This window comes from Bombina bombina, chromosome 6, assembly GCF_027579735.1.
Source record: "Bombina bombina isolate aBomBom1 chromosome 6, aBomBom1.pri, whole genome shotgun sequence".
Classification (NCBI taxonomy): Eukaryota; Metazoa; Chordata; class Amphibia; order Anura; family Bombinatoridae; genus Bombina; species Bombina bombina.
The window spans coordinates 1,117,353,947-1,117,426,035 of record NC_069504.1 but is presented as its reverse complement, the minus strand read 5'-3'; positions in this window follow the sequence as shown (position 1 = coordinate 1,117,426,035).

Genomic DNA, 72,089 nt, shown 5'->3' with positions numbered 1-72,089 from the left:
GTTTTGGACTAAGAAGCATGACTCAGCTAGTTTAATCTAATTGCAGTTGCCTTACTCCCAGCGTGTGTGCCAGACAGGCCCATTTGCCAACTAGTGCCAACAATCATATTTGTTGTCACAGTACTTCGAATATTTAAAAAATAAACATTTTTGACTTTGAAACATCAGTCTTTTTTTTGTTGTCAGTCTCACAGCGTATACTGTACCCACTTGCCCAGTGCCACTACTCATAATTTGTGTAATAGAATTGTAAGTGTCCATTTTTAAAAAAAATGACAGGCAGAGGCAGGCCACCCGCAGGTTCCTTCATGGTCGTGGTGCTGTGATTCCTTTAGACCCTACAAATATGCACATTGCTCAGACGCCGGGTGCCAGGGGGGACGCGAAAAGTTCTGAGGAGAACCTAGTTGAATGGCTAACACAGGACACCCAATCTTCTACAGCTTCCGCTCCTAGTCCTCCTAACCTTGACGCACCATCTACGTCCAGCTGTGCTTTGGCCACATCTCAAGTGACCAGTGCCACTCGCCCGCCTGTCGCCACCACCAACACTAGCACCACAGCCGCTTCACTTTATCTGTCACAGGAGTTATTGACACATCAGATGGAAGAAATGAGTGACGCGCAACCATCATTGACAGAGGATGTAGATAACAGTGATATGTCTCAGTCAGGCAGCATTACAGACATGGACGTACGGTGTGATGATGATGATGATGTTGTACCCGCTGCTGCTTCCTTTCTTGATGTGTCAGATACAAGTGAAGTGGTTGATGATGATGTGTCGGTGGATGTCACGTGGGTGCCTGCTAGAAGAGAAGAAGAAGAGGGGGAAAGTTCAGATGGGGAGACAGAGAGGAGGAGGAGGAGACGAATTGGAAGCAGGGGAAGGTCGTCGCAAGGAGCTAGTGGCACAGTCAGACAGCATGCATCGGCACCTGGGGTCAGCCAGACAGCACACCGACGCCCATCAATGCATGCTGTTGCCACCACCAGAATGCCATCATCGCAGAGCTCAGCAGTGTGGCATTTTTTTGTGTGTCTGCCTCTGACAACAGCGATGCCATTTGCAACCTGTGCCAAAAGAAACTGAGTCTTGGGAAGTCCAACACCCACCTAGGTACAACTGCTTTGTGAAGGCACATGGTCTCCCATCACAAATGCCGATGGGAAGAACACATGAGTAGAAGCAGCACACAAACTGAAAGCCACCCTCCTCCTCCTGGTCCAGCATCTTCAGCCACGTCAACCACTGCTGTCCTCCTTGCCCCCTCTCAACCCTCCTCCACTGAGTCTCCCTTATGTAGCAGTTCCTGGTCATCTGCCCACAGTCAGGTGTCTGTCAAGGACATGTTTGAGCGTAAGAAGCCAATTTCTCAAAGTCACCCCCTTGCCCGGCATCTGACAGCTGGCTTGTCAGAACTCTTAGCCCGCCAGCTTTTACCATACAAGCTGGTGGAGTCTGATGCTTTCAAAAAAATTGTATCTATTGGGACACTGCAGTGGAAGGTACCTGGCAGAAATTTCTTTTCACAAAAGGCAATCCCAAACCTGTACTCTGTTGTGCGAAAGGAAGTAATGGCATGTCTGGCACACAGCGTTGGGGCAAGGGTCCATGTGACCACGGATAGCTGGTCTGCAAAGCATGGTCAGGGCAGGTATATCACCTACACTGTGCATTGGGTAAACCTGCTGACGTCTGACAAGCATGGAATGCGTGGCTCTGCAGAAGAGTTGGTGACACCGCCACGACTTGCAGGCAGGCCTGCTGCTACCTCCTCTACTCCTCCTACTCCATCCTCTTCCATAACCTCTTCCATAACCTCTCCCTCGGCTGAGTGCTCTTCTGCTTCTGCGTCTTGCTCCACATCAATGGCACCCCCCCAGCTCCCCAGGTACTATGCCACATCCCGGATACGGCAGTGTCACGCCGTCTTGGGGTTGACTTGCCTGAAAGCAGAGAGTCACACCGCACCAGCACTCCTGACCGCCCTGAACGCACAGGTGGATCAGTGGCTGACTCCGCACCAACTGAAGATTGGCAAGGTTGTTTCTGACAATGGAAGTAATTTGGTGGCGACATTGAAATTGGGCAAGTTGACACATGTGCCATGCATGGCACATGTGTGTAATCTGATTGTACAACGATTTGTGCATAAGTACCCAGGCTTACAGGATGTCCTGAAGCAGGCCAGGAAGGTGTGTGGCCATTTCAGGCGTTCCTACACGGCCATGGCGCACTTGTCCGATATCCAGCGTCGAAACAACCTGCCAGTGAGGCGCTGGATTTGCGACAGCCCGACATGGTGGAATTCAACACTCCTAATGTTTGACCGCCTGCTCCAACAAGAAAAAGCTGTTAATGAGTATTTGTATGACCGGGGTGCTAGGACAGCCTCTGGGGAGCTGGGGATTTTTTTGGCAAATTACTGGACGCTCATGCGCAATGCCTGTAGGCTCATGCGTCCTTTTGAGGAGATGACAAACCTTGTCAGTCGCACCGAAGGCACCATCAGCGACATCATACCATTTGTTTTCTTCCTGGAGCGTGCCCTGCGCAGAGTGCTGGATCAGGCCGTAGATGAGCGTGAAGAGGAAGAGGAAGAGTTGTGGTGTCCATCACCACCACAAACAGCCTTATCAGCATCGCTTGCTGGACCTGCTCGTTGTTGTCACCTCTCTGGTACCCGTGGTGTTGTACGTGGCTGGGGGGAAGAAGATAACCTCAGTGAGATCAGTGAGGAGGAACGGGACATGATTAGCTCGGCATCCAACCTTGTGCAAATGGGTTCTTTCATGCTGTCGTGCCTGTTGAGGGACCCTCGTATAAAAAAGCTGAAGGAGAACGACCTGTACTGGGTGTCCACGCTACTAGACCCACGGTATAAGCATAAAGTGCCTGAAATGTTACCAAATTCCCGCAAGTCGGAAAGGATGGAGCATTTTAAAAATAAATTAAAAACTATGCTTTACACAGCGTATAAAGGTGATGTCACAGCACAACGGGAATGTAACAGGGGAAGAGATGAAAGTAATCCTCCTCCTCCTCTTCACACGACCACGGCGGCAAGGACAGGACGCTTTCCTGATGTCTTGTTGATGGAGGACATGCAGACCTTTTTAACTCCCATGCATCGCCAGAGCCTTTAGGGATCCAGCCTCAGAGAAAGACTCAACCGACAGGTAGCAGACTACCTAGCATTAACTGCGGATCTCGACACTCTGAGGAGCGATGGACCCCTTGACTACTGGGTGTGCAGGTGTAATAGTCTGTATTTGTAGCAATTTGAACAAGCATTTAATTTTGTTTTATAAATAAGAACCAACAATTTCCTCAAAAGTAGGTTTGTAACATAAAAGAAGCTTGATGAATTCGTTGTCAGTGCTTCATATAATGTATTACTATTTGCCCAATAAGTGACAGTTTATTAACTTCATAAACTGTATTACTTTCAGGGCATTTGATAATGCAAACAGTTCAAATTAAGCAGTAACGTAAAATATAGTATTCCTTAATTAGGCAGGTAAAGTTCATCAAAATAAGTAAGGATAACGATTAATAATAAAATAATTAGGTCTGACCTGAGAACACAGGAATTGTTACTTGTCCGTTTGTTATGAACAGCAGCGTGGTACTCAGAGGGAGAGCGGTAGCGGCTGCAGCTGATGACGTCACCGCTACTTGCTGTGCTGTGTATGAAGCTGCTTGAATCCTGTTACCTTGTAAATGCTTCAGGGTTTGATGTCGAGTTAGTTTGATTTCCTTATAGTATGAAATATCTTCCAGTGTTGAATTGAGTAGAAGAGCTGCTAGATGTAGGAATGAGAAATAAGAGATGTTATCAGTAACTCTTCAAATAAGAATTTATGAGGCTGTTGGAGAGTGAGGAAAACTCTCAGTGTAACGCTTGTGCTGTGAATCCTTTCTCAATTAACCAGCAATGAATGCTGGGGGGAAGTGCTTGATATAGGAGGCTCTTAAAGGGACAGATCATTAGCAAGCAGTAACCCTGACAGAGCCCCCCACAAAAAGAACCACAGCGAGGTTCAAGGCCTAGGACGATCAGGGTTACGTCTATGGAAGAGGGAAATCAGACGTGGAGCAGATATGTTCGAGGCAGGCTCCCAGGAATCATCCTCATGGCCAAAACCTTTCCAATGAACCAAATAGAAAAGATTCCCACGACGTAGTCTAGAATCCAGAATGCTATGAACCTCATACTGGCAATCAAGATTAGCAGAGGGTATTGGGTCTTCTGATGTAATATTTGTTATGGGTAGGTTGCAAGGTTTGATAAGAGACACATGGAAAGTTGGATGTATCTTAAAAGTTGATGGTAGTTGGAGTGTAACTGTTGTTGGACCATTTACCCTGACGATAGGGTAAGGACCCAAAAAGAGTTTACCTAGTTTCCTACAAGGATAAGGTATCTTGAGGTTCTTAGTGGAGAGCCATACTTGTTGTCCTACGGAATATTGAGGACTAGGTCTGTGGCGAAGATCGTAGTACCTGCGTTGTGATGCCTGTGCCTGAAGAATATGTTCACGAATTGAAGAAAAGTTAGCAGAAATGTCATTAACCAGATCATTCACCTGAGGACATGGGGTGTCAATCTTCGGAAGTAGTGTGAAATTTGGATGTAAACCATAATTTATAAAAAATGGTGATGTGCCAGTTGTAGAACTCTTATTATTATTATAGGCAAATTCTGCTAGGGGCAAGTAGGTGGCCCAAGAATCTTGTTGGTGAGAGCAGAAACAACGTAGGTATTGCTCTAGCCACTGGTTCACCCTCTCCGTCTGCCCATTCGTCTGAGGATGGTAAGCAGTGGTGAGTTTTTGTTCTATATGCAGAGCAGCACACAAATTTCTCCAGAACTTAGATGTGAATTGGGTTCCACGGTCACTAAGGATGGTTTTAGGTATTCCATGCAGTCTTACAATATTTTGAATGAACAATTCACTGGTGAACTTGGAAGTGGGTAGGGAGGTAACCGGTATGAAATGTGCCATCTTTGAGAATAGATCGGTGACAACCATTATAGTGGTATATTTGTTGGAGAGAGGTAAGTCCACGATAAAGTCTAGGGATACCGCCTCCCAGGGTACTTGAGGTACAGGTAAAGGCTGTAAAAGACCCACAGGGAGTTGTTTAGAAGGTTTGGAGGTTGCGCATATAACACATTTAGAAATATATTCTTTGAGATCGAGGTTAAGAGTAGGCCACCAAAAAGATCTCTTAAGTAAATCCAAAGTTTTATCCCTTCCCATGTGTCCAGCAAGGGGAGACTCATGAACTGTTTTCAAGATTGAAGATCTAAGATTTGGAGGTATGTATAGCTTCCCGTCCTTATAGAGTAAGCCATCAGAATTGTAAGTAAGATCTGTATGAGGTACTGATGGATCAATAGCAGTAGCATCTTTTATCACTGTAGTTAGACTTGTTATAACTCCAATGATAGAGTCCTTAGGAACAATAGTAGTAGGAATGCATGGTATTATAGGTTTAGGACCTTGTCTAGAGAGGGCGTCAGCCTTGCCATTTTTTGTACCAGGCCTGTAGGTAATGATGTAATGGAAACGAGAGAAGTAAAGACTCCAGCGTAATTGTCTGGAGGATAGAGTTCGATTAGACTGAAGATATTGCAGATTTTTGTGGTCAGTATATATGACAGTTGGTTGTGTTGCACCCTCAAGCAAATGCCTCCAGTGATCGAAGGAACACTTTATTGCAAGTAATTCTTTCTCGCCAACTGGATAATTTAACTCTGCTGGTTGCATCAATCTAGAGAAGAATGCGACCGGATGTAAGGGTTCTTTGAATGATTTCCTTTGAGAGAGGATTGCCCCTATTGCGAACTCAGAAGCGTCAACTTCCAGGATAAATTGCTTTTCTAAATCCGGGTATTGGAGAATGGGTGCTGTAGTGAATTTATTTTTTAAAAGGTCAAATACCTGTTGAGTATGGCTTGTCCACTTGAAAGGATGATTCAATTTGGTGAGTTCAGTAAGAGGTTTGGTAATAGCAGCAAATCCAGGAATGAATTTCCTATAATAATTTGAGAAGCCAAGGAAACGTTGAACATCTTTCTTACATTGAGGAGTCGGCCAATTATGAATGGCCTGAACCTTGTCATCTTGCATCTTGATTCCTTCAGGAGAGATGTTATACCCCAGAAAAGAGATATTATTTGATTCAAATATACATTTTTCTAGTTTAGCGTATAGGTTATTTTTTCGTAACCTAGTGAGAACTTCTCTAACATGCATTCTATGTTGATCTAAATTTTGTGAGTAAACTAGAATATCGTCCAAATAGACAACAACATATACATCCAAAATATCTCTGAAAAGATCATTGATTAAGCATTGGAATGTTGCTGGGGCATTGCACAGACCGAATGGCATCACTGTATATTCGAATAGCCCATATCTAGTCCGAAAAGCAGTGAGCCATTCGTCGCCAGCTCTCATTCGTATAAGATTATAGGCACCTCGAAGATCCAATTTAGTGAAAATTGAGGCCCCCCTTAATCTTTCAATTAATTCAGGGATTAAAGGTAGGGGGTACCTGTTTTTTCTGGTACGCCTGTTCAATTCCCTGTAATCAATGATTGGTCTTAACGTGCCATCTTTATTGGTAACAAAAAATATGCCTGCACCTGCAGGAGAGGTACTAGGTCTTATAAAACCTTTTCGGAGGTTCTCATCGATATAATTTTTAAGGTGTTCTAGTTCTGGTTTAGAGAGGGGGTAGATATGTCCATAGGGAATTGAAACTCCTGGGAGTAAATCAATAGGACAATCGTAATCCCTATGAGGGGGCAAACATTCAGCTTCTTTTTTATTAAAAACATCTGAGAAGTCTGCATATTGTTTGGGTAAAATATTATCCTCAACCTGTAGCATAATTAAATCTGATGATGTCTCACCATTTTGAGTGAGATGAGGAAAAGATAAACTGAGGTCATTCCAGTTTATAGTTGGTTTGTGTTTACAAAACCAATTTATACCAAGGATTACATTAAACATTGGTGAAGATATGACATCAAAAGTGAGTGTTTCTGTGATGTGTGTGCAAGATATTACCTGTAATGGTGTAGTTTGGTGTGTGACAGGACCTGATTTTAAAAAAGAGCCATCAATGACCTTCACAGAGACTGGAGTTTTCTTAGAGACTAGAGGTATTTTATTCTGTTTCACAAAAGAAAAATCAACAAAATTTCTACATGAGCCGGTGTCCAGGATAGCTTCAGTTGTTATCCTGATTTGATCCCACTGTAAAATAATAGGGATAGTTAAATATGATGGTTTAATGGTTTTCATTAACAGGGATTCAGAGATGTTAGGCAACCTACCCTTCTTATTCCTAGCCAGAACTGGGCAGTCCTTTACTTCATGTGTAGGGCAGGCACAATACATGCACAAACTATGCAACTTCCTCCTAGTCTTTTCCTGAGAGGAGAGGGGACCCTTTATGAAGCCTATGTCCATAGGTTGTGGTGATTCCTTAGTTTGATAAACAGGTGTGGAGAGAAGGCTTTTTGTACCGCTAGCCTTTTCAGAGCGGCGTTCCCTAAGCCGTCTATCTATGTTAATAGTGAGAGAAAAGAAATCTTCCAATGAATCTGGAATACCTGTGCGTGAAAGCTCATCCTTTATATCCTCAGATAATCCTAAACGATATTGAGTTTTAAGGGAGACCTCATTCCATCCCGAATCACGGGCAGAAATTTTAAATTGTGTGATGTAAGACTCCACTGGGTTCTTTCTTTGTTTTAAAGATCTAAGTAAGTTTTCAGCTGTGACCTGTTTGAAAGGGTCATCATATAATGCTGACATTTGATCAAAGAATTCATCTAGAGATCCCAGTATTGCATCATCATTTTCAAAAAAAAGAGTCAGCCCAAGCCCTAGGTTCCCCCCTCAAATATGATATCACAGTGAGCACTCTTGATCTTTCTGTGGGATAAGTACGTGGCTTTAATTGAAAAAGCAACAAACAGGAGTTTTTAAACTCTCTGAATCTTGAACGGTCACCAGAGAATTTTTCTGGGGGGGAGACCATAGGTTCAGGGATAGAATCTGCACTTGCAGGTTTAGGTGCCAGAGTCTCTCTTAAGCAGGCCTTCAAAGCCTGATTTTCCACTTGTAATTCATGGAAAGAACCTGATAAAGCTTCTAATCTGTCTGACAAGACTTGAACTTTATCACTTAAAAGATCTTGTTCCATAATTGCTGTTGAAAGTATATGTTTAGTATAGGATAATTCTGTGTACACAAACACTAAATCCTTTCTTCCTTATGGCTGGTTAATTCTGTAATAGTCTGTATTTGTAGCAATTTGAACAAGCATTTAATTTTGTTTTATAAATAAGAACCAACAATTTCCTCAAAAGTAGGTTTGTAACATAAAAGAAGCTTGATGAATTCGTTGTCAGTGCTTCATATAATGTATTACTATTTGCCCAATAAGTGACAGTTTATTAACTTCATAAACTGTATTACTTTCAGGGCATTTGATAATGCAAACAGTTCAAATTAAGCAGTAACGTAAAATATAGTATTCCTTAATTAGGCAGGTAAAGTTCATCAAAATAAGTAAGGATAACGATTAATAATAAAATAATTAGGTCTGACCTGAGAACACAGGAATTGTTACTTGTCCGTTTGTTATGAACAGCAGCGTGGTACTCAGAGAGAGAGCGGTAGCGGCTGCAGCTGATGACGTCACCGCTACTTGCTGTGCTGTGTATGAAGCTGCTTGAATCCTGTTACCTTGTAAATGCTTCAGGGTTTGATGTCGAGTTAGTTTGATTTCCTTATAGTATGAAATATCTTCCAGTGTTGAATTGAGTAGAAGAGCTGCTAGATGTAGGAATGAGAAATAAGAGATGTTATCAGTAACTCTTCAAATAAGAATTTATGAGGCTGTTGGAGAGTGAGGAAAACTCTCAGTGTAACGCTTGTGCTGTGAATCCTTTCTCAATTAACCAGCAATGAATGCTGGGGGGAAGTGCTTGATATAGGAGGCTCTTAAAGGGACAGATCATTAGCAAGCAGTAACCCTGACAGCAGGCTTGACCTGTGGCCTGAGCTATCCCAATTTGCAATTGAACTTCTGGCCTGCCCCGCTTCAAGTGTCCTGTCCGAAAGGACCTTCAGTGCAGCAGGAGGTTTTGTCACTGAGAAGAGAAGTCGCCTAGGTCAAAAAAGTCTTGACTATCTCACCTTTATTAAATGAATGAGGGATGGATCCCGAAGGGACTGACATTGGGTGATACATTTGAGTAAAAAAGGCCTGATGATGAGATGAGCTGTCTTGGGCTACAACTGGTACACACACTGGCTTTTTTTTTCTTATAATGCAGGATGACTTGCGTGACTTATTTAGGGCACTTTCTAAATGTTTTACAAACATCAATTTTTCTGGCTGCTGCTACAGCAGTGGCTGCAACAATACCCAATTTTTCAGTCATTTGTACATGCCTAATTTTTATGGCCTCTGCTGCTGCTCTGTGGCTACAAAACTCAAAGCAAAAAAAAAGGCACATAACAGTGATTAAACTGTTAAGAATAGTACAACTTAACACACCACTCATATCTGGTGGACCATTAAATTGCACGCGCAGTGCCCCAAATTTGAAGGAGGACCGACCAAGCATCTTTATCCGTCTCTTGGTTGCTCTAAATTATCTCCGGGTTCCATCTATGCCATACCTGTAGTTTATTGTGCAAAAGGGTGGCATATGTGGTGTTTCATGCTTTTGTGCCTGTTGAGGGTCGTGGCCCATGGTATAAAAAGGCTGAAGGAGAACGAACTGTACTGGGTGTCCAAGCACATTTTTTGTTAAATGTTCCCGGTTCCTCTCAATTATCTCCGGGTTCCTCAAATCAATTACATACCTGTACTCGATTGTGCAAAAGGAATTCATATGTGGTGTTTCATGCTGTTGTGCCTGTTGAGGTTCGTGGGCCATCTTATTAAAGGGCTGAAGGAGAACAAAGTGTACTGGTTGTCCAAGCATCTTTTTCCATCTCCCGGTTCCTAAAAATTATCTCCGGGTTTCTAAAATCAATTCTGTACCTGTACTCTATTGTTCAAAAGGATGCCATATGTCCTCTTTCCTGCTGTTGTTTTTGTTGAGGGTCCTGGACCCTCTTATAAAAAGGCTGAAGTAGAAAGAAGTGTACTGGGTGTCCAATAATTTTTTTGGTTCAATTTCCCGGTTCCAACAAATTATCTCCGGGTTTCTAAAATCAATGCCTTAGTTACCAGTACTCTATTGTTCAAAAGGATGCCATATGTCCTCTTTCCTGCTGTTGTTTCTGTTGAGGGTCCTGGACCCTCTTATAAAAAGGCTGAAGGAGAAAGAAGTGTACTGGGTGTCCAATAATTTTTTTGGTTCAATTTCCCGTTTCCTAAAAATTATCTCTGGGTTGCTAAAATCAATGCTGTACCTGTACTCTATTGTTCAAAAGGAGGCCATATGTCCTCTTTCCTGCTGTTGTTTTTGTTTGGGGTCCTGGACCCTCTTATAAAATTGCTGAAGTAGAAAGAAGTGTACTGGGTGTCCAATAATTATTTTGGTTCAATTTCCCGGTTGCAACAAATTATCTCCGGGTTTCTAAAATCAATGCTGTACATGTACTCTATTGTTCAAAAGGATGCCATATGTCCTCTTTCCTGCTGTTTTTGTTAGGGTCCGGGACCCTCTTATAAAAAGGCCGAAGGAGAACGACCTGTACTGTACTGGGTGTCCAAGCATGGTTTTTTGTTAAATTTCACGGTTCCTAAAAATTAACTCTGTGTTCCTAAAATCAATGCCATACCTGTACTCTATTGTTCAAAAGGATGGCATATGTGGTGTATCATTCTGTTGTGGCTGTTGAGGGTCGTGGGCCATCATATAAAACGGCTGAAGGAGAACGACCTGTACTGCCTTGCTGCTCCTTTTAGGCAGGCCAGGTCTTTGCATACATGCCCACAGACTCTGTAACGGATGCCTCTTTTAGGGAGAGGTGCAGCCATAATGCAGGGTCAGAACCTCTGCCAGCAACTGGTATACCCGATTTTGCGAAAGGAAGTAACCTTACCATGGTTCCCTGACCGCACGTCTTGTTGTTATATTTTGTTGAGGGTAATCATGATGGCCATGTAGACCACCCCTGAGAGGCCTTGAAGTAACAGGGATGAAAGTGCTAAGAATAGTCCTACTTTACACAGCCGAGTTAGCCATGGGTCTTAGTCCAAGACCGCATGCCTTTTTTTTTGGTTTGGTGCGGCTAATCATGCAGGCCATATAGACCTCCCACCATTCGGTGTTGTAACAGGTATTAAACTAATAAGAACAGTACTACCAAAATAAAGCCAATTAACAGGCTTTCATGAGCCAAGGTTTTATTGTTGTACTTTGTTAGGCTAATCATGATGGCCGTGTAGACCACCCCCGAGAGGCCTTGAAGTAACAGGGATGAAAGTGCTAAGAATAGTCTTACTTTACACAACCGAGTTAGCCATGGGTCTTAGTCCAAGACCGCATGTCTTTTTTTTTGGCTTGGTGCGGCTAATAATCATGCAGGCCATATAGACCTCCCACCATTCGGTGTTGTAACAGGTATTAAACTAATAAGAACAGTACTACCAAAATAAAGCCAATTAACAGGCTTTCAAGAGCCAAGGTTTTATTGTACTATGTTAGGCTAAACATGATGGCCATGTAGACCACCCCCGAGAGGCCTGGAAGTAAGAGGGATGAAAGTGCTAAGAATAGTACTACTTTAAACAACCGAGTTAGCCATGGGTCTTAGTCCAAGACCGCATGTCTTTTTTTTTGGTTTGGTGTGGCTAATAATCATGAAGGCCATATAGACCTCCCACCATTCGGTGTTGTAACAGGTATTAAACTAATAAGAACAGTACTACCAAAATAAAGCCAATTAACAGGCTTTCAAGAGCCAAGGTTTTATTGTTGTACTTTGTTAGGATAATCATGATGGCCATGTAGACTACCCCCGAGAGGCCTGGAAGTTACAGGGATGAAAGTGCTAAGAATAGTACTACTTTACACAACCGAGTTAGCCATGGGTCCCAGTCCAAGACCGCATGTCTTGTTATTTTGTTTGGTGCGGCTAATCATGCAGGCCATATAGACCTCCCACCATTCGGTGTTGTAACAGGTATTAAACTAATAAGAACAGTACTACCAAAATAAAGCCAAATAACAGGCTTTCAAGAGCCAAGGTTTTATTGTACTATGTTAGGCTAAACATGATGGCCATGTAGACCACCCCCGAGAGGCCTGGAAGTAAGAGGGATGAAAGTGCTAAGAATAGTACTACTTTAAACAACCGAGTTAGTCATGGGTCTTAGTCCAAGACCACATGTCTTTTTTTTTGGTTTGGTGCGGCTAATAATCATGCAGGCCATATAGATCTTCACACCATTTGGTGTTGTAACAGGTATTAAACTAATAAGAACAGTACTACCAAAATAAAGCCAATTAACAGGCTTTCAAGAGCCAAGGTTTTATTGTTGTACTTTGTTAGGATAATCATGATGGCCATGTAGACCACCCCCGAGAGGCCTGGAAGTTACAGGGATGAAAGTGCTAAGAATAGTACTACTTTACACAACCGAGTTAGCCATGGGTCCCAGTCCAAGACCGCATGTCTTGTTATTTTGTTTGGTGCGGCTAATCATGCAGGCCATATAGACCTCCCACCATTAGGTGTTGTAACAGATATTAAACTAATAAGAACAGTACTACCGAAATAAAGCCAATTAACAGGCTTTCAAGAGCCAAGGTTTTATTGTTGTACTTTGTTAGGCTAATCATGATAGCCATGTAGACCACCCCCAAGAGGCCTGGAAGTAAGAGGGATGAAAGTGCTAAGAATAGTACAACTTTAAACAACCGAGTTAGCCATGGGTCTTAGTCCAAGACCGCATGTCTTTTTTTTTGGTTTGGTGCGGCTAATAATCATGCAGGCCATATAGACCTCCCACCATTCGGTGTTGTAACAGGTATTAAACTAATAAGAACAGTACTACAAAAATAAAGCCAATTAACAGGCTTTCAAGAGCCAAGGTTTTATTGTACTATGTTAGGCTAAGCATGATGGCCATGTAGACCACCCCCGAGAGGCCTGGAAGTAAGAGGGATGAAAGTGCTAAGAATAGTACTACTTTAAACAACCGAGTTAGCCATGGGTCTTAGTCCAAGACCGCATGTCTTTTTTTTTGGTTTGGTGTGGCTAATAATCATGAAGGCCATATAGACCTCCCACCATTCGGTGTTGTAACAGGTATTAAACTAATAAGAACAGTACTACCAAAATAAAGCCAATTAACAGGCTTTCAAGAGCCAAGGTTTTATTGTTGTACTTTGTTAGGATAATCATGATGGCGATGTAGACTACCCCCGAGAGGCCTGGAAGTTACAGGGATGAAAGTGCTAAGAATAGTACTACTTTACACAACCGAGTTAGCCATGGGTCCCAGTCCAAGACCGCATGTCTTGTTATTTTGTTTGGTGCGGCTAATCATGCAGGCCATATAGACCTCCCACCATTCGGTGTTGTAACAGGTATTAAACTAATAAGAACAGTACTACCAAAATAAAGCCAATTAACAGGCTTTCAAGAGCCAAGGTTTTATTGTACTATGTTAGGCTAAACATGATGGCCATGTAGACCACCCCCGAGAGACCTGGAAGTAAGAGGGATGAAAGTGCTAAGAATAGTACTACTTTAAACAACCGAGTTAGTCATGGGTCTTAGTCCAAGACCACATGTCTTTTTTTTTGGTTTGGTGCGGCTAATAATCATGCAGGCCATATAGACCTCCCACCATTCGGTGTTGTAACAGGTATTAAACTAATAAGAACAGTACTACCAAAATAAAGCCAATTAACAGGCTTTCAAGAGCCAAGGTTTTATTGTTGTACTTTGTTAGGATAATCATGATGGCCATGTAGACCACCCCTGAGAGGCCTGGAAGTTACAGGGATGAAAGTGCTAAGAATAGTACTACTTTACACAACCGAGTTAGCCATGGGTCTTAGTCCAAGACCGCATGTCTTTTTTTTTTGGTTTGGTGCGGCTAATCATGCAGGCCATATAGACCTCCCACCATTCGGTGTTGTAACAGGTATTAAACTAATAAGAACAGTACTACCAAAATAAAGCCAATTAACAGGCTTTCAAGAGCCAAGGTTTTATTGTACTATGTTAGGCTAATAATGATGGCCATGTAGACCACCCCTGAGAGGCCTGGAAGTAACAGGAATGAAAGTGCTAAGAATAGTACTACTTTAAACAACCGAGTTAGACATGGGTCTTAGTCCAAGACCGCATGTCTTTTTTTTTGGCTTGGTGCGGCTAATAATCATGCAGGCCGTATAGACCTCCCACCATTCGGTGTTGTAACAGGTATTAAACTAATAAGAACAGTACTACCAAAATAAAGCCAATTAACAGGCTTTCAAGAGCCAAGGTTTTATTGTACTATGTTAGGCTAAACATGATGGCCATGTAGACCACCCCCGAGAGGCCTGGAAATAAGAGGGATGAAAGTGCTAAGAATAGTACTACTTTAAACAACCTAGTTAGCCATGGGTCTTAGTCCAAGACCGCATGTCTTTTTTTTTGGTTTGGTGTGGCTAATAATCATGAAGGCCATATAGACCTCCCACCATTCGGTGTTGTAACAGGTATTAAACTAATAAGAACAGTACTACCAAAATAAAGCCAATTAACAGGCTTTCAAGAGCCAAGGTTTTATTGTTGTACTTTGTTAGGATAATCATGATGGCCATGTAGACTACCCCCGAGAGGCCTGGAAGTTACAGGGATGAAAGTGCTAAGAATAGTACTACTTTACACAACCGAGTTAGCCATGGGTCCCAGTCCAAGACCGCATGTCTTGTTATTTTGTTTGGTGCGGCTAATCATGCAGGCCATATAGACCTCCCACCATTCGGTGTTGTAACAGGTATTAAACTAATAAGAACAGTACTACCAAAATAAAGCCAATTAACAGGCTTTCAAGAGCCAAGGTTTTATTGTACTATGTTAGGCTAAACAGGATGGCCATGTAGACCACCCCCGAGAGGCCTGGAAGTAAGAGGGATGAAAGTGCTAAGAATAGTACTACTTTAAACAACCGAGTTAGTCATGGGTCTTAGTCCAAGACCGCATGTCTTTTTTTTTTGGTTTGGTGCGGCTAGTAATCATGCAGGCCATATAGATCTTCACACCATTTGGTGTTGTAACAGGTATTAAACTAATAAGAACAGTACTACCAAAATAAAGCCAATTAACAGGCTTTCAAGAGCCAAGGTTTTATTGTTGTACTTTGTTAGGATAATCATGATGGCCATGTAGACCACCCCCGAGAGGCCTGGAAGTTACAGGGATGAAAGTGCTAAGAATAGTACTACTTTACACAACCGAGTTAGCCATGGTTCCCAGTCCAAGACCGCATGTCTTGTTATTTTGTTTGGTGCGGCTAATCATGCAGGCCATATAGACCTCCCACAATTAGGTGTTGTAACAGATATTAAACTAATAAGAACTGTACTACCGAAATAAAGCCAATTAACAGGCTTTCAAGAGCCAAGGTTTTATTGTTGTACTTTGTTAGGCTAATCATGATAGCCATGTAGACCACCCCCAAGAGGCCTGGAAGTAAGAGGGATGAAAGTGCTAAGAATAGTACAACTTTAAACAACCGAGTTAGCCATGGGTCTTAGTCCAAGACCGCATGTCTTTTTTTTTGGTTTGGTGCGGCTAATAATCATGCAGGCCATATAGACCTCCCACCATTCGGTGTTGTAACAGGTATTAAACTAATAAGAACAGTACCACCAAAATAAAGCCAATTAACAGGCTTTCAAGAGCCAAGGTTTTATTGTTGTACTTTGTTAGGATAATCATGATGGCCATGTAGACCACCCCTGAGAGGCCTGGAAGTTACAGGGATGAAAGTGCTAAGAATAGTACTACTTTACACAACCGAGTTAGCCATGGGTCTTAGTCCAAGACCGCATGTCTTTTTTTTTTGGTTTGGTGCGGCTAATCATGCAGGCCATATAGACCTCCCACCATTCGGTGTTGTAACCGGGTATTAAACTAATAAGAACAGTACTACCAAAATAAAGCCAATTAACAGGCTTTCAAGAGCCAAGGTTTTATTGTACTATGTTAGGCTAATAATGATGGCCATGTAGACCACCCCCGAGAGGCCTGGAAGTAACAGGAATGAAAGTGCTAAGAATAGTACTACTTTAAACAACGAGTTAGCCATGGGTCTTAGTCCAAGAACGCATGTCTTTTTTTTGGTTTGGTGCGGCTAATCATGCAGGCCGTATAGACCTCCCACCATTAGGGGTTGTAACAGGTATTAAACTAATAAGAACAGTACTACTTAACACAACCGAGTTACCATGGGTCCCAGAACGCATGTTTTGTTGTTGTACTTTATTAGGATAATCATGATGGCCATGTAGACCTCCCCCGAGAGGCCTGGAAGTAACAGGGATGAAAGTGCTAAGAATAGTACTACTTTAAACAACCGAGTTAGACATGGGTCTTAGTCCAAGACTGCATGCCTTTTTTTTTTGGTTTGGTGCAGCTAATCATGCAGGCCATATAGACCTCCCACCATTCGGTGTTGTAACAGGTATTAAACTAATAAGAACAGTACTACTTAACACAACCTAGTTACCATGGGTCCGAGACCGCATGTATTGTTATTATATTTTTTAAGGGTAATCATGCAGGCAATATAGACCTCCCCCGATAGGGTGAGTAACAGGTATTAAAATGCTAAGAACAGTACTACTTAACACAAACTTACCATGGGTCCCAGAGCTTATGTCTTATTATTATATTTTGTTAGGGTAATCATGCAGGCCATATAGACCTCCCCAGATAGGGTGAGTAACAGGTATTAAAATGCTAAGAACAGTACTAATTAACACAACCTAGTTACCATGGGTCCCAGACCGCATGTCTTGTTATTATATTTTGTAAGGGTAATCATGAAGGCCATATAGACCTCCCCCGATAGGGTGAGTAACAGGTATTAAAATGCTAAGAACAGTACTACTTAACACAACCTTACCATGGGTCCCAGAGCATATGTCTTATTATTATATTTTGTTAGGGTAATCATGAAGGCCATATAGACCGCCCCCGATAGGGTGAGTAACAGGTATTAAAATGCTAAGAACAGTACTACTTAACACAAACTTACCATGGGTCCTAGAGCATATGTCTTATTATTATATTTTGTTAGGGTAATCATGCAGGCCATATAGACCTCCCCCGATAGGGGGAGTTACAGAGATTAAAGTGCTAAGAATAGTACTACTTAAAACACAACCTAGTTACCATGGGTCCCAGACCGCATGTTTAATTATTATACTTTGTCAGGGTAATTATATATCTAACAAATCTATCTATTTCTCTTCTATCGATTCTATCTAACTATCAATCTATGTATATCTATCTATCCTATCTATCTATCTATCTTCTGTCCGGACTGTATTGAGACAGCCACTTGTGTTTTGAACAAATTTGAAGTAGGAGGACAGACCAATCACAGGGATTAAACTGGGAAGAATAGTAATACTTAAGAAAACCTAGTTATACCAGAACCACCATGGGTCCCAGACCGCATGTTTTGTTATTATAGTTTGTCAGGGTAATCATGCAGGCCATATAGACCTCCCCCGATAGGGGGAGTAATAGGGATTAAAGTGCTTAGAAAAGTACTACTTAACACAACCTAGTTACCATGGGTCCCAGACTGCGTGTCTTGTTGTTATACTTTGTCATGGTAATAATGCAGGCCATATAGACCTCCCCCAATAGGAGGAGTTACAGGGATGAAAGTGCTAAGAATAGTACTACTTTAAACAACCTAGTTACCATGGGTCCCAGACCGCATGTTTAATTATTATACTTTATCAGGGCAATTATATATCTAACAAATCTATCTATTTCTCTTCTATCGATTATATCTAACTATCAATCTATGTATATCTATCTATCCTATCTATCTATCTATCTTCTGTTCAGACTGTTTTGAGACAGCCACTTGTGTTTTGGACAAATTTGAAGTAGGAGGACAGACCAATCACAGGGATTAAACTGCGAAGAATAGTAATACTTAAGTAAACCTAGTTATACCAGTACCACCATGGGTCCCAGACCGCATGTTTGGTTGTTATACTTTGTCAGGGTAATCATGCAGGCCATATACACCTCCCTTGATAGTAGGAGTAACAAGGATTAAAGTGCTAAGAATAGTACAACTTAACACAACCTAGTTAACACTGGTTCCCAGACCGCATGTCTTATTGTTATATTTTGGTAAGGTAATCATGCAGGCCATATAGACCTCCCCCGATAGGGGGAGTAACAGGGATTAAAATGCTAAGAAAAGTACTACTTAACACAACCTAGTTACCATGGGTCCCAGACCACGTGTCTTGTTGTTATACTTTGTCATGGTAATCATGCAGGCCATATAGACCTCCCCCGATAGGAGGAGTTACAGGGATGAAAGTGCTAAGAATAGTACTACTTTACACAACCTAGTTACCATGGGTCCCAGACCGCATGTTTAATTATTATACTTTGCATACAAAGAGAGAAGCGCTCTACCAGGAACGAACAACAGCTTAGTGGCTTGTTCTATGGTGATTTACCACCCGGAAGCAGCCTCTTTTAGACCAGTGTGCTTTTCACAGAAGAAAGCTTTCCTGAAGTATATCAGTCTGATCCCGCCAAGTAAGGTCAGTCCAGCCCCGAAATACCAGGCAATTCTCCTCTGAACAAGGAACATGACAACCCCAGACGATCGTTTCGGCCTCCTATGGGCCTCGTCAGTGAGGTGCAGCCACATTCCTCTAAGCACACTGGGCAAGGAGTCCACGTCTGGTTTCCCCCATCACCCATAGGGAGACTTCCCCAGGGTCATAATAATTTGCATACAAAGAGAGAAGCGCTCTACCAGGAACGAACAACAGCTCAGTGGCTTGTTCTATGGCGATTTACCACCCGGAAGCAGCCTCTTTTAGACCAGTGTGCTTTTCACAGAAGAAAACTTTCCTGAAGTATATCAGTCTGATCCCGCCAAGTAAGGTCAGTCCAGCCCCGAAATACCAGGCAATTCTCCTCTGAACAAGGAACATGACAACCCCAGACGATCGTTTCGGCCTCCTATGGGCCTCGTCAGTGAGGTGCAGCCACATTCCTCTAAGCACACTGGGCAAGGAGTCCACGTCTGGTTTCCCCCATCACCCATAGGGAGACTTCCCCAGGGTCATAATAATTTGCATACAAAGAGAGAAGCGCTCTACCAGGAACGAACAACAGCTCAGTGGCTTGTTCTATGGTGATTTACCACCCGGAAGCAGCCTCTTTTAGACCAGTGTGCTTTTCACAGAAGAAAACTTTCCTGAAGTATATCAGTCTGATCCCGCCAAGTAAGGTCAGTCCAGCCCCGAAATACCAGGCAATTCTCCTCTGAACAAGGAACATGACAACCCCAGACGATCGTTTCAGCCTCCTATGGGCCTCGTCAGTGAGGTGCAGCCACATTCCTCTAAGCACACTGGGCAAGGAGTCCACGTCTGGTTTCCCCCATCACCCATAGGGAGACTTCCCCAGGGTCATAATAATTTGCATACAAAGAGAGAAGCGCTCTACCAGGAGCGAACAACAGCTCAGTGGCTTGTTCTATGGCGATTTACCACCCGGAAGCAGCCTCTTTTAGACCAGTGTGCTTTTCACAGAAGAAAACTTTCCTGAAGTATATCAGTCTGATCCCGCCAAGTAAGGTCAGTCCAGCCCCAAAATACCAGGCAATTCTCCTCTGAACAAGGAACATGACAACCCCAGACGATCGTTTCGGCCTCCTATGGGCCTCGCCAGTGAGGTGCAGCCACATTCCTCTAAGCACACTGGGCAAGGAGTCCACGTCTGGTTTCCCCCATCACCCATAGGGAGACTTCCCCAGGGTCATAATAATTTGCATACAAAGAGAGAAGCGCTCTACCAGGAACGAACAACAGCTCAGTGGCTTGTTCTATGGCGATTTACCACCCGGAAGCAGCCTCTTTTAGACCAGTGTGCTTTTCACAGAAGAAAACTTTCCTGAAGTATATCAGTCTGATCCCGCCAAGTAAGGTCAGTACAGCCCTGAAATACCTGGCAATTCTCCTCTGAACAAGGAACATGACAACCCCAGACGATTGTTTCGGCCTCCTATGGGCCTTGTCAGTGAGGTGCAGCCACATTCCTCTAAGCACACTGGGCAAGGAGTCCACGTCTGGTTTCCCCCATTACCCATAGGGAGACTTCCCCAGGGTCATAATAATTTGCATACAAAGAGAGAAGCGCTCTACCAGGAACGAACAACAGCTCAGTGGCTTGTTCTATGGCGATTTACCACCCGGAAGCAGCCTCTTTTAGACCAGTGTGCTTTTCACAGAAGAAAACTTTCCTGAAGTATATCAGTCTGATCCCGCCAAGTAAGGTCAGTCCAGCCCCGAAATACCAGGCAAATCTCCTCTGAACAAGGAACATGACAACCCCAGACGATCGTTTCGGCCTCCTATGGGCCTCGTCAGTGAGGTGCAGCCACATTCCTCTAAGCACACTGGGCAAGGAGTCCACGTCTGGTTTCCCCCATCACCCATAGGGAGACTTCCCCAGGGTCATAATAATTTGCATACAAAGAGAGAAGCGCTCTACCAGGAACGAACAATAGCTCAGTGGCTTGTTCTATGGCGATTTACCACCCGGAAGCAGCCTCTTTTAGACCAGTGTGCTTTTCACAGAAGAAAACTTTCCTGAAGTATATCAGTCTGATCCCGCCAAGTAAGGTCAGTCCAGCCCCGAAATACCAGGCAATTCTCCTCTGAACAAGGAACATGACAACCCCAGACGATTGTTTCGGCCTCCTATGGGCCTCGTCAGTGAGGTGCAGCCACATTCCTCTAAGCACACTGGGCAAGGAGTCCACGTCTGGTTTCCCCCATCACCCATAGGGAGACTTCCCCAGGGTCATAATAATTTGCATACAAAGAGAGAAGCGCTCTACCAGGAACGAACAACAGCTCAGTGGCTTGTTCTATGGCGATTTACCACCCGGAAGCAGCCTCTTTTAGACCAGTGTGCTTTTCACAGAAGAAAACTTTCCTGAAGTATATCAGTCTGATCCCGCCAAGTAAGGTCAGTCCAGCCCCGAAATACCAGGCAATTCTCCTCTGAACAAGGAACATGACAACCCCAGACGATTGTTTCGGCCTCCTATGGGCCTCGTCAGTGAGGTGCAGCCACATTCCTCTAAGCACACTGGGCAAGGAGTCCACGTCTGGTTTCCCCCATCACCCATAGGGAGACTTCCCCAGGGTCATAATAATTTGCATACAAAAAGAGAAGCGCTCTACCAGGAACGAACAACAGCTCAGTGGCTTGTTCTATGGCGATTTACCACCCGGAAGCAGCCTCTTTTAGACCAGTGTGCTTTTCACAGAAGAAAACTTTCCTGAAGTATATCAGTCTGATCCCGCCAAGTAAGGTCAGTCCAGCCCCGAAATACCAGGCAATTCTCCTCTGAACAAGGAACATGACAACCCCAGACGATTGTTTCGGCCTCCTATGGGCCTCGTCAGTGAGGTGCAGCCACATTCCTCTAAGCACACTGGGCAAGGAGTCCACGTCTGGTTTCCCCCATCACCCATAGGGAGACTTTGTCAGGGTAGTTATATATCTAACAAATCTATCTATTTATCTTCTATCGATTCTATCTAACTATCAATCTATGTATATCTATCTATCTTTCCTTTTCTATCTATCTATCTTGTGTCCGGACTGTTTTGAGACAGCCACTTGTGTTTTTGACAAATTTGAAGTAGGAGGGATTAAACTGCGAAGAATAGTAATACTTAAGAAAACCTAGTTATACCAGTACCACCATGGGTCCCACACCGCATGTTTTGTTGTTATACTTTGTCAGGGTAATCATGCAGGCCATATAGACCTCCATCCAAAGGGGGAGTAAGAGGGATTAAACTGCTAAGAAAAGTTTTACTTAACACAACCTAGTAACCATGGGTCCCAGACCGCGTGTCTTGTTGTTATACTTTGTCATGGTAATCATGCAGGCCATATAGACCTCCCCCGATAGGAGGAGTTACAGGGATGAAAGCCACATTCCTCTAAGCACACTGGGCAAGGAGTCCACGTCTGGTTTCCCCCATCACCCATAGGGAGACTTCCCCAGGGTCATAATAATTTGCATACAAAGAGAGAAGCGCTCTACCAGGAACGAACAACAGCTCAGTGGCTTGTTCTATGGCGATTTACCACCCGGAAGCAGCCTCTTTTAGACCAGTGTGCTTTTCACAGAAGAAAACTTTCCTGAAGTATATCAGTCTGATCCCGCCAAGTAAGGTCAGTCCAGCCCCGAAATACCAGGCAATTCTCCTCTGAACAAGGAACATGACAACCCCAGACGATTGTTTCGGCCTCCTATGGGCCTTGTCAGTGAGGTGCAGCCACATTCCTCTAAGCACACTGGGCAAGGAGTCCACGTCTGGTTTCCCCCATTACCCATAGGGAGACTTCCCCAGGGTCATAATAATTTGCATACAAAGAGAGAAGCGCTCTACCAGGAACGAACAACAGCTCAGTGGCTTGTTCTATGGCGATTTACCACCCGGAAGCAGCCTCTTTTAGACCAGTGTGCTTTTCACAGAAGAAAACTTTCCTGAAGTATATCAGTCTGATCCCGCCAAGTAAGGTCAGTCCAGCCCCGAAATACCAGGCAAATCTCCTCTGAACAAGGAACATGACAACCCCAGACGATCGTTTCGGCCTCCTATGGGCCTCGTCAGTGAGGTGCAGCCACATTCCTCTAAGCACACTGGGCAAGGAGTCCACGTCTGGTTTCCCCCATCACCCATAGGGAGACTTCCCCAGGGTCATAATAATTTGCATACAAAGAGAGAAGCGCTCTACCAGGAACGAACAATAGCTCAGTGGCTTGTTCTATGGCGATTTACCACCCGGAAGCAGCCTCTTTTAGACCAGTGTGCTTTTCACAGAAGAAAACTTTCCTGAAGTATATCAGTCTGATCCCGCCAAGTAAGGTCAGTCCAGCCCCGAAATACCAGGCAATTCTCCTCTGAACAAGGAACATGACAACCCCAGACGATTGTTTCGGCCTCCTATGGGCCTCGTCAGTGAGGTGCAGCCACATTCCTCTAAGCACACTGGGCAAGGAGTCCACGTCTGGTTTCCCCCATCACCCATAGGGAGACTTCCCCAGGGTCATAATAATTTGCATACAAAGAGAGAAGCGCTCTACCAGGAACGAACAACAGCTCAGTGGCTTGTTCTATGGCGATTTACCACCCGGAAGCAGCCTCTTTTAGACCAGTGTGCTTTTCACAGAAGAAAACTTTCCTGAAGTATATCAGTCTGATCCCGCCAAGTAAGGTCAGTCCAGCCCCGAAATACCAGGCAATTCTCCTCTGAACAAGGAACATGACAACCCCAGACGATCGTTTCGGCCTCCTATGGGCCTCGTCAGTGAGGTGCAGCCACATTCCTCTAAGCACACTGGGCAAGGAGTCCACGTCTGGTTTCCCCCATCACCCATAGGGAGACTTCCCCAGGGTCATAATAATTTGCATACAAAGAGAGAAGCGCTCTACCAGGAACGAACAACAGCTCAGTGGCTTGTTCTATGGCGATTTACCACCCGGAAGCAGCCTCTTTTAGACCAGTGTGCTTTTCACAGTAGAAAACTTTCCTGAAGTATATCAGTCTGATCCCGCCAAGTAAGGTCAGTCCAGCCCCGAAATACCAGGCAATTCTCCTCTGAACAAGGAACATGACAACCCCAGACGATTGTTTCGGCCTCCTATGGGCCTCGTCAGTGAGGTGCAGCCACATTCCTCTAAGCACACTGGGCAAGGAGTCCACGTCTGGTTTCCCCCATCACCCATAGGGAGACTTTGTCAGGGTAGTTATATATCTAACAAATCTATCTATTTATCTTCTATCGATTCTATCTAACTATCAATCTATGTATATCTATCTATCTTTCCTTTTCTATCTATCTATCTTGTGTCCGGACTGTTTTGAGACAGCCACTTGTGTTTTTGACAAATTTGAAGTAGGAGGGATTAAACTGCGAAGAATAGTAATACTTAAGAAAACCTAGTTATACCAGTACCACCATGGGTCCCACACCGCATGTTTTGTTGTTATACTTTGTCAGGGTAATCATGCAGGCCATATAGACCTCCATCCAAAGGGGGAGTAAGAGGGATTAAACTGCTAAGAAAAGTTTTACTTAACACAACCTAGTAACCATGGGTCCCAGACCGCGTGTCTTGTTGTTATACTTTGTCATGGTAATCATGCAGGCCATATAGACCTCCCCCGATAGGAGGAGTTACAGGGATGAAAGTGCTAAGAATAGTACTACTTAACACAACCTAGTTACAATGGGTCCCAGACCGCATGTTTTGTTATTATACTTTGTCAGGGTAATCATGCAGGCCATATAGACCTCCCTTGATAGAGGGAGTAACAGGGATTAAAGTTCTAAGAATAGTACTACTTAACACAACCTAGTTACCATGGGTCCCACACCGCATGTTTTGTTGTTATACTTTGTCAGGGTAATCATGCAGGCCATATAGACCTCCACCGAAAGGGGGAGTAAGAGGGATTAAACTGCTAAGAAAAGTTTTACTTAACACAACCTAGTTAACATGGGTCCCAGACCGCGTGTCTTGTTGTTATACTTTGTCATGGTAATCATGCAGGCCATATAGACCTCCCCCAATAGGAGGAGTTACAGAGATGAAAGTGCTAAGAATAGTACTACTTAACACAACTTAGTTACCATGGGTCCTAGACCGCATGTTTAATTATTATACTTTATCAGGTTAATTATATATCTAACAAATCTATCTATTTATCTTCTATTGATTCTATCTAACTATCAATCTATGTATATCTATCTATCCTATCTATCTATCTATCTATCTATCTATCTATCTATCTCGTGTCCGGACTGTTTTGAGACAGCCACTTGTGTTTTTGACAAATTTGAAGTAGGAGGACAGACCAATCATCTTCTTCCATCTCCCTGTTCCAAAAATGCTGGCCACATAGACCTCCCCCGATAGGGGGAGTAACAGGTAGTAGTAAACTGCTAAGAATAGTACTACTTAACACACCACGGGTCCCAGACCGCATGTCTTATTGTTATACTCTGTCAGGGAAATTATATATCTTTCAAATCTATCTATTTATCTATCACATCTATCTAACTATCAAACGTATCTATCAAATGTATATTGCATCTATTGATCTATGTAATTCGTATCTATAGAATGTATATTGCATCTTTTGATTGATGTAATTTCGTGTCTATCAAATGTATATTGCATCTTTGGATCGATAACATTCGTATCTATCAAATGGATATTGCATCTATTGATCTATGTAATTCGTATCTATCAAATGTATATTGCATCTATTGATCTATGTAATTTGTATCGATCATATATATATTGCATCGATTGAGCTATGTAATCTTTGTATCTATCTATCTATCTATCTATCAAATCTATCTATCTCGTGGTTGTGCAAATGGACTGTTTGCGGTTGTTTGTGGTGCGTTACACTTGGAGTTTGGTCTGTCACTGTGAAGCGGGCGTAACCCTTACACTACCTGATCGATACGACATCATAACTGATGTTTTAAAGCACGTTATTGCAAACAATTTATTAATGTTAGGTGATTTAGGCCCTTTATGGGTTAAAAGCAGACTCTGCATCAACTATGTAATTTTTCATGGGAGTTTTGACATGGATCCCCCTCCAGCATGCCACAGTCCAGGTGTTAGTCCCCTTGAAACAACTTTTCCATCACTATTGTGGCCAGAAAGAGTCCTTGTTGTTTTTAAAGTTCGCCTGCCTATTGAAGTCAATGGAGGTTAGCGTGGTTTGTGAACAATAGCGGAAGTTCGAGTCCGCAGTTCGCAAACCGAAATTTTTAAGTTCGCGACATCACTAGTTGCCTGGCACCCCTGCATCCAGTTAGATGCGGCCCGGTGCATCCTCTAGGCCCACTCCACATGTGTGTCTTGCTCTTTTTTCCTCAGATCCCTGAATTTTCTGTGGTATGCCTCTGGGGTAATGGCATATCTGGCCAGAAGTCTTTCTTTTACCAGGCTGTTGTCCAGGCTATCTTCATCAGGGACTGCCTGGTAAGCTTCAGCAGCTCTCCCCATCAACTTACTGGCCAAAATTGTAACCCAGTTGGTGGAAGCCACACCTTGTAGAGTACACTGTCTCTCAAAGTCCTGCAGGTATGCATCAATGTCCCCTTCGGCCTCATTGAAAACTTTAAATGCAGCAAAGGGCAGCTTCTTTGTTCCTTCATTGCCCCCCTGGCCAGAAGTAGACCAGTTTCCTGGCCGATGCCCTATTTCAGCCATGCGAAGCCTAAAATCCTGCTCCGCCTGCTGCATGGCAGTCACATCAGCCATAATTTTTTCAACAGTTTCCTGAGTGGGCTGGGGGCCCAAGAGGGCCAATCGGGCTCGGACTTCCCGTTGAAAATTGGACTCACCAGGGGTCTCCAAGGGTGGTGGGTGGGACTGATCACCTTTCATTAGTTCAGCAATTAGAGTATCTTTAGATTTATTACTGGCTGATCGTGCTCGGGCTTCCAACTAATTTTTAAGGGTGCTTCGCTTTAGGACCCTGTAAAGCTGCTCTATCCACTCTCCAGCTGCTACTCATGAATGATCTCCCGATGGAAATCAGATCCCAGTGGTGGTTTGGACCTTCCCTGTACAGAAGGGATGATCCCACTGCTGCCACCAAATGTAGCGGTACTCCGCTTGGGGTCTCCCTTCCTCTGTCCAAACCCAGGGGTGGCCACCGGATAGTGGGACCAGAGATATAGTTGCTGATACCAGAGTCAAGCCAGCGGCTGTATCTCCCCCAGCTAGGCTGGTCTCAGTGGGCTCCCAATCAGGTAGCGTCTTCTCTGCCCTGCAGCTCTTTCTTGGTAGGTATCGTCCCCTCTGCCTGTCTGCTTCTAGGCAGAAATTTTTAAGTTCGCAACATCACTAGTTGCCTGGCACCCCTGCATCCAGTTAGATGCTGCCCGGTGCATCCTCTAGGCCCACTCCACATGTGTGTCTTGCTCTTTTTTCCTCAGATCCCTGAATTTTCTGTGGTATGCCTCTGGGGTAATGGCATATCTGGCCAGAAGTCTTTCTTTTACCAGGCTGTAGTCCAGGCTATCTTCATCAGAGACTGCCTGGTAAGCTTCAGCAGCTCTCCCCATCAACTTACTGGCCAAAATTGTAACCCAGTTGGTGGAAGCCACACCTTGTAGAGTACACTGTCTCTCAAAGTCCTGCAGGTATGCATCAATGTCCCCTTCGGCCTCATTGAAAACTTTAAACGCAGCAAAGGGCAGCTTCTTTGTTCCTTCATTGCACCCCTGGCCAGAAGCAGACCAGTTTCCTGGCCGATGCCCTATTTCAGCCATGCGAAGCCTAAAATCCTGTTCCGCCTGCTGCATGGCAGTCACATCAGCCATTATTTTTTCAACAGTTTCCTGAGTGGGCTGGGGGCCCAAGAGGGCCAATTGGGCTCGGACTTCCCGTTGAAAATCGGACTCACCATGGGTCTCCAAGGGTGGTGGGTGGGACTGATCACCTTCCATTAGTTCAGCAATTAGAGTATCTTTAGATTTATTACTGGCTGATCATACTCGGGCTTCCAACTAATTTTTAAGGGTGCTTCGCTTTAGGACCCTGTAAAGCTGCTCTATCCACTCTCCAGCTGCTACTCATGAATGATCTCCCGATGGAAATCAGATCCCAGTGGTGGTTTGGACCTTCCCTGTACAGAAGGGATGATCCCACTGCTGCCACCAAATGTAGCGGTACTCCGCTTGGGGTCTCCCTTCCTCTGTCGAAACCCAGGGGTGGCCACCGGATAGTGGGACCAGAGATATAGTTGCTGATACCAGGGTCAAGCCAGCGGCTGTATCTCCCCCAGCTAGGCTGGTCTCAGTGGGCTCCCAATCAGGTAGCGTCTTCTCTGCCCTGCAGCTCTTTCTTGGTAGGTATCGTCCCCTCTGCCTGTCTGCTTCTAGGCAGGAATAAATCCCCCTGCCTGGCTGCTTCTTGGCAGGAATAGATCCCTCTGCCTCTGGTTATATTAATTTTTACATCTGTGATTACCTTGTATCTAAGCATCTTCTGACAGTCCCCTTATCACATGGCTATTTATTTTTTATCTATTGACTTGCATTTTAGCCAATTAGTGCAGTGTCATCCACAACCCATGGGAGAGAGTACAATGTTATCTATATGGCACACATGAAATATCAGTCTCCTGTTGTGAAAAGCTAATATAAAAGCACGTGGGGCCCGAACCGATATGCACCGTCGCCCGCAAAAGCTGGCAACACCAAATTTTGCATGGGTTTGGTATCCTATATACGGCGTAACCTAGAAGTTACGCTCGTATATTTCTGCCTTCGGCCGTAGTTTTTTGGCCCATAGACAGGTATACCAAACCCGCGCAGTTTGGTATCCAATATACAGCGTAAGGACTTACGTGGCGAAAATGGAGAAATCTTACTCCATTTTCACCTCGCCACAAATTGCAGGCGTAGTAAGCCTTACGCTGTCTATTGGAGCCCCCTAACTCCCTAAACTGGCTGCTAAATAAAACCTAACACCTAACGCATGCGCAATATCTATCTACCTGTCAACCGCGATCTGCTAAATAAAACCAAACACCTAACGCATGCGCAATGTCTATCTACCTGTCAACCGCAATCCCCCGCCACAATCCCTAATAAAGTATTTAACCCCTAAACCACCGCTCCCGGACCCCGCCGCCACCTACATTAAATGTATTACCCCCTAATGTGAGCCCCCTACCCCGCCGCCATCTACATTACCTACCCCCTAATGTGAGCCCCTTACACCGCCGCCACCTACATTAACTACCCCCTAATGTGAGCCCCTTACACCGCCGCCATCTACATTACCTACCCCCTAATGTGAGCTCCTACCCCGCCACCAGCTATATTAAAATTGTTAACCCCTAATCTAATCCCCCTACACCGCTGCCAGCTATATTAAATACATTAACCCCTAATCTAATCCCCCTAAAGTAATCACCTCTATTACCAGCCCTTAAAAGGGCCTTTTGCGTGACATTGCCCCAACGTAAACAGCTCTATTGCCAGCCCTTAAAAGGGCTTTTTGCGGGGCATTTCCCCAAAGTAATCAGCTCTTTTACCAGCCCTTAAAAGGGCTTTTTGCGTGGCATTGTCACAAAGTTATCAGCTCTTTTGCCTATAATCTAAATCCCCCTACACCGCCGCCACCTATAATAAATGTATTACCCCCTAATCAAATCCCCCTACACCGCCGCCACCTATATTAAATAGATTAAATAAAATAAATATAATTAATATTAATATTATTAAAGGGACAGTATACACTCATTTTCATATAACTGCATGTAATAGACACTACTATAAAGAATAAGATGCACAGATACTGATATAAAAATCCAGTATAAAACTGTTTAAAAACTTACTTAGAAGCTGTCAGTTTGGCTCTGTTTAAAAGGCAGCTGGAAAGCCCACTGCAAGTGGCAAATAAGACACTCCCGCCCTCCCCCTTCTTTTGCATATGAAAAGACCCTTTACACAAACAGGAGCAAGCTGGAGAAGGTAGCTGACAGTATTCACATAAAACTTTGGGGCTTGGTTAGGAGTCTGAAAATCAGATCAATGTTATTTAAAAATAAGCAAAACTATACATTTATTTAAAAAAAAAACCTTTATGGGCTATATAAATAGATCATCTACAAAACATTTATGCAAAGAAAAAATGAGTGTATAATGTCCCTTTAATTAAAATATTCATATTTAAAACTAAATACTTACCTATAAAATAAACCCTGATAGCTACAATATAATTAATAATTACATTGTAGCTATTTTAGGGTTTATATTTATTTTACAGGTAACTTGGTATTTATTTTAACTAGGTACAATAGCTATTAAATAGTTAATAACTATTTAATAGCTACCTAGTTAAAATTATTACCAATTTACCTGTAAAATAAATCCTAACCTAAGTTACAAATACACCTACACTATCAATAAATTAAATAAACTACAAATATCTAAACTAAGCTACAATTAAATACACTAAACTAAATTACAAAAAACCCCCCCCACTAAATTACAAAAAATAAAAAAAAATTACAAGAATTTTAAGCTAATTACACCTATTCTAAGCCCCCTAATAAAATAACAAAGCCCACCAAAATAACATTTTTTTCCCTACCCTAATCTAAATTACAAAAGTTAACAGCTCTATTACCAGCCCTTAAAAGGGCCTTTTGTGGGGCATGCCCCAAAGTAATCAGCTCTTTTGCCTGTAAAAACAACAACACCCCCCCCCATTACAACCCACCACCCACATACCCCTATTCTAACCCACCCAATCCCCCCTTAAAAAAACCTAAGTTTAACCCCCAAGTGCTCCTTACCTGTCCTGAAGACCGGCGGAGAAGGTTTTGTTCCAGGCGGAGATGTCTTCTTCCAGGCGGCGACCTCTTCTTCTTCCAGGATCCAGCCGGCACGGAGCGGAGGAGTTGAAGACCGATGACCGCGGAGCTGAAGACCGTCCATCTGGAACTGAAGACCGGCGATGCTGGAACTGAAGATCGGCGATGCTGGGACCGAAGACCTCTGGAACTGAAGACCGGAGCTGGAACGTGGAGGATCCTCTTCATACGATCGCCGCCGTACACTGAATAGGAATTCAAGGTACGCGATTAAAAATGGCGTCCCTTGAATTCCTATTGGCTGATTTGAGCCTTTAAATTCAAATCAGCCAATCGGATGCGAGCTACTTTAATTCTATTGGCTGATTTGAATAGCCAATAGAATAAGAGCTACTGTAATTCTATTGGCTGATTAGAATAGCCAATAGAATTACAGTTGCTATTATTCTATTGGCTATTCAAATCAGCCAATAGAATTAAAGTAGCTCACATCCGATTGGCTGATTTGAATTTGAAGGCTCAAATCAGCCAATAGGAATTCAAGGGACGCCATTTTTAATCGCGTACCTTGAATTCCTATTCAGTGTACGGCGGCGATCGTATGAAGATAAACTATACATTTATTTAAAAAAAAAACCTTTATGGGCTATATAAATAGATCATCTACAAAACATTTATGCAAAGAAAAAATGAGTGTATAATGTCCCTTTAATTAAAATATTCATATTTAAAACTAAATACTTACCTATAAAATAAACCCTGATAGCTACAATATAATTAATAATTACATTGTAGCTATTTTAGGGTTTATATTTATTTTACAGGTAACTTGGTATTTATTTTAACTAGGTACAATAGCTATTAAATAGTTAATAACTATTTAATAGCTACCTAGTTAAAATTATTACCAATTTACCTGTAAAATAAATCCTAACCTAAGTTACAAATACACCTACACTATCAATAAATTAAATAAACTACAAATATCTAAACTAAGCTACAATTAAATACACTAAACTAAATTACAAAAAACCCCCCCACTAAATTACAAAAAATAAAAAAAATTACAAGAATTTTAAGCTAATTACACCTATTCTAAGCCCCCTAATAAAATAACAAAGCCCACCAAAATAACATTTTTTTCCCTACCCTAATCTAAATTACAAAAGTTAACAGCTCTATTACCAGCCCTTAAAAGGGCCTTTTGTGGGGCATGCCCCAAAGTAATCAGCTCTTTTGCCTGTAAAAACAACAACACCCCCCCCATTACAACCCACCACCCACATACCCCTATTCTAACCCACCCAATCCCCCCTTAAAAAAACCTAAGTTTAACCCCCAAGTGCTCCTTACCTGTCCTGAAGACCGGCGGAGAAGGTTTTGTTCCAGGCGGAGATGTCTTCTTCCAGGCGGCGACCTCTTCTTCTTCCAGGATCCAGCCGGCACGGAGCGGAGGAGTTGAAGACCGATGACCGCGGAGCTGAAGACCGTCCATCTGGAACTGAAGACCGGCGATGCTGGAACTGAAGATCGGCAATGCTGGGACCGAAGACCTCTGGAACTGAAGACCGGAGCTGGAACGTGGAGGATCCTCTTCATACGATCGCCGCCGTACACTGAATAGGAATTCAAGGTACGCGATTAAAAATGGCGTCCCTTGAATTCCTATTGGCTGATTTGAGCCTTTAAATTCAAATCAGCCAATCGGATGCGAGCTACTTTAATTCTATTGGCTGATTTGAATAGCCAATAGAATAAGAGCTACTGTAATTCTATTGGCTGATTAGAATAGCCAATAGAATTACAGTTGCTATTATTCTATTGGCTATTCAAATCAGCCAATAGAATTAAAGTAGCTCACATCCGATTGGCTGATTTGAATTTGAAGGCTCAAATCAGCCAATAGGAATTCAAGGGACGCCATTTTTAATCGCGTACCTTGAATTCCTATTCAGTGTACGGCGGCGATCGTATGAAGAGGATCCTCCACGTTCCAGCTCCGGTCTTCAGTTCCAGAGGTCTTCGGTTCCAGCGTCGCCGATCTTCAGTTCCAGCATCGCCGGTCTTCAGTTCCAGATGGACGGTCTTCAGCTCCGCGGTCATCGGTCTTCAACTCCTCTGCTCCACGCCGACTGGATCCTGGAAGAAGAAGAGGTCGCCGCCTGGAAGAAGACATCTGCGCCTGGAACAGGACCTTCTCCGCCGGTCTTCAGGACAGGTAAGGAGCACTTGTAGGTTAGACTTAGGTTTTTTAAGGGGGGATAGGGTGGGTTAGAATAGGGGTATGTGGGTGGTGGGTTGTAATGGGGGGGTGTTGGTTTTTTTTTACAGGCAAAAGAGCTGATTACTTTGGGGCATGCCCCACAAAAGGCCCTTTTAAGGGCTGGTAATAGAGCTGTTAACTTTTGTAATTTAGATTAGGGTAGGGAATTTTTTTTATTTTGGGGGGCTTTGTTATTTTATTAGGGGGCTTAGAAAAGGTGTAATTAGCTTAAAATTCTTGTAATCTTTTTTTATTTTTTGTAATTTAGTGTTTGTTTTTTTTTGTAATTTAGTTTAGTGTATTTAATTGTAGCTTAGTTTAGATATTTGTAGTTTATTTAATTTATTGATAGTGTAGGTGTATTTGTATTTTAGGTTAGGATTTATTTTACAGGTAAATTGGTAATTATTTTAACTAGGTAGCTATTAAATAGTTATTAACTATGTAATAGCTATTGTACCTAGTTAAAATAAATACCAAGTTACCTGTAAAATAAATATAAACCCTAAAATAGCTACAATGTAATTATTAATTATATTGTAGCTATCTTAGGGTTTATTTTATAGGTAAGTATTTAGTTTTAAATAGGAATATTTTAATTAATAATATTAATTATATTTATTTTAATAAGAATTTAGTTAGGGGTGTTAGGGTTAGATAGGGTTAATATAGTTAATATATATAATCTAATAACTATATTAACTATATTAACCCTAATATAATTAGGGTTAATATAGTTAATATATATAATATAATAACTATATTAACTATATTAACCCTAATATAATTAGAGTTATTATAGTTAAAACCCCTTAATGACCACAATGTACCTTGTATGTCACTGGTCGTTAAGGGTTTTTTCAGGACATAATAGCACAAGTCTAGCAAGAAGACGCTATTAATACCCTCCCTCCAGCAGGCTTTGTGGAATAGAGCAGTCTCAACGCTGGTGGCAAGACCGCGCTATAAAACAATCAAGTCCCAAAAAAAAGGCCAGTGACATACAGGGTACGTCACTGGTCCTTAAGGGGTTAATATAGGTGGCGGCGGTGTAGGGGGGTCAGATTAGGGGTTAATCTATTTAATATAGGTGGCGGCGGTGTAGGGGGATTAGATTGGGGGGTAATACATTTATTATAGGTGGCGGCGGTGTAGGGGGATTTAGATTATAGGCAAAAGAACTGATTACTTTGTGACAATGCCCCGCAAAAAGCCCTTTTAAGGGCTGGTAAAAAAGCTGATTACTTTGGAGAAATGCCCCGCAAAAGCCCTTTTAAGGGCTGGCAATAGAGCTGTTACTTTGGGGCAATGTCACGCAAAAGTCCCTTTTAATGGCTGGTAATAGAGGTGATTACTTTAGGGGGATTAGATTAAGGGTTAATAATTTTAATATAGCTGGCGGCGGTGTAGGGGGATTAGATTAGAGGTTAATAATTTTAATATAGCTGGCGGCGGGGTAGGAGCTCACATTAGGGGGTAGGTAATATAGCTGGCAGCGGTGCAAGGGGCTCACATTAGGAGGTAATATAGATAAAATAGGTAGCGGCGGTGTAATGGGCTCACATTAGGGGGTAATATAGATAAAATAGGTAGCGGCGGTGTAGGGGGCTCACATTAGGGGGTAATATAGATAAAATAGGTAGCGGCGGTGTAGGGGGCTCACATTAGGAGGTAATATAGATAAAATAGGTAGCGGCGGTGTAATGGGCTCACATTAGGGGGTAATATAGATAAAATAGGTAGCGGCGGTGTAGGGGGCTCACATTAGGGGGTAATATAGATAAAATAGGTAGCGGCGGTGTAAGGGGCTCACATTAGGGGGTAATATAGATAAAATAGGTAGCGGCGGTGTAGGGGGCTCAAATTAGGGGGTAATATAGATAAAATAGGTAGCGGCGGTGTAGGGGGCTCACATTAGGGGGTAATATAGATAAAATAGGTAGCGGCGGTGTAGGGGGCTCACATTAGGGGGTAATATAGATAAAATAGGTAGCGGCGGTGTAGGGGGCTCACATTAGGGGGTAATATAGATAATGTAGGTGGCGGCGGGGCCCGGGAGCGGCAGTTAGGGGTACTAACTTTATTAGGTGCGGCGGGGTCCGGGAGCGGCGGTTTAGGGGTTAATACATTTATTATTAGGACAGTGAGGGGGGATAGCGAATAGAGGGGTATACATGTCGGGCTATGTTTGGGAGGCGTGTTAGACAGTAATGGGTGATTTAATAACTTAGTCAGGTTTTTTTATGCGGCGGCAGTTTCTAAAGTGCCGTAAGTCACTGGCGACTCCAGAAATTTGTACTTACGCAGATTTCTGGACATCGCTGGTTTGTCAGACTTATGGCACTTTAGCCTCTGACGGCGCCGTATATGGGATAGCTCGAGTTGCGAGCTGAAACTACGGGCAGCGCAGGTTTCCATGCTTGCGCCGAAACCTGCGCCGTATATCGGATCTATCCCCCGTGATAAGAGGCTGTCTGTAGTGGCTTAGAATAAGAAGCAGAATTATAGAGGTTTAAATGTTATAAAATTTATTAATATAACAATGTTGGTTGTGCAAAGTTTGGGAATGGGTAGTAAAGGCGTTATCTATCTTTTTAAACAATAACAGTTTTTGTGTAGACTGTCCCTTTAACTGTGTGTGTGTGTATGTGTGTGTGTGTGTGTGTGTGGGGGGGGGGGGTGATTTAATTCCCTCTAGCAATTTGTGTGGCTAAAGCTGAGAAAATGATATTTCACAGATTAGTGCAAATACATTAAACAAGGTGTTTACTGTCCATTTAATTAATTAAAGGAACATTAAACACCTTAAAGAGACAGTCAAGTCCAAAAAAAACCTTCTAGATTTAAATAGGGCATGTCATTTTAAACAACTTCCCAATTTACTTTTATTACCAATTTTGCTTGGTTCTCTTAGTTGAAAGCTAAACCAAGGAGGTTCATATATTAATTTCTTACGGCTAGATTTAGAGTTCTGCGGCCAAAGGGGTGCGTTAGCTACGCATGCTTTTTTCCCCCGCACCTTTTAAATACCGCTGGTATTTAGAGTTCACAGAATGGCTGCGTTAGGCTCCAAAAAAGGGAGCGTAGAGCATATTTACCGCCACTGCAACTCTCAATACCAGCGTTCCTTACGGACGCGGCCAGCTTCAAAAACGTGCTCGTGCATGATTCCCCCATAGAAAACAATGGGGCAGTTTGATCTGAAAACAAACCTAACACCTGCAAAAAAGCAGCGTTCAGCTCCTAACGCAGCCCCATTGTTTCCTATGGGGAAACACTTCCTAAGTCTGCACCTAACCCCCTAACATGAACCCCGAGTCTAAACACCCCTAACCTTACACTTATTAACCCCTAATCTGCCGCCCCCGCTATCACTAACCCCTGCATATTATTATTAACCCCTAATCTGCCGCTCCGTACACCGCCGCAACCTACATTATACCTATATACCCCTAATCTGCTGCCCCTAACACCGCCGACCCCTATATTATATTTATTAACCCCTAATCTGCCGCCCCCGCTATCGCTCACACCTGCATATTATTATTAACCCCTAATCTGCCGCTCTGTACACCGCCGCAACCTACGTTATCCCTATGTACCCCTAGTCTGCTGCCCCTAACACCGCCGGCCCCTATATTATATTTATTAACCCCTAATCTGCTGCCCCCAACGTCGCCTCCACCTACCTACAATAATTAACCCCTAATCTGCCGACCGGATCTCACCGCTACTATAATAAATGTATTAACCCCTAAAGCTAAGTCTAACCCTAACACTAACACCCCCCTAAGTTAAATATAATTTAAATCTAACTAAATAAATTAACTCTTATTAAATAAATTATTCCTATTTAAAGCTAAATACTTACCTGTAAAATAAACCCTAATATAGCTACAATATAAATTATAATTATATTGTAGCTATTTTAGGATTAATATTTATTTTACAGGTAACTTTGTAATTATTTTAACCAGGTACAATAGCTATTAAATAGTTAATAACTATTTAATAGCTACCTAGTTAAAATAATTACAAAATTACCTGTAAAATAAATCCTAACCTAAGTTACAATTAAACCTAACACTACACTATCAATAAATTAATAAAATAAAATACCTACAATTATCTACAATTAAACCTAACACTACACTATCAATAAATTAATTAAATAAAATACCTACAATTAAATACAATTAAATAAACTAACTAAAGTACAAAAAATAAAAAAAAACTAAGTTACAAAAAATAAAAAAATATTTACAAACATTAGAAAAATATTACAACAATTTTAAACTAATTACACCTACTCTAAGCCCCCTAATAAAATAACAAAGACCCCCAAAATAAAAAAATGCCCTACTCTATTCTAAAATTAAAATAGAAAAGCTCTTTTACCTTACCAGCCCTTAAGGCATGCCCCAAAGAATTCAGCTCTTTTGCCTGTAAAAAAAACCCATACAATACCCCCAGCCAACATTACAACCCACCACCCACATACCCCTAATCTAACCCAAACCCCCCTTAAATAAACCTAACACTAAGCCCCTGAAGATCTCCCTACCTTGTCTTCACCTCGCCGGGTTCACCGATCCGTCCACCGAAGTCTTGATCCAAGCCCAAGCGGGGGCTGAAGAGTGACGTCCATCCTCCTGCTGAAGTCTTGATCCAAGCGGGCAGAAGAGGACATCCGGACCATCAAACATCTTCATCCAAGCCGCATCTTCTATGTTCTTCAATCCGATGACGACCGGCTGATCTTCAAGACCTCCAGCGCGGATCCATCCATCTTCACCGACGACTTCCCGACGAATGACGGTTCCTTTAAGGGACGTCATCCAAGATGGCGTCCCTCGAATTCGGATTGGCTGATAGGATTCTATCAGCCAATCGGAATTAAGGTAGGAAAATTCTGATTGGCTGATGGAATCAGCCAATCAGATTCAAGTTCAATCCGATTGGCTGATCCGATCAGCCAATCAGATTGAGATTGCATTTTATTGGCTGTTCCGATCAGCCAATAGAATGCGAGCTCAATCTGATTGGCTGATCGGATCAGCCAATCGGATTGAACTTGAATCTGATTGGCTGATTCCATCAGCCAATCAGAATTTTCCTACCTTAATTCCGATTGGCTGATAGAATCCTATCAGCCAATCGGAATTCGAGGGACGCCATCTTGGATGACGTCCCTTAAAGGAACCGTCATTCGTCGGTAAGTCGTCGGTGAAGATGGATGGATCCGCGCTGGAGGTCTTGAAGATCAGCCGGTCGTCATCGGATTGAAGAACATAGAAGATGCGGCTTGGATGAAGATGTTTGCCGGTCCGGATGTCCTCTTCTGCCCGCTTGGATCAAGACTTCAGCCGGAGGATGGAAGTCACTCTTCAGCCCCCGCTTGGGCTTGGATCAAGACTTCGGAGGCTTGGATCAAGACTTTGGTGGACGGATCGGTGAACCCGGCGAGGTGAAGACAAGGTAGGGAGATCTTCAGGGGCTTAGTGTTAGGTTTATTTAAGGGGGGTTTGGGTTAGATTAGGGGTATGTGGGTGGTGGGTTGTAATGTTGGGGGGGGGGTATTGTATGTTTTTTTTACAGGCAAAAGAGCTGAATTCTTTGGGGCATGCCCCGCAAAGGGCCCTTTTAAGGGCTGGTAAGGTAAAAAAGAGCTTTTCTATTTTAATTTTAGAATAGGGTAGGGCCTTTTTTTATTTTGGGGGTCTTTGTTATTTTATTAGGGGGTTTAGAGTAGGTGTAATTAGTTTAAAATTGTTGTAATATTTTTCTAATGTTTGTAAATATTTTTTTATTTTTTGTAACTTAGTTCTTTTTTATTTTTTGTACTTTAGTTAGTTTATTTCATTGTATTTATTTGTAGGTATTGTATTTAATTAATTTATTGATAGTGTAGTGTTAGGTTTAATTGTAGATAATTGTAGGTATTTTATTTAATTAATTTATTGATAGTGTAGTGTTAGGTTTCATTGTAACTTAGGTTAGGATTTATTTTACAGGTAATTTTGTAATTATTTTAACTAGGTAGCTATTAAATAGTTATTAACTATTTAATAGCTATTGTACCTGGTTAAAATAAATACAAAGTTGCCTGTAAAATAAATATTAATCCTAAAATAGCTACAATATAATTATAATTTATATTGTAGCTATATTAGGGTTTATTTTACAGGTAAGTATTTAGCTTTAAATAGGATTAATTTATTTAATAAGAGTTAATTTATTTCGTTAGATTTAAATTATATTTAAGTTAGGGGGGTGTTAGGGTTAGACTTAGCTTTAGGGGTTAATACATTTATTATAGTAGCGGTGTGGTCCGGTCGGCAGATTAGGGGTTAATGCTTGAAGTTAGGTGTCGGCGATGTTAGGGAGGGCAGATTAGGGGTTAATACTATTTATTATAGGGTTATTGAGGCGGGAGTGAGGCGGATTAGGGGTTAATACATTTATTATAGTAGCGGTGCAGTCCGGTCGGCAGATTAGGGGTTAATAAGTGTAGGTAGGTGGCGGCGACGTTGGGGGCGGCAGATTAGGGGTTAATAAATATGATATAGGGGTCGGCGGTATTAGGGGCAGCAGATTAGGGGTACATAGGGATAATGTAGGTTGCGGCGGTGTACGGAGCGGCAGATTAAGGGTTAATAAGTGTAGGTAGGTGGCGGCGACGTTGGGGGCGGCAGATTAGGGGTTAATAAACATAATATAGGGGTCGGCGGTATTAGGGGCAGCAGATTAGGGGTACATAGGGATAATGTAGGTTGTGGCAGTGTACGGAGCGGCAGATTAGGGGTTAATAAGTGTAGGTAGGTGGCGGCGACGTTGGGGGCGGCAGATTAGGGGTTAATAAATATAATTTAGGGGTCGGCGGTATTAGGGGCAGCATATTAGGGGTACATAGGGATAATGTAGGTTGCGGCGGTGTACGGAGCGGCAGATTAGGGGTTAAAAAATTTTAATAGAGTGGCGGCGATGTCGGGGGACCTCGGTTTAGGGGTACATAGGTAGTTTATGGGTGTTAGTGTACTTTAGAGCACAGTAGTTAAGAGCTTTATAAACCGGCGTTAGCCCAGAAAGCTCTTAACTACTGACTTTTTTCTGCGGCTGGAGTTTTGTCGTTAGATTTCTAACGCTCACTTCAGCCACGACTCTAAATACCGGCGTTAGAAAGATCCCATTGAAAAGATAGGATACGCAAATGGCGTAGGGGGATCTGCGGTATGGAAAAGTCGCGGCTGCAAAGTGAGCGTTAGACCCTTTCCTGACTGACTCCAAATACCAGCGGGCGGTAAAAACCAGCGTTAGGAGCCTCTAACGCTGGTTTTGATGGCTACCGCCAAACTCTAAATCTAGGCCTTAGACTTTGAAGACTGCCTCTGATCTGTATGCATTTTGACCACTAGAGGGCATTAGTTCATGTGTTTCATATAGATAACATTTAGCTCATGCACGTGAAGTTACCCTGGAGTGAGCACTGATTGGCTAAAGTGCAAGTCTGTCAAAAGAACTGAAATAAGGGGGCAGTTTACAGAGGCTTAGATACAAGGTAATCACAAAGGTAAAAAGTATATTAATATAATATTGTTAGTTATGCAAAACTGGGGAATGGGTAATAAAGGGATTATCTATCTTTTTAAACAACAACAATTCTAGTGTTGACTGTCCCTTTAGAATGTGTATTATTATTATTATCTGTTATTTGTAGAGCGCCAACATATTCCGCAGCGCTATAAGCAAATGCGGAGTACAACAAAACAGTTATAGGGATCAAATGGGTAGAGGGCCCTGCCAAGAGTTGCACTGTTGTAGTCAGCTCTTAAGAAGGTGATCTACAAACAGCTGGACTCTTAGGCTTACATGCTAAGGGGGTTCAGGGGATAGCAATAGAGGAGAGGAACTGGTATAAAGAAAGGTTAGCGTAGGGTGTATGCATCCCTGAACAGAAGAGTCTTTAGGGAGCGCTTGAAGCTTTCAAAACTATGGGAGAGTCTTGTGGAGTAAGGCAGAGAGTTCCACAAGATGGGAGCCAGTCTTAAGAAGTCCTGTAAACGGGAGTGTGATGCGGTAACAAGAGAGGAGGAGAAGAGGAGGTCATGAGCAGTTGCAGTAATTGAGGCAGGAAAAGATGAGAGAGTGGATTAAAATCTTAGTTGTGTCTTGTGATGCATAAGAAAAAAAAGAGAGGCAGAGGATTCCACGTAGCGATATTTAAATAAATGCAGCTTTATTAGACATACTTTTAAAAGTAGCGTTCAGGGGCAACAGAAGAAGGCAAATGGTAAGACAGGCGTGACACCAGTTGGCTTACATGTTTCGGCGCTCAACCGTAATCATAGCCTATGGTGTCACAGTTGTAGGATGTTTAAAAACACTAAAGGTAATGCTCATAGGTTAAAACCTAAAAACAGAACACGCCCATATTACACAGAATGAAGCTAGTATTAACCCTAAATGCCAAACAGAGCTGGATATGCAAAAGGGAAATGACAAATGTGAAAGGGGGGCAGAACAAAACAAGAACATGTAATACATGTAATACAAGATATACAAAATGCACATGGTACTATTATAAGTAAAACATTATTGGCAATGTAGTAAATTAATGAAAAATAGGGTATATATGCATAGAGTATTAGATGTCAGTAGAAATATAACTGTGAAAAATGACAGTGAGAAATGGTACAGGGAACACACAATTGGGATTAATATCACTTTGGAAAGATATATACAGTAGTTAATATATCTTTATCGCTATAGAAGAAGTGGGTAGGGGAAGAGGAATAGAGCTAACTGGCAATGGAGCCAATGAAAAGAGTGTATTCTAAATGACAAATGACACACAAGTGCAAAAGTACAAAAAACACTTGATAAATAGGTACGCTATAGGGGTTAGATATAGTCAGCTGAAAAAAGTCCTGCTAAGCTAAAGAGCCAAAAGTTGAGCAGAGACCAGCCTTTGAGTTAGAGCAAATTAATATAAGGTTAGATAAGATGCGATGTACCTGACAGTTACAGAAAACTGTAATAGCTAAATGAGGGCATAATGGTTAAAGTGAGGTATGTAAGTGTGGGAGAAAAGCAGATATGCAAATGAGCAGTATGACAAACGAATAAACGAATGTTAGTTTGCTTGTGAGGAGCCAATTGGATAAGTTCACTCCCAAAAATTAATGAGGTCATACTTTGAGTTTAACCCCAATGGTAGTCTAGTTTTTTTTTATTTCAGACCATGATAGATTTTAACAGATTTATCCGTAACATCACCTTGAAAAAACATTTTTCTGATGCACCCTCCACTACACCTGAACCCATCTCGGTTCCCAATACCCAAACATCCCAAACATATACTTTCTCTGAAGTGTGTGACATAGTCTCTCTCCAAAACCTTGCTTTTGAAACGGGCATTACTTCAGGACCAGTCAATAGTGGTTTATCTTTCAAGGATAGATCTTCTTTCTATCCCATACACAGTAGAGGTACAGTGATCGAAACTTTTTATTCACGTGTTGAGACAGACCTCCAGAGACTCAAGGCCAATTCTGACAGTTTACCCTCTAATCTCCCTTACAGGCTTAGACAAGCACTAAAAACACTCCAACTAAATGAACATCTGGTCATACGCCCCGCAGACAAAGGTGGTACAATAGTTGTAATGAATAGATCGGACTATATAGCTGAAGCCAATCGACAATTGAGCAATTCACAAGACTATCTTTCCCTTCCACGGAATCCCACTAACGAATACAAAAAAATACTTGTGGACATTTTGGATGATGGTGTAGAACATGGTTATCTAGACTCAAATACAGCATCTTTTTTAAATGTGCCTCATCCAAAAATTCCCATGTTCCACCTTTTCCCATAGGTCCACAAGTCTTTGGTAGATGTCAAAGGGCGTCCGATAGTGAGTGGCGGTTACTCACTATTGGAGCGCTTGTTCCAATGGCTGGACGCCATTCTCCAGCCCTTGGTACTTGCGCTGCCGTGATTCTAAGCACATACTCAATCTCCTCCCTGACTTTAAGTGGGAATCCAATTATACCTGGATCTCAGTAGACGTTGTCTCCCTATATTCCACTATCCCCCACAATAAGGGTATCGAAGCAGTTAAGTATTTTCTCGGCACAGCTACAGATTTCACTGATGATTTTCAGGCATATATTTTACGTGTCTTAACATTCCTTTTGACACATAATTTATTTTCTTTTGAGGGGAGTTACTTTCTCCAAAGATGCGGTACGGCTATGGGGGCTAAATATGCCCCCTCCTATGCAAATTTATACCTTGGCAAATGGGAACTACACAGCATCTTTGGGGATGGTAACCCCTTCAAATCGTCTATTTGCTTTTATCAAAGATATATTGATGACCTTCTACTGGTCTGGTCTGGTTCACAATCAGAGATTCCGCACTTTATGGAGATCCTTAATTCTAATGACCTCAACCTTCGCTTTACATATATCTTTGATTCCAGTTCCATCAATTATTTGGACTTGTGCCTCACAGGAGACACAGAAGGACCCATTGACACTACAGTATATCGAAGACCAATCTCTGGCAATACCCTCCTGCACGCATCCAGCTGTCACCCAAAAAACACTGCTTTCGCAGTGGCCAAAGGACAATTTGTCCGGATCAAAAGAAATTGTAGTAAAACATCGGATTACGTGCAGGAGGCCAATTTGCTAGAGCATAGACTCAAAGAAAGAAAGTACACACATACACACATTAAAGCAGCCAGAAATAAGGTAGACAATCTTGAGAGAACTACTTTATTACGTGAAAAACCTAGTAATACCACTGAGGGCCCTAACCGGGTACATTTCGTGACCACGTTCAGTGCCCAATACTCTCAGATATATGCCATTATTAAGAAACATTTCCCCTTATTAGCTGCAGAAGACAAACTTCATGGAAACTGTCACAAATGGGTTCAGATGCTCATATAGAAAATGTCCTACGCTTGCATCCATCTTGGCCCCCACTCAACTCAAACAAATTCAGGGCTCGACCAGCTCCTGGCTCCAATATTTGGGCATGTATAAATTCGGCCATCGTAGATGCAAGCCCTGCGACTATGCACTTGTCACTACTACTTTTTCATCTTCAGTCACAGGCCAAGAATATCCCATCAAGTCCTGTCTGAACTGTCAGATCACCTATGTGGTCTTATGCAAGGAATGCAGGGTGCAGTACATAGGTTTGACCTCTAAAGATGTTAACTCCCAAATCAGGGAGCATTTCTCTACCATTTCCAGGGGCACGTCCACTACCCCCCTGGTACAACATTTTGCTACCAAACACAATAGTAGTCTAGATTCTTTCAGGTGGGCAGCTATTTAAAAAGCCAAAACTCCAAAAAGGGGTGGTAACCTCGATGATATTCTAGCCAAACGTGAGGTTTACTGGATTTTCGCCTTAAAAACTAGACTACCATTGGGGTTAAACTCAAAGTATGACCTCATTAATTTTTGGGAGTGAACTTATCCAATTGGCTCCTCACAAGCAAACTAACATTCGTTTATTCGTTTGTCATACTGCTCATTTGCATATCTGCTTTTCTCCCACACTTACATACCTCACTTTAACCATTATGCCCTCATTTAGCTATTACAGTTTTCTGTAACTGTTAGGTACATTGCATCTTATCTAACCTTATATTACTTTGCTCTAACTCAAAGGCTGGTCTCTGCGCAACTTTGGGCTCTTTAGCTTAGCAGGACTTTTTTTCAGCTGACTATATCTAACCCCTATAGCGTACCTATTTATCAAGTGTTTTTTGTACTTTTGCCCTTGTGTGTCATTTTTCATTTAGAATACACTCTTTTCATTTGCTCCATTGCCAGTTCCTCTTCCCCTACCCACTTCTTCTATAGCGATAAAGATATATTAACTACTGTATATATCTTTCCAAAGTGATATTAAGCCCAATTGTGTGTTCCCTGTACCATTTCTCACTGTCATTTTTCACAGTTATATTTCTACTGACATCTAATACTCTATGCATATATACCCTATTTTTCATTAATTTACTACATTGCCAATAATGTTTTACTTATAATAGTACCATGTGCATTTTGTATATCTTGTATTACATGTATTACATGTTCTTGCTTTGTTCTGCCCCCCTTTCACATTTGTCATTTTCCTTTTGCATATCCAGCTCTGTTTGGCATTTAGGGTTAATACTAGCTTCATTCTGTGTAATATGGGCATGTTCTGTTTTTAGGTTTTAACCTATGAGTATTAACTTTAGTGTTTTTAAATATCCTACAACTGTGACACCATAGGCTATGATTATGGCTGAGCGCTGAAACATGTAAGCCAACTGGTGTCACGCCTGTCTTACCATTTGCCTTCTTCTGTTGCCCCTGAAATTTTAAAAGTATGTCTAATAAAGCTGCTTTTATTTAAATATCGCTACGTGGGATCCTCTGCCTCTCTTTTTTTCCCTTATACCGCTACACCAGATTGCGGATCCTGCAGTCCCTGTACCTTGTTGCAACCCCGGGTGAAGCAAGCTCCGCCCCCCAGCAAGCTACGCACGCCAACGTCGGTGAAAAAAAACTTGGAATACTGCCAGCTCCTACGGACCCATTGCCGAATGTCAAGAGACTGCGTTTTCAAGCAAGGGAGTAAGCTGATCTGCTTTTGCCGAAGTTAAATACTGGCCTGTGTGCTCACAGTGTAACCTGCTATCGCATTAAGTCCCACACAGGCGGATGGTTGAGCCCCCGGCTGGGCGAAGTTCCTAGGACAAGGGTGAGTGGGGTTCTTGGACGGAAGTCCCGGGACCAACAAATATACCAAGCTACCGTGCTGATTATATGATTGTACATATTTGGGAGTGTTATCAACCTTTTCCTTTATCTTGTGATGGATACCCCGGGTACCCCAACTGGGTAGCTCCGCCAAACGGGTCCTGCTTCCTCCCTGATGACTGCAGCTATGTAGCTGGCAAATGACCACAGCCTGTAGCCACCCCTGATGCCCGACAGCATCAGTACCCAGGGTCCCACCCTGTGGCAGACTCCAGCTACCCAGACTGGATAGCTCTGCCTGATGATCCTTTCTCTGCCTGGAACAAGCTGCTATGGGGGGCTGCCCAGGAAAGTGATTTTAGCTGGAGCTCACCCAAATAACTAGACAGACTAGCCTTCAGGTGAATCAAGAACTGATTTTATTGAGAACACACACTCCTTTAATACACACATCTCATCTTGATAACACAAAGGACAATCCCACAATTTTCCCGCCATTCCCGCCCCTCCAGACAGCCTGACACCTCCATAGGAGCCACAGTCTCACATAATCCCAATACTTAGGGGTGGCCGTTTCGGGTGATCCCGGCACTTCCAGGGTGTCATTTTAAAGCTCTTGGTCCCCAGATGCCACAGTCCAAAAATCAGCATGATTCGTTACTGGGGACCGGAGTTACAGTCCATTGAAGTTATGGGGTTAGGGGTGTCCAAAACCCCAGGTTCCCAAAGGAGCTCCCCTCCAGTAATTTGTACACCTCTTGTCCTACCTAGGAACTACTAATCCCCAAAAGAGTGGAGCTCTGGAGCACATGGTTGCTGGAGCGCCGAGGGGTAAATTTAGCGGGTGTACTGCTGTCCTGTGGCCGACCGGGAGTTCCAGGAGCCTGGACAGCCTGAGAGGGGTTAGGCGGGGGTCCGTTGTGAGGCGGCCGACCGGGAGTTCCAGGAGCCTGGCCAGCCTAGGAGGGTTTTCCTGGTCATACACAAGCTCTTTTCTAAACAAGTTTGGAACACAAAACCATGCAACCAAAAGCTTCCAGAGATGGTGGTTGCTCTGAGGAGCCCAAAACCACTGCTAAACAACAGGGGTGAGGTTGTAGTGGGGGTTGGGGATATCCTTAGCCATCTGGTATCCGTGACATCTCCCCCCCTCCAGTTCGGCAGACCCGGCTAGACCCTTAACGGGTCAGACAGGGGCTGTCCGACGGTGGCCCTCCGCTTCTCGGTTGCTGGGAGAGGTTATCCCATCTCTCCTGAGTTTGGGGCATCCTGGGGGGTTCCTGTGGCGTTTATACCCTGTGCCCTGGGTTCAGGGATAGTCACATAATGCAAAGTCCCAAACAAGTTTGCTAAGGCCGGCTCCCAAACAATTGCTGTTCCACAAGTTCCAGAGTCATTAAGTTCCATGGCCAAACTGTCTCCCTCTGTGACACTCTGTTGAGTACCGGCTGACCCACCCACAAACAAAGTCAGTACCAGTTTCCTGGCTGTATACCCACCCCAGACTTTAGGTTGAGGTTGCTCCTTGGTGGGGCAGGCAAAACTCGGGTGCCCAAACTTGTGGCACCAACTGCATTAGCGGGTACCCCCCTGGCCTGCCCCCTGTGAGATATACTCCAGGACAAGAAAAGGGTATAGACCCTGCAAAGATACTGAGGGGAGAGACTGTCTGTCTCTTCTCCCGAGAAGGAGATCTACTGCTACCTCCACTCCATGGGAAACTGTGCGGCCACTGGGGAGGGAGACCAGCTGTCTCTGCTCCCTGTATGGGGTTCTGCCACTGGGGAGAGAGACCAACTGTCTCCTCTCCCAGAAAGGGATTTGGCCACTGGGGAGAGATATCGATACCCGTCTCTCCCTGCAAGGGCTTCTCTGTAAGGGGAGGGAGGATGACTACCTCTGCTCACGAAGGATGGATCTGCCGCTGGGGAGAGAGACCAACTGTCTCCTCTCCCAGGAAGGGGTTCTGCTTACGGGGAGGGAGCACGACTACCTCCGCTTCCAGGGGATGGCTCTGCCGCTGGGGAGAGAGACCGACTGTCTCCTCTCCCAGCTCCTGGCTCTGCCGCTGGGGAGAGAGACCGACTGTCTCCTCTCCCAGGAAGGGGTTCTGCTTACGGGGAGGGAGGACGACTACCTCCGCTCCCAGGGGATGGCTCTGCCACTGGGGAGAGAGACCGACTGTCTCCTCTCCCGGTTCCTGGCTCTGCCGCTGGGGAGAGAGACTGACTGTCTCCTCTCCCAGGAAGGGGTTCTGCTTACGGGGAGGGAGGACGACTACCTCCGCTCCTAGGGGATGGCTCTGCTGCTGGGGAGAGAGACCGACTGTCTCCTCTCCTGGCTCCTGGCTCTGCCGCTGGGGAGAGAGACTGACTGTCTCCTCTCCCGGGAAGGGGTTCTGCTGCTGGGGAGAGTTATTGACATCCATCTCTCCCTGCAAGGGGTTCTCTGTAAGGGGAGGGAGGATGACTTCCTCCTCTCCCTGGATTCCTGGAGCTGTTACAGGTGCTGGGCAGAGGCCAACGGCTCTCTGCCCTGTGGCCAGTGCTTCTGCTGGGGTGACTCCCTTGTCCAAGTCTATAAGCTCGGGGCCAGGCTGCTGATCTTTATCTAGCAGCTTGTCGTCTCTTATGCTCTGTTGCCACTCATCTGAGGGCAACCTCCACGATTCCCAGAGTGCTGCACCACAGCTCCGTGCAGACTTTGTGGCATGCTGCAGAACTCGGTCTAGCAGCCTCTTGAATGCCTTTTCCAGTTCCCATTCTTGGACAATAAGAGATACAATATCGGATACCAGCCAGGGTACCCCCGAGAGATCCAACATCTGCTCTCGGGAGAGGTAAATGTTCGTTGCTCTCAGTTTTGCCCCACTCCCAAATTCTGGGTCTTCTGTCAACTTTTCCATTAGTAACCCAGGGCCGCCATCCATGGCCGTGCTTGCATAGCGAGCCATCGGAGGTCCCGGTAGCCATCCTCCACCCACATCTCTGCCCGGACCAGTCGATCTAGATCTGATAGCCATTCCTCCATGGGCTGCTCTCCCAGGAAAAGCACTCGCAAGTCCCACCGGACCCAGTACCTCTCATCATCTGTGGGGAGGACCTTTCCATCACAATCCTTTTCTTGTTGAAGCCTCTCCCTCCATAGTTGCTGGCGGACAATGCTCCTACAGCTCAGCTGGTCCAGTGCAGAACCAGGATCGTCCAGCTGAGTCAGTGCCTCCTGTACTCTCCTTAGGTACTCGGCTTCCATAGTTACCAGCTACTGTGGCCCTTCTCTGTCAGCAGGAATCGTGTGGAAGAAGCAGATCCCACCGCTGCCAGAAAATTGTGACGGATACCCCGAGTACCCTAACTGGGTAGCTCCGCCAAATGGATCCTGCTTCCTCCCTGCCGACTGCAGCTATGTAGTTGGCAAGTGACCACAACCTGTAGCCACCCCTGATGCCCGACAGCATCAGTACCAAGGGTCCCACCCTGTGGCAGACTCCAGCTACCCAGACTGGGTAGCTCTGTCTGATGATCCTTTCTCTGCCTGGAACAGATTGCTATGTAGCCCAGGAAAGTGATTTTAGCTGGAGCTCACCCAAATAACTAGACAGACTAGCCTTCAGGTGATTTAAGAACTGATTTTATTGAGAACACACACTCCTTTTATACACACATCTCATCTTGATAACATAAAGGACAATCCCACAATTTTCCCACCATTCCCGCCCCTCCAGACAGCCTGGCACCTCCATAGGAGCCACAGTCTCACATAATCCCAATACTTAGGGGTGGCGGTTTCGGGTGATCCCAGTGGAGATCCCAGCACTTCCAGGGTGTCATTTTAAAGCTCTCGGTCCCCAGATGCCACAGTCCAAAAATCATCATGATTTGTTACTGGGGACCGGAGTTACAATCCATTGACGTTATGGGGTTAGGGGTGTCCAAAATCCCCAGTTCCCAAAGGAACTCCCCTCTGGTAATTTGTACACCTCTTGTCCTCCCTAGGGGCTACTAATCCCCAAAAGAGCGGAGCTCTGGGGCACATGGTTGCTGGAGCGCCGAGGGGTAAAGTTAGCGGGTGTTCTGCTGTCCTGTGGCCGACCGGGAGTTCCAGGAGCCTGGACAGCCTGAGATGGGTTAGGTGGGGGTCCATTGTGAGGCAGCCTACCAGGAGTTCCAGGAGCCTGGACAGCCTAGGAGGGTTTTCCTGGTCTTTTCTAAACAAGTTTGGAACACAAAACCATGCAACCAAAAGCTTCCAGAGATGGTGGTTGCACTGAGGAGCCCAAAACCACTTCTAAACAACAGGGGTGAGGTTGTAGTGGGGGTTGGGGGTATCCTTAGCCGTCTAGTATCTGTGACATGTCTTGAGTAAGGAAATGTCTAATTTTAGAGATGTTTTTGAGGTGGAAGTTGCAGGCTTTAGCCAAGGACTGAATGTGAACAGTGAAAGAAAGATCTGAGTCAATTGTGATCCTGAGACATCGGGCATGTGGGGTAATGATAGAGTTGGAGTTATAAAGAGATTGGGGGTGGAGATTTTAGAAGAAGGGGGAAAATAAGGAGCTCAGTTTTAGAGAGATTTAGCTTGAGGTAGTGAGGGGACATCCAGTAAGAGATTTGAGAAAGACAGTTATTGACACGGGTTAGCAAGGAAGGAGATAGGTCTGGTGAAGAGAAGTAGATTTGGGTGTCGTCAGCATACAAAGGATATTGGAAACCGTGGGACTACTGATGACATGTAGATTGAGAAGAGAAGGGGACAGAGGACAGAGCCTTGTGGTACTCCAATAGAAAGTGGTGACGGGGCAGAGGAGGCCACAGAGAAGGCTACACTAAAGGTACGGTTTGACAGGTAGGAAGAGAGCCACGAGAGTGCTGTGTCACAGATGCCAAAGGATTGGAGGGTTTGGAGCAAAAGAGGGTGGTCAACAGTGTCACAGGCTGCGGACAGATCAAGGAGGATAAACAGAGAGAAGTGGCCATTTGATTTTGCTGTAAGTAGGTTGTTGGTAACCTTAACAATTGCTTTTTATGTGGAGTGATGGGGACAAAATCAAGATTGCAGTGGGTCAAGAAGGGAGTTTAATGTAAGGAAGTGGGATAGGCGTGCATATACTAGTTTTTCGAGAAGCTTTGAGGCAAGAGGGAGGAGGGAAATAGTGCGGTAGTTGGATGGGGAGGTAGGATCAAGGGAAGGTTTCTTGAGGATAGGTGTAACCAGTACATGTTTCAGAGATGAGGGAAATATACCGGTGCTGAGGGAGAGGTTGAAAATGTGTGTGAGTATAGGGGTAAAGGTAGCAGAGAGGGAGGGGAGTAGCTGTGAGGGGATAGGGTCAAGGTGACAGGTAGTGAGGTGAGAGTGCAGTATAAGTACTAAAACGTTTTCCTCAGTAACAGTGGGAAATGAGCTAAGTTTAAGGTTATGCGGGTTGTGGTTGATTGAGAGCATTTGAGGGGGTGAGAGAATAGAATTACGCTGAGAGCTGATTTCGTATCTGATGGAGTCAATTTTGTTAATGAAGTGGCTGGCAAAGTCTTGAGCTGACAGAGAGGTTGTATTAGGAGGTGGGGGAGGGCGGAGAAGATTATTGAAAGTGGAGAACAGATGTTTTGGGTTTGAAGAAAGATTAGAGATAAGAGTAGAGAAGTAGTGTTGCTTACGGAAATTAAGGGCAGAATAGTAGGAGTTCAAGATTAATTTGTAATGAAGAAAATCAGCTGAACTCCAAGATTTTCTCCAGTGTTGCTCAGCAGTACGGGAACATCTGCGTAGGTACCGTGTCAGAGGAGTATGCCAGGGCTGAGGATGAGTGTGTGATTTCTGAGCTATGGTAAGAGGGGCCAGATTGTCAAGGATGGATGTAAGTGTGTAATTATAGTGGCAGACAGATTGGTCATGACAGGAAAAGGAGGAGAAGGATGAGAGGAGAGGTTTGAGGGAATTAGCAAACTGTTGCTGATCTAATGACATAATGCTTCTGTGAAGTTTGGTGTGAGAAGAAGGAGGGAGAGTTGTAGGGAGGGATGATATGTTGCAAGTAAGGAGATGGTGGCCAGAAAGAGGAAAGGGGGAGTTTGTGAAGTTTGAGAGAGTGCATCGATAGCTAAAGATCAGGTCAAGAGAGTGACCGTCTTTGTGAGTGGGAGAATCAGTCCCTTGTGACAGACTGAAAGAGGAGGTGAGTTGCAGAAGTTGTTTTGCAGATGAGGCAGTGGGATTGTCAAGAGGGATGTTGAAGTCACCAAGAATGAGGGCAGGCGTGTCTGAGGAAAGGAAATAAAGTAGCCAGGCAACCAAGTGATCTAGAAATTGAGTTGAGGAGCCAGGGGGTCAGTATAAGACTGCAACACATATAGAGAGAGGAGAGAATAAGCAAATCATGTGGGTTTCGAATAAGGAAAATGTGAGGGAAGACATGGGATGTATTTGTTGAAAGGTGCAACAAGAGGAAATTAAGATACCTACACCACCTTCTTGTCTATTACCAGACATAGGAGGGTGGCTGAAGTGGAGACCCCCATGTGACAGAGCAGCAGTGAATGCTGTGTCTATGGGAGAGAGCCAGGTTTCTGTTAGGACCAAAAGGTTGAGGGTGCGAGAGATAAAGAGGTCATCTATAGACGTGAGCTTGTTGCAAACAGAGCGAGAGTTCCAGAGTGCACAAGTGAAAGTGTCAGGGTTCATGCATCATTCTCCTCTCTGTGCCTTTAACTCCTAATTACCATATCACTATTTAAAGCTCCACCTAGTGTTGATCATTGCTTGGTAATTTGTTCAGTCTCCTGGAGTTACTGATCGCTATATTCCAGCTATTCCCTTCTGTCTAAGTTGGGATTTCCCTACATTGCTGCTTAACTTTAACTTTCTCTATCATTGTGATTCTGCAGCACCTCACCTGAGAAATAGTTCTCTGTTCAGACAGAGTTTCAGTAGCTGTCTCGCTGCTGCCTGTTTTCGGATCTCCCTCGCATGCTTGCTTGGCGTGTGACGTCACGCCCGACTTGTCTCTGCATTCAACGGCTGCTACCGCACACACACAGTCTCGGCTCACGCTGACTACATCTCCTCCTCTGATCTTCCGCTCAAGGACTACGCTATACTAAGGTCACTGGGAAGCCGGTTTGTATAAGGAAGCACTCAGCAAATTCCGGTCTGTATGTTTTGCACCGCTAAGGCTACTCTCTATCTGCATAACTGTTGGAAGCTAATTGCCTCAAGTAAACTAGTCTGTCTGCCATATTGTGTTGTTACATCAGCATATGCATACGCTAACCTGCTACCATTTCATCTGCTTGTTTGCCTCATAAAAGTTTACTTGCTAACTGACTGCAACTAAGTATATTCTGACATAACGCTTCCAAACTTTGCTTACACAGGCATTAACGTTTATCATCTTACATGTGCTAAAACTAAGTTCATCATATAAGCTTCTCATATCCTCCTTGATCTCTATATATGACTCTATGAATCTACTCTGCATAAGTAAACCTCAAGATTCTCTGTGTATTTTATATGACTGTGATTGAAGATTGAATTCTTATCTCTGGAAAGTGATTCTCATTTTGACTTTTCTACCCTTAAGGAATTAGAGTTATCCAATATAATTACCATACCCTGGTTTAACTCATTCCTTTCTCTGCATTTTAACATCTTCACACTGTATCCAACAGTAGTGACCCTCAGATCTATGAGCATAACAGGGTTCCACAAGTTAGATCTTAGTGAACCCGAGGTAAGGTGTGAGACTGAGTGGTCCTGCATAATATCAGGATACTAGTACAACCATATCCTTACAGAAAGGGGTAGTTGCTTTTGATGCAAGAGGAATGTGAGTAAGGTTGGCTGAGTTTTGATTTTCTGAGTCTATGGGACGGTACACATTGATGTGCACGGCTAGACAGTTGTTGGGGACCAGGATTAGGGAAGATGTCACCAGCAGTTAGTAAAAGCAAGAGGGAGAGTGACATGAGATGAGATACAGATTTGCAGTAATGAGACTGCTTTTGAGACGAGGTGCAGGGGAGAGAGAGTGTTTAAGAATAGGTAAAGTTCATGAGTACAAAAGTAAGGTGAGTTTAAGAGAGATGGGCTAATTAACAGTGCAGGTGGAGAGGGAGAGGGAGTAATTGAACAATGTAGTTTGTTATAGAGACAAGAGGTAGCAAAAATGAATATGAATATATTGAGCATTTTTACAAAAGTGGGAACCAGTTAAGCACATAAGACACATGATTACAGTAGCAATTGCATAAGGAAACAATGAGGTACATAAAACATAATATTATAAAAGTACTTGCCTTGTGTCTTGACCAATCCTTGTACAATTCTTGTATAATTCTATTGTTAATGCCTCACTTATAAAATGTTCACTTAATTCTTGTATAATTCTATTGTTAATGCCTCACTTATAAAATGTTCACTTAATTCTTGTATAATTCTATTGTTAATGCCTCACTTATAAAATGTTCACTTAATTCTTGTATAATTCTATTGTTAATGCCTCACTTATAAAATGTTCACTTAATTCTTGTATAATTATATTGTTAATGCCTCACTTATAAAATGTTCACTTAATTCTTGTATAATTATATTGTTAATGCCTCACTTATAAAATGTTCACTTAATTCTTGTATAATTCTATTGCTAGTGCCTCACTTATAAAATGTTCACTTAATTCTTGTATAATTCTATTGTTAATGCCTCACTTATAAAATGTTCACTTAATTCTTGTATAATTCTATTGTTAATGACTCACTTATAAAATGTTCACTTAAAAAATGTGAACATATGTTGTTGTAGCAATGCACAGCCCTGTGCAATGCACATCCCAAGCTGATGTTAAAATATATAGGCAGGGAGGTCAGCTGTGTCCACTAAATTACTTGATTGATAAATCAGAGACAAAGGAAGGGCCAGTTTGAAAGTTAGATTCTGGTCTGGTCAGGGTTAGTTAAGTAAACAGACAATAAAATTTGGAGGAGGTTAAAACTATGGCATAAGACAGCTATAAATTGGATTATAATAGCAAGTATTGATAAGGATTGAGCATCACATGGCAATTAACAAAACATTATAAGTAAGACATTGCATAATAGTACAACAAATGTAGGACTAAATTAAAAAACTAAAATCATTTGCTCTATGTAAATATTCACATACCAAAATAGTTACAGGAGAGAAAAAAAAAACAGATTGAAGTGAATGCTTTGCAGAATGACAGGGAATATAGTCACTTACCAAAATAGTTACAGGAGAGGGAAAAAGAGTGCAGTGAATGCTTTGCAGAATGACAGGGAATATAGTCACTTACCAAAATAGTTACAGGAGAGGAAAAAAGAGTGCAGTGAATGCTTTGCAGAATGACAAGGAATATAGTCACGTACCTGAAAGCAGAAGAGAGAGAATATGGCTAGCTTGATATAGTGCGCATTTCTTTAGCAGATGTCAATAGACAGCATGGTGTCTTAATAAGCAGCACTCGGGTGAGTATTGATTGTTTTTCTTGTATAATTCTATTTTTAATGCCTCACTTATAAAATGTTCACTTAATTCTTGTATAATTCTATTGCTAGTGCCTCACTTATAAAATGTTCACTTAATTCTTGTATAATTCTATTGTTAATGCCTCACTTATAAAATGTTCACTTAATTCTTGTATAATTTTATTGTCAATGCCTCACTTATAAAATGTTCACTTAATTCTTGTATAATTCTATTGCTAGTGCCTCACTTATAAAATGTTCACTTAATTCTTGTATAATTATATTGTTAATGCCTCACTTATAAAATGTTCACTTAATTCTTGTATAATTCTATTGCTAGTGCCTCACTTATAAAATGTTCACTTAATTCTTGTATAATTCTATTGCTAGTGCCTCACTTATAAAATGTTCACTTAATTCTTGTATAATTATATTGTTAATGCCTCACTTATAAAATGTTCACTTAATTCTTGTATAATTCTATTGTTAATGACTCACTTATAAAATGTTCACTTAAAAAATGTGAACATATATTGTTGTAGCAATGCACAGCCCTGTGCAATGCACATCCCAAGCTGATGTTAAAATATATAGGCAGGGAGGTCAGCTGTGTCCACTAAATTACTTGATTGATAAATCAGAGACAAATGAAGGGCCAGTTTGAAAGTTAGATTCTGGTCTGGTCAGGGTTAGTTAAGTAAACAGACAATAACATTTGGAGGAGGTTAAAACTATGGCATAAGACAGCTATAAATTGGATTATAATAGCAAGTATTGATAAGGATTGAGCATCACATGGCAATTAACAAAACATTCGAAGTAAGACATTGCATAATAGTACAACAAATGTAGGACTAAATTAATAAACTAAAATCATTTGCTCTATGTAAATATTCACATACCAAAATAGTTACAGGAGAGAAAAAAAAAACAGATTGAAGTGAATGCTTTGCAGAATGACAGGGAATGTAGTCACTTACCAAAATAGTTACAGGAGAGGGAAAAAGAGTGCAGTGAATGCTTTGCAGAATGACAGGGAATATAGTCACTTACCAAAATAATTACAGTAGAGGAAAAAAGAGTGCAGTGAATGCTTTGCAGAATGACAGGGAATATAGTCACTTACCAAAATAATTACAGTAGAGGAAAAAAGAGTGCAGTGAATGCTTTGCAGAATGACAAGGAATATAGTCACGTACCTGAAAGCAGAAGAGAGAGAATATGGCTAGCTTGATATAGTGCGCATTTCTTTAGCAGATGTCAGTAGACAGCATGGTGTCTTAATAAGCAGCACTCTGGTGAGTATTGATTGTTTTTCTTGTATAATTCTATTTTTAATGCCTCACTTATAAAATGTTCACTTTGAAAATGTGAACATATGTTGTTGTAGCAATGCACAGGCCAGTGCAATGCACAACCCAAACTAGTGTGAAATATATGCAGGCAGGGCAGTTAGTTGAGTCCACTAAATTTAGTTGATTGCTAATCAAAGACAATTGGAAAGGTCAATTGGAAAGTTAGATTCTGGTCTGGTCAGGGTGAGATGTTAAAGGGACAGTCAACACCAGAATTTTTGTTGTTTAAAAAGATAGATAATCCCTTAATTACCAATACCCCAGTTTTGCATAACCAACACAGTTATAATAATATACATTTTACCTCTGTGATTACCTTGTATCTTAGCCTCAGCAGACTGCCCCCTTATTTCAGTTGTTTTGACAGACTTGCATTTTAGACAATCAGAGCTGTCTCCATGGTAAATTCACGTGCATGAGCTCAATGTTATCTATATGAAACATGTGAACTAATGCCCTCTAGTGGTGAAAAACTATCAAAATGATTTTAGATTAGAGGCGGCCTTCAATGTCTAAGAAATTATTATATGACCTCCTAGGTTTAGCTTTCAACTAAGAATACCAAGAGGACAAAGCAAAATTGGTGATAAAAGTAAATTAGAAAGTTGTTTAAAATTACATGCCCTATTTGAAATATGAAAGTTTTTTTTGGACTTGACTGTCCCTTTAAGTAAACAGACAATAAAATTTGGAAGGGGTTAAAACTGTGGCATAAGACAGCTAATTATTTTAGAATAATAGCAAGTATTGATAAGGATTGAACATCACATGGCAATTAACAAAACATTAGAAGTAAGACATTGGATAATAGTACAACAAATGTAGGACTAAATTAACAACCTAAAATCATTTGCTCTATGTAAATATACACATACCAAAATAGAGTTACAGGAGAGGAAAAACACCAGAGAGCAGTGAATACTTTGCAGATTGATAGGGAATATATTCACATCCCGAAAGAGAGTTACAGGAGAGGAAAAACACCAGAGTGCAGTGAATACTTTGCAGATTGATAGGGAATATATTCACATCCCGAAAGAGAGTTACAGGAGAGGAAAAACAGCAGAGTGCAGTGAATACTTTGCAGATTGATAGGGAATATATTCACATCCTGAAAGAGAGTTACAGGAGAGGAAAAACACCAGAGTGCAGTGAATACTTTGCAGATTGATAGGGAATATATTCACATCCTGAGAGTTACAGGAGAGGAAAAACACCAGAGTGCAGTGAATACTTTGCAGATTGATAGGCAATATATTCACATCCCAAAAGAGAGTTACAGGAGAGGAAAAACACCAGAGTGCAGTGAATACTTTGCAGATTGATAGGGACTCTATTCACATCCTGAAAGAGAGTTACAGGAGAGGAAAAACACCAGAGTGCAGTGAATACTTTGCAGATTGATAGGGAATATATTCACATCCTGAAAGAGAGTTACAGGAGAGGAAAAACACCAGAGTGCAGTGAATACTTTGCAGATTGATAGGGAATATATTCACATCCTGAAAGAGAGTTACAGGAGAGGAAAAACACCAGAGTGCAGTGAATACTTTGCAGATTGACAGGGATGTGTATATAAAATGTTTAGTTATGTGTAATGAAACAACTTTGTAATATACTTTAATAATTTATTTTGCCCCCTTTTCATTTAATTTAGCTCTGGAAATTGAGGATTTTCTAATCCTCATCTTTTAAAAAGTACCCTGCTGACTTATCAAGGCTAACCCTGTTACATATGTTTTCCTAATTGGCTTTTCAGTTAACACATGAAAAACACTGCATTTTGACAGTGATTAGCCTTGTTGTCTGCAGGCTAAAGCTCAGATTGCCTCCTCCAAACAAGGCAAATAGTGGGTGGAGTTCTGCTATTGAACTAAAAAGCTGTCATTTAAAGGGACAATGTAAATGTAAATGTTTGCCGTGCTGATCCTCGCTTCCTCCTACAAATTAGATCATATACTTGTCTCTTTAAAATGATTCTTGTGAAATAAGCTTTACCATGTATAATTTAAAGGGACATTATACATAGTGGTCTAGAGTACAAGGGGAGTGCAAAATGTCAAGCTAAGTGCTAATACCGCTCACACAAAATCCATGCCACGTGCATCTTTGTGCTCATATTACAAGGCAGCGGTTAATATATGTACTGTGAGGGATGGTGTCTTGCACAGCACATCAGCAGTTGTGTAATTTCACTCCGATAATAGATTTCTATGAGGGCCAGAGTAATATTAATCTCTGATAAAATTCAAATCCAGTAGTGGAGTGTTTGCTTAAAGGGATAGTACATTAAAAATTAAACTTTCATGAGTCAGATAGGGCATGCAATTTTAACCCTTTGAGTGCTAATGACGTCACAGTTTCTCACTCTGGTGCTAATGACAGCTCAGAGCCGTCATGAGCACTCTCCCACCTTGAGGGAGATCTGGGGGCTCCTAACTGCTTCTACCCCGGCGATCGTGCCTGTAGAGTGACAGGCATCGCTGGGGCTTCACGTGATGCGCGGTGATGTTACGCGCAATTACGTGATGACGTCACCGCGCAACTTTATTTATACTTAACAATGTTAAGTATAGGAGGAGGGGGCATGCTGCTTAGAAGCCTGTATCTCAGGCATCTAAGCAGCTACAGACCCCCAAGACCCACTGTTGGAAAGGTAATCGCCTAACCTTTCCAACAGTGTAAGTCTTGGGGGTCTGTAAAACAAAATAAAAAAGGTGGGAAATGGCTTAGCAGCCAAAAGGGTTAAATAACTTTCCAATTTACTTTTATCATCAAATTTGCTTTGTTCTCTTGGTATTTTTAGTTGAAAGCTAAACCTAGGTAGGCTTATATGCTATTTTTAAGCCCTTGAAGGCCACCTCTTATCTGAATGCAGTTGACAGGTTTTCACAGCTAGAGGGCGTTAGTTCATGTGTGCCATATAGATAACATTGTGCTCATGCCCGTGGAGTTACTAATGAGAGGGCATTGATTGGTTAAAATGCAAGTCTATCAAAAGAACTGAGATAAGGGGGAAGTTTGCAGAGGTTTAGATACATATATATATAGTATATATAGATAATCACAGAGGTAAAAATTATATTAATATAACTGACGGTGTTGGTTATGCAAAACTGGGGAATGGGTAATAAAGGGATTATCTATCTTTTTAAACTATACAAATTCTGGAGTAGACTGTCCCTTTAACCCCTTAGTGACCAGGCCATTTTTCAATTTTCTTACCTTTTGGGACCAGGGCTATTTTTTAATTTCTGCTGTGTTTCTGTTTAGCTGTAATTTTCCTCCTACTCATTTACTGTACCCACACATATTATATACAGTATTTCTCGCCATAAAATGGACTTTCTAAAGATACCATTATTTTCATCATATCTTATAATTTACTATAATTGTTATTATAAAATATGATGAAAAAAAAACACTTTTTAAAACTTTGACTCCCAAAATCTGTTACACATCTACAACCACCAAAAAACACCCATGCTAAATAGTTTAAAAAATTTGTCCTGAGTTTAGAAATACCCAATGTTTACATGTTCTTTGCTTATAGGGCAATAAGTACAAGTAGCACTTTGCTATTTCCAAACCCTTTAAAAAAAAAAAAAAAAAAAAAATAGCGATAGTTACATTGTAACACTGGTATCTGTCAGGAATCCCTGAATAACCCTTTACATGTATATATATTTTTTTAGTAGACAACCCAAAGTTTTGATCTAGACCCAATTTGGTATATTTTTCATGCCACCATTTCACCACCAAATGTGATCAAATAAAAAGGAAATCGTTAACTTTTTCACAAACTTTAGATTTCTCACTGAAATTATTTACAAACAGCTTGTGCAATTATGGCACAGATGGTTGCAAATGCTTCTCTGGGATCCCCTTTGTTTAGAAATAGCAAATATTTATGGCTTTGGCATTACTTTCTGGTAATTAGAAAGCCGCTAAATGCCGCTGCACTCCACACTTGTATTATGCCCAGCAGTAAAGGGGTTAATTAGGTAGCTTGTAGTGAGCTTGTAGGGTTAATTTTAGCTTTAGTTTAGTGCAGTAGGCAACCCAAAGTATTGATCTAGGCCCATTTTGGTATATTTCATGCCACCATTTCACCGCCAAATGTGATTGAATAAAAAAAAAATCGTTAACTTTTTCACAAACTTTAGGTATCTCACTCAAACAGCTTGTGCAATTATTATTATTATTATTATTATTATTATAATAATAATATTATTATTATTTCTGAACAAAGGGGATCCCAGAGAAGCATTTACAACCATTAGTGCAATGGTTGTAAATGCTTCTCGGGGATCCCCTTTGTTCAGAAATAGCAGACATATATGGCTTTGGCATTGCTTTTTGGCAATTAGAGTTCCGCTAAATGCCACTGCGCACCACACTTGTATTATTTCCAGTAGTGAAGTGGCTAATTAGGTAGCTTGTAGGGTTAATTTTAGCTGTAGTGTAGAGATCAGCCTCCAACCTGACACATCCCACCCCCTGATCTCTCTCAAACAGCTCTCTTCCCTCCCCCACCACACAATTGTCACCACCATCTCAAGTACTGGCAGAAAGTCTGCCAGTAATAAAATAAAAGGCTCTTTTAAAAAATATATTTTCTAGAGCATAGGATCCCCCATAGCTCCCAATCTCCCTTATCCCCCCCCCCAACAGCTCTCTAACCCTCCCCCTCTAACTGTTTGCCGACTTCTTGGCTACTAGCAGATGTCTGCCAGTACCCAGTTCTTTAGATTTTGAGCCTTTTTGAGTTTTTTTTATTTTTTAAAAAGCCCTGAAATATCTTGTTACTGTCAGCTGTCCCCCCTTAATGCCCTACCCCCCTCCCAGATCTCTTTTTCCAACATGTATCCCCCCTCTCCCTCCCCCTTTCACAATTTTGTTCCATAGTGTAGCGGATCCCTCCTGCGTGCGCACACTCCCTCCCGCCTCCCGTGCACGCTCCCGCCTCCCGTGCATGCTCCTGCCTCTCCCATCCAGAAATGGGCCCCCCACCCGCCTCCCTGCTATGGCTACCACCTATCAACGATCGGCACCATCACTGGCCGATGCAGAGAGGGCCACAAAGTGGGATATTGCAGGATGCCTCAATATCGAGGCATCACTGCAATACCCTGAAAGCATCTGGAAGTGTGCCAGGCACGTCCTTGGTCAGTAACTGACACCCAATGTAAGACGTGCCTGGCACGTTCTCGGTCGTTAATGGGTTAAAGAACCATTAAACTTGGCATTTCAACAATGCATAAAGTGTTGGAAAATAAACATTATTGCAATATACAGTCTTGCTTCCTTTTGCTGTAAAATACATCAGAAAATTGTACTTCTTCCACTTTCTCCCAGGGAGACTTGGATAATACATTTAGCTTATTTATCTGTGTCTACCTCACATTCTCTGTACTCATTTGCATTTGTTAAGATGGATTATCAGGTTTGCAAAAACAATCATGATAGAAAATGGAAGTGAAGGCCCCACTAGTGGGGCTGTAACACAATTAAGGGATAACTGAGTTGAAGTCTGGAGGGTACTAGGTGCTACAATGTTGCAAGTGTGGGGTGGGTGTTTCTGCTTACCTTTATAGGTCCTGGCTGCAGTGGATCCGGCCCTCTTTTGTTTCTGATTCCAGACTTCAAAGGAGTTTTTTCTTCAGCTCTGACGAGATGGAGCGTTCCAAGAGGAAATCAGTGCCACCAATGCGGTACAGGGAGGTCGTGCAGAAGGTTCCTGGCATGCAGGGAGCTGCAAGAGAAAGCGGTGGATCAGCCTCTGAGGATGTGGTACCCCTTTCCCCTGCGGCTAGGACCCGGGCAGCACCCATGCTTAAAAATAGGCCCCCTGTAAAGAGGAGATTGGGCCTAGGGGACTCGTCAGCAGGCCCTAGGTCCCAGTTCTCTGCTTCTGGTCCCTCATTAACCACTTCTCATGCCCCAACTGTTGTAGGGGTCCCCCAGTTAGCCACATCACCACTTCCAAATTCAATATCCCCAGGGGCCTCGCACGAGGTGTCCCCTTCACACATAGGCGGGGATGCTAGAGAGAACAGGCCACAAACGAGCGCAGCTGCTGCAATAGATACTTTGCTGCAGCAGCTGCAGGCTCTACCCCCTGCGGCCTTGTCCTCTGTCCTGGCGCTAGCGCAAGTACTTATGGGGACTCTGTCCCCTACGGTCGCGGGGACTAAATGTAGCGTTCAGGATGGGGGGCGGGAGCTTGGCGCAGGCTTCAGTTTCACAGGGGCCTGTGTCAGGTCTTAGCCCCGCCCCTTCCGGCACTGCGTCGTGCGCTTCCTCCCCGTATGACTCATCAAGCGGGGAGGAGCGTGGGCGCAGTCAAGTCCAGAAGAGTGGCTGGAACGGGAGGGGATCTGCGCACGGAGCCAGCAGCAGTAAGTTGGGGAGGCTCCGTGCAGATGATCAGACTCCTGACGGGGGGGGGGAGGTGCAAGGTGGGTAGTGCGAGTGTGACACCAGGGAAGAAGGCTTGCAGAAAAACCCAAAGGGGGAGACAATATGGGAATATAAGGAGGAGGAAGGAACCAGGCAGTGGTGTGGGAATCCACAGGGGATAACTGTGGACAGGCAGGAATGCAGGGACACTGAATTTTTGGATGTAGCTGGTACAGCGGTTTGGGTTGATGAACACAGGGGGTCCTCAGCGAGCTATATGGCGCAGGGTGTTATTCATGAGGCTAATAGGGGAGGCATGTGTGGGCCACAGGGCCAGTCATACTGTATGAGTGAAGAGGTGATAAGGCAGGCAGTTGCGGCTGCTCTGGGAGTTTGTGTGCAGCGTGGTCAGGGCAGGATTGCAGGGAACCCCTCAGCGGTCCAATCATCCGTGCAGAATACTCCCCAAAATCTTCTGTTTTCACAGGGTACATCCATGGATCTTGCTGCTACAGCTAGGGCATCTTCAACAGGTCAGGATGCGTGAGCTCCTGCATCTTTGGCCCCATCCGCATCATCTGCCACATCAAACCATCAGGCTGCGCCATCGTTGGGAACCAGCGGGGAGTACCTATTGCACACTTCTGCACACATAGATTTAGGTACATCTTCCAGTGGGTCGGCCTCAGAGAGTGAGGGTGATTTAGGCTTAGTTGGGAAGGGTCAGAAGGAGATGTTCAAGATGATTAAGAAGTTAGTGGCAGCGGGGGAACTGGTGTCTCCATCCAGGTTAGGCGTGGAAGGAGGTATAAAATGGGAGCCCACTGAAAATGGCTTATTACTGCTCATTCCTATGTCTAAAACAGACCCAGAGGGAAAGGGGGCATGGCTCCCACTGCACAGGCACAATTTCCCGGAATGTTGTCCAGTAAGGGGTTTTGAGGAGTTTTGCCGGGTGCGTCCGAAGAGTTCCCCTCAGTTATTCATACATGAGGATGGCTCGTCCCTGATGGTTTTTCAATTGAAAAAGGTGCTAGCTAGAGCCGTGTCTGCTGCGGGCCTTGACCCTAAAAGAATTTTGTCCCACTCATTTAGGATTGGGGCGGCGACTAGCGCGGCTAGCAGTGGGTCCTCTGAGGCGGATATCAAGAGACTAGAGTGGTCTAAATCAGGGAGATTTAAGTTGTATATCCGGCCATTGAGGGACTCGCTTCATTAGGGTTATGGCCAACCTAGGTCGTTACAGGGCTCACTTGGGTTCAGCTTTAGGGGGTTGTTGAAATGCTGCTTACATGGGTTTGCGTTTTTGGGCTCAGCTTCCTATCATGTTATTGCAGGCAAGAATTCATCCCCGATTCGAGTGTGGATAGTGGGGCACTCATTCGTGCATTGGGCGTCCATCCGGGCTCTGTGGCTGCCGGACGGTCAGCAGTTGGGATTCCCCGCATCCAGGGCCAACATTGGGTGGCTGGGACGTAGGGGTTTAACTTGGGATGAGTTGCCTACCCTTCTTCAAGATGCACATAGGAGGTGGGGGCAACCTCACATTATTGTTTTGAATCTAGGGGGGAATGATATGGGGTCTGTCCCTGTCTTGGATTTAATTAGAAGAATGGCTTCTGACATACATTGGGTGTGCGCATGGCTCAAGGATGTAAGGATTGGGTGGTCTAACGTAGTTGCACGACTGCGTTGGAAGTACATTTTTACTCAGAGGGCAGAGTACAATGTGAGGAAGAAGCTGAACAGGCAGATGAGAAGAACGGTCATGGCGTTAGGCGGTTTTGCCATAAGGCATGATACTCTAACAGCAGACAACAAGGCCCTTTATCGCCCTGATGGCGTCCATCTCACGGATGTGGGATTGGACATTTTCCTTGGGGACATTCGTAGAGCTCTTATTTCTGTGGTATAAAAAAAAAAGTATAAATTTAGAATTTGGAGTTTTATTAATTGTTATAGTTGTTTGTGTATTTTTCTGTTAGGTGGCGGCAAGAGGCAGCTGACTCTTGTGGCATTTGGTCAGGGTCCAGAGAGCGGGCAGGGAGAGAGAAGAGTGATGCCCCAGGATGGGGGAGGCGACGCCCGCTAGATGCCGACCTAGGGGTTACTCCCCCCTAGGAATCGTAGGCCAAATAACTCTAATAGCTTACAGCTCTCTCTCTCTCTGCCAATTTTGCTGCAAACACCGTGTAGGACCCTGGCCGTCTGTCAGTAGGGGTTAGAATAGCTAGTTCATTGCCGCCATCAAATTTTTGTTAAAAACTTTATACAGTTCTTTGTGTTATTAAAAGTAAGTTGCCTAAATTGGCATATTTAAATAGCCTAATCTAAGAGGTTTATTTATAATAAACGTGACTGTGACTGGTCTTTAGCCCAAAACTGTTGTTGTGTGTTTATTGGTTTATCATTCTAAGGTACATAAGACGAATAGGAAGTTTATCTCTTAAGTGTTCTTTGCAATAGCAGTGAGCATACAAGGTAATTTAGGTGTTAATAATATTGTGCATATATAAATATATATTTATATTAAGCTATTAGATGAAGATTAAAAAGTAATATGTGTCTGTTTATTGATATAACTGTTAAATATTTTTTTTCTAATTAACTAACTAACTAACTAACCCTAATTAGTGCTAAACCACCTTAAATGGACATAAAAACATTTTTCTTTCATAATTTAGACAGAGCATGCAATTTTAATCCACTTTACAATTTACTTCTATTATTTAATTCGCTTCATTCTCTAAATAGGCTCAGTAGCTGCTGATTGGTGGCTGCATATAGATGCATTGTGTAATTGGCTCACCCATGTGCATTGCTATTTCTTCAACAAAGGATATCTGAAGAATGAAGCCAATTAAATAATATAAGCAAATTGAAATGTTGTTTACAATTGTATTCTCTATTTGAATCATGAAAGAAATCATTTCAGTTTTGTGTCACTTTAAAGGAATAGAAGAGGGAAAGCTACCTCGTCTCTTTCCTTAACTGCATATGTACAGCGTTCATGCAATATCTGCGTTTTAGTTTATAATTGGTTAACAACGGTTTTTGTTCTGGTGGACAGGGAGATCCGTGAAATGAAAGAACATGAAGTAATAAGCTCATTTGACAAAATAAAGCTGCACTATTCATTGCAAGATTCTTCTCAGATATGAAGGTTTGTTGTTATACAGATTACAATTTATGTTGTGTGTCCATATCTTTGCTATATACTTTCCAAGTATTTAAATGCAATATATGAATTAGACGTGCACGGGCAAAAAGATTCGGTTTGGAGTTTTTGACTGATTCAAGTAGTCAGAATTTAATTTGCGATCGCGTTCAGTTTGGCCAAATATTTGGAAAAGAAAAACAAAATTTGTTACATCCCATTAAAGGGACATGAACCCCACATTTTTTCTTTCATGATTCAGACAGAACATACAATTTTAAATAGCTTCCCAATGTACTTTTATTATTTAATTTGCTTTATTCTCTTGGTATCCTTTGTTAGAAAGCATATCTAGATAGGCTCAGGAGCTTGGAGCTAGCTGCTGATTGGTGGCTAAACTTATATGTCCATTTTAATTGGTTTACAAATTTGCTCAGCTGGCTCCCAGGAGTGCATTGCTTCTTTTTCAATAAAAGATACCAAGAGAATGAAGCAAAACAGATATACAATCTATCTGAATCATGAGAGAATTTGTTTTAATTTCATGTCCCTTGAAAGCCTAGGGGAAGCCAGCAAAACATTCTTTTTTGCAATAAAATGACATTTCTAGGAAATGCCAACAATTGAAAGGTTCAGTGCTAATTGGAACAAGAGAACATACAGGAACTAGAACAAATATTACAAAGAGAATTCAAGCAATACATTTGAATGAAAAGCATTTGATAATTACAGGAATATCAGTTAGTCACTAGTTTTACCTTTTTCCCACCACCCTTCTCTCCCCCTTTCTAACCCTTCACTTTCCACCACTACAATCTTTCCGTACAATCTTACTTTTGTTTAACCCTCTCATTCTTTTTCAGATCCCTCATACTAAAGTACCCATAATCCTCACTTTCTAACCCACTTGCTCCATTACATGTTTGTAGTTAATTATTCAGAGGAGGGCAGAAGCAGGAGAGGCGGCACCAGCGGGCAGCAGAGTTACTGAACTAAGTTGGCCTCTGATTACAGTAGACAAACCTCACAAATACACCTCCAAGGGAGGGGGACAAACATGTTTAGAGTCCCTTGGACACAAGCGCCAGCAGTTCTCTGAGGATTTGGCATTGACTGATGATGAACACCACAGAGCAGGAGGGGCAGGAGCAGGAAAGGCAGCAGCAGAGTTACTGAACTAGGTAGGCCTCACACTTTATAAACCTCAATACATCTAGACAAAACATATGCCCAGAGCTTCTTGGACATAGTGGCCAGTAATTTGCTGAGGATTTTTTATTTACAGATGATGACCACCATGGAGCAGGAAGGGCAGGAGCAGGAGTGGCACCAGCAGGCAGCAGACGTACAGACCTAGCTGGGCCCCAATGTCCATAAACCACAAAAATACACCTTCAAGGGAGGAGGACAAATGTGCTTAGAGCCCCTTGGACACAGCAGCCGCCAGTCCCCTGAGGATTTGGCATTGACGGATGATGACCACTATGGACCAGGAAGGGCAGGAGCTGGAGTGGAAAACATGTCAAACTCAATCAGGGTCATTGCTAAGGGCAGGGCAGCCTAGCTTTAGAATGTTATATTTGAGAAATACCATTTGCTCCATAAGCTGCAGAGTGTTCAGTATATTTGCCAGTTAATGAAAACACTTGCTCCCTTAACACAGCGGTATAGGGACGAGAGAGGAGCTCCTGAGCTACTGTCGCCAGGGCAGGCCACACAGTCCTCTTGTCATCCCAGCAGCTTAGAGGGTCCGCTATAGAGGGAAGAGGAGGTACATAAAGATAGGCCATGTCTGAGGCACTTGTACTCCCCTTACTTGTGGCAGCTTAAGTGGGTCCCACCAAACAATCTACTGCCTCTAACTAAAGCGCAGCTGCTCCACTCAGCTGTGTTCTGCTGCTGCACCTGCTTGTAGGGGGATGAAAAAATTATATCTGCTTTTCTTAGACCACAAGCACCATATGAACCAGTTTGTCCTTCCAAGTTGGCAGGTTATCACACAAATTGGCCAGCATTGGTTCAGGGCATTTCTCCAGATGGTCCCACATGCGACCCCCAAAAATCCTCTAGGACACGATGAACACTTCATTGTGATGTTAAAGGTTATACCTGACTCTGCTGAGTGACATCAATACCATGTCAACCTGTCCTGACTACCACTGATAGTGCAGCTCCTAGTAGGTCGCATTGACACCTGTGATAAGGATATTGTAGTGCTGCTGCTGCTGTTTATTGTCTCTGCCCTCCATGGAACACTTTTTCCTCTCCTAGTGATTGTGATAGTGGTGGTGTCATTAGTGATGGTGGCAGAAGTGGTGGAACTGCTGGGGATTTTAGTACTGACAGAGATTGTACTACTAGTGGTACTGACAACATGGCTAATGGGTGAGGCTTTTCTAGGAACTGTTTGCTCTACAACAGGGGGTTATGGTGGTGAGGGAGAGGGAGAGAATACAGGAGAATGCCGGCCTAAAAGTCGGGAGGAGGTTGTGCTGCTACCCATAGTGCATGGACTCTGGGGGAGTCTCTTCCTCCTTCACCATCTCTTCCGGCTCATAATCAAGTTCCAGAGTATAGTATATATAGTATAGCAAAAATGCTGGCAGTCACAATATATCTTTATCACCAAAAACAGAGACAGAAGAAACCTGCTTAATACTTCCCTCATCTCCTTGACTCTGTGGCACAATGAGATCATCTACATCTCCTGCAGTGTCTGATAAACCCACCCGGCTGCTAATATAAAACATGGAGGGAATCAAGAGAGTGGCTGAACTGGCAGTGGTAGAACTGATTGTGACACTTGGGTGAACAATGGTGCAGGTGGTTTTGGGAGTAGTCAGGTTGATATGTAATGGGACGCCTTTTGGTAACCTCGGACCCCCTACCAATCCTACTACTAGGCTTGGAACCAAACAATTTCAATTAAGCACCTTCACCTTAATTTTCCCTCACTGTCAGCATTTGTTTTATGGATGGGCTCAGACGACCCTTACTGCTACTGCTGCTTCTACATGTCATGGTAGCTGTGGGCCTGGCATATCTCCTACTCTTGGTGAATATGGGATTGCAAGCTACAGCAGAGGCTGAAGATGACCCTGCTGCTGCCACAACTGCCGCTGCACCTCTAGATGTCAGAGGAGCAGACAATAGCCTTGAAAAGGATATTTGACTATGTGAAACAGGGGCAAATGTGCTTGTCCTATTTAGAAAAACAGAAGTAGCCATGGATTCTGCACTGGTAGTGATGGTGCTGGTACTTCTGGTGGTCATTGCAGCCAGAAACACTCTGGCCAATGAACAATTTTATGACAAAAGTATATAATTATATATTATGAGATACAAGGATTTTTTTTAGTTGGAGCCCCATCTGCAATAACAAATATGGTTTCCATTAGATGAGGGAAACACCGTACTATATGTAACACTGATAGTATTCTAGTGACAGCATAGGCAGCAGACATGCAATATAGCCAGCCACGGGGAAATTATTGTTATTTATTATTGTTGATGTTATATATTATACACCTAAAGGAAAAGTTATGCTACGTAACTACTTTGGTGCGGTAGAGATCATGTAGCAAACTGCCAGGTACCCACAGTGCTCCCTCTGTGATAACAAATAGGGTTTCAATAAGATGAGGGATACACTGTAGTATATGCAATACTGATAGTATATTAGTGACTTTATAGGCAATAGACGTGCACTGTGTGCAATATAGCCAGACATTGAGAAATTATAATTAGGTGGCCATGCAACGAAGTTGCAGGACAACCTATTGTTATTGTCAGGATTATTATTATTATTATTATTATTATTATTTTTTTTTTTTTTTATTATTATTATTATTATTATTATTATTCCGCCACTTTTTCTATTGCCCATAACTTTTGAACTGCTAAAGCAAAGCTCTTGAAATCAGGTATGCTGGCACAGCCTATTGCTCTGCTACATCTCATTCAATATTGAACTCATAGGTCATAAGGTTACGCAGCCATATTGCTTTTTGCAACAAATTTCGATAAACGCTTAATAATCTTTATCTCCGGAACTGCTAATGTTACAACTTTGAAACTTGCTTTGCTCAGTGCTGCTATGAACTAGATTTGCCATTGATCAACAGAAGTGCCTTGGTCACGTGATGTAGCAGCCATCTTGTATTTTGCAAAAATCTTTAAACATCTTCTTCTCTTAAACCGCTTAGTGCAATAAAGCGCAATTTTGCACATATGCTCATTGCAAGGTCCTCTACCAAGTTTGTTAAAATTGCGATTTTTCCATAATCAACATGGCTGCAGTGAGACATTAACCTTTTTATCGCCATTTAATTGCGTAAATTTTGCACTTCATACATTAGTTTTACAATATTTAACAATATTACAGTGTAATAGACACATGATTACACATAGTCATAACCCTTAAAGACAATATTGCAGTTAAAATTTGCATTGCGCAGTCGCCTTCGTGAAATAAAACATTTGCAAATTTTCATGAAACTTATGCACATTGTAGAGGACTATAATGAGCATAAGTATGTGCAATTTGAAAGCCATACATTGCATAGCTTGGCGTCCATTTTGTTTCGTATGCGCCATTTTTAAAAACTAAAAAAATCTTCTTCTCCGAAACCGCTTATGGGACAGACTTGAAATTTTGTTTACAGAGTTATCTTATGACTAACATTCAGATTTGTTCAAGAGAAGTTGATACGTCATGTGGTTTGGCAGCCATTTTGAATTGTTCAAAAACGCTTAACGATATTATTAAACTAATAATAAAATAAAAACCATTTTACAAAAATGCTTTATTTTTGCCATGTTTATTGACATCTATGGTGACAATTATTGTGCATAATATGGAGGCTGTATATCATATGATCTGGCAGCCATTTTCTTTTATGCGAATATTTTGAAAATCTATTTTCTCTGCAACTGCTTATGTTAGAACTGTGAAACTTGCTGTATTAACTTATATTGTGACATAGAGTCACAGTTGTTCATGTTGAAGGAATTGGTCACAAACTGTGGCAGCCATATTGGTTTACGCGAAAATTTCAAAAACGTCTTTGCTTTCCAACCGCTTATGTTAAAGCTGTGAAATTTGCTGTATAACCATATATTGTCACCTAGATTTACATCTGATCGTGATGAAAGTATTGGTCATATAGTGGGGCAGCCATCTTGAAAAACGCAAACATTTCGAAAACGTGTTATCTTTGCAACTGCTAATGTTAGAATTGTAAAAACTTCTATAAAGCTTTATAATGTGACTTAGCTGCTTGTATGTCATTGCAATGTCGATGCTCATGGCCACCTCTATCGCTGCTTGCAGCTATATTTATTTATTATTGTTATATATTTTACATCCAAAGGAAAAAGCTATGCTATGTAACTACTATGGTGCTGTAGAGATCCTGTGGCAAACTGCCAGTTGCCCCCAGTGCAATTAAAAAAAATATTGTTTTAATTAGAGGGGTACTAGTAATTTACTGTTATATATATTTTCTAACTATAGAAAACAAAAATAAAAAATATTGAGTAATGTGCACTCACTGGAGACCTACCAGTTCCAGCAATGCCCCCACTGCATTATAAATGTGCAGCCAGTGTGATGAACTCACTGCAAGAAAAAAACTGATTATGCATGCAAAGCGTTAAATTAAAACTCCTCCCACAATCTCGAGAAGGATGTCTATCTGTGTACAAAATCATAGAAGCAAATGTGATGTCGAACATAAAAATGTATTTATGTTTATGTTTTGCTTTGGGTGTATTTATGTTAAAAAATTTAATAAACATATACAGTATTTAAAAAAACAAACTAAAAAATCCTCCACCAACAAAGGCAGAAGACCTACCAGTTCCAGCAATGCCCCCACTGCAATATAAATGTGCAGCCAGTGTGATGCACTCACTGCAAGAAAAAAACTGATTCTGCACACATAGGGCTAAATTAAAACTTTTTCCCCTAACAAAGACAGGAGACCTACCTGT